General features: G+C 38.7%; 1 protein-coding gene and 2 long non-coding RNA genes across 9 annotated transcripts; 1 reads left to right on the top strand and 2 right to left on the bottom strand.

Moving 5' to 3' along the window:
- The first annotated feature begins 40,980 nt into the window (after nucleotides 1-40,980).
- LOC126589200 (ubiquitin-conjugating enzyme E2 variant 1D-like) lies at nucleotides 40,981-49,874 on the top strand. 7 transcript variants are annotated; one of them, XM_050254407.1, is made up of 5 exons: nucleotides 40,981-41,163; nucleotides 42,135-42,274; nucleotides 47,450-47,557; nucleotides 48,251-48,377; nucleotides 49,503-49,874. In XM_050254407.1, the coding sequence occupies exons 1-5, from the start codon at nucleotides 41,130-41,132 to the stop codon at nucleotides 49,553-49,555; spliced, it is 462 nt and encodes a 153-aa protein (XP_050110364.1). In that variant the 5' UTR covers nucleotides 40,981-41,129; the 3' UTR covers nucleotides 49,556-49,874. The 7 variants fall into 7 exon arrangements, with proteins under 7 accessions (XP_050110364.1, XP_050110366.1, XP_050110363.1 ...); XM_050254409.1 differs by having other exon boundaries at nucleotides 47,437-47,508; XM_050254406.1 differs by having other exon boundaries at nucleotides 40,982-41,163; nucleotides 47,437-47,562; nucleotides 49,507-49,874.
- Nucleotides 49,667-52,116, bottom strand: LOC126589203 (uncharacterized). The gene is made up of 3 exons (XR_007611765.1): nucleotides 51,933-52,116; nucleotides 49,959-50,017; nucleotides 49,667-49,764 (listed from the first exon to the last, which is right to left on the bottom strand). It is a non-coding gene; the product is annotated as an uncharacterized LOC126589203 (long non-coding RNA).
- A 9,965-nt stretch (nucleotides 52,117-62,081) lies between these two features.
- On the bottom strand, nucleotides 62,082-69,608 carry LOC126589205 (uncharacterized). Its single transcript, XR_007611766.1, has 2 exons — nucleotides 69,490-69,608; nucleotides 62,082-62,232 (listed from the first exon to the last, which is right to left on the bottom strand). It is a non-coding gene; the product is annotated as an uncharacterized LOC126589205 (long non-coding RNA).
- Nucleotides 69,609-72,089: the final 2,481 nt, after the last annotated feature.

Raw genomic sequence — 72,089 nt, 5'->3', positions numbered from 1 at the left:
GACCACCGTAGATGTCTCCAGATCGGCTACAGTGACCTACCATCCGAACAACACGTGGTTTGATTTCTTTCTCAGGATATATAGGCAGTCCATTCTGCACTCAATCACAAAGCTGTTGTCTGCGTAAAACAAGTCCATGGAGAACTCATCTTCTCATGCCCCAATATGGGCTTGTGGAGCAAAAAATAATCCAGAAAATTATGGAGGCGACATGTGTACTTATGGGTGAAAAGGATAAAATTACCTTCGAGGCACACCGGTATTCCCACGCACATGCAACGGACAATAACGGTTCAATCAAGGAAGAGTCAAAGATGATCAAAATGGTATTTATTCGAAACCCTCTCATCACTCCTTATCAAATCCTCACTCAAAGGTAACTCCCAATTTTCCTATTCAATTTGGGATTAATTGCCAAGTTAATTGCAAGATATTATTTCACATAATATCTTGCAATTACACTCACAATTTGACCATATGTGGCTAGCCCCTATTCTCCAAATAAGGCGAGTCACTCCCCTATAAATAACCATATTTTCCCACTAAAATGCTAGGTCATTCTCTCCCTAAAAATTCCTAAACACTTTCTCTCTCAAATTCTAACTTTGGCATCAGAGATTCTTTGGCCAAAGCCCCCTATTCATCGTGGCCGTGTGAGGCTTTTGGCCTTAATCTTAGGTGTTATCAATTTGTAGGTGCATTTTCGTTAAAAGAGAAGACGGCGGATATTTGCATCCACAAACTGGTGCTTTCATTGAGAATTTGATTCACACGCTCGAAGAAGACTTTTGCATTCAAAGTTTCTCATTTCTCATTCATTCGTAAATTTTTCATACTTTCTTATCCCTAAAATTTTTTAATTCTTTGAATAGAGGTAAAGGAAAAATACAACAACGGGAAATTCAAAAACCATGATGAACAAAACTTCCTACGTTCAAAGATCCGGATCAAATGATGGAGGACGAGACGTAGCTCTACCACGACGATCCACGAGGCTCAATGCGATGGCAGGATGAGCGACTTTGCCACCACGGAGCACCACCACTATGGCAGCCGCGGGGACCACTGTGGCAATGGAGAGTGGGCCAGTTCCATGGTAGCAGGACCATCAAGCCACGGCCTAAGAGACGCAAGCCTTGCAGGCAGCCCAGCTTGCTGCCACTTCAGCAGCCCAGCTTGCTGCCACTTCAGCAGCCCAAGCCCAAACGCCAGCAACATCAGCCTGGCACTTCCAAGCCTATGCCAAAAAGCAGCACCACGCCTAGGCTTACCTTATTTTGAAGCACCAAGCCCAGTCCGTACCGCATAGTAGCCAACCTAAGCACCATCGAGGAGAAATGAGGCTTAGTGCACGCGCTCTTCCTCGGCTCATCCCACGCCAGTGATCCGGCCACCTTTTGCGACTCAACTCGTTTTCACTGTCCAGCCCACTCGCATGGCTCACCAAGCAATCCGAACTGATCCAAAATCGATTTAACCGTCCCAGCTTCAGATTTCTGGACCAACGGGGGTATTTTCACCCTATTTCTTCGCAGATTTGACATATCCTAATCAAATCGCACCCAAAGTCCATTACACTTCCATTACTCAAGGAGACGTATACCATCCAAGCTCTTCCACCCCAAATGGTGAACAACACTTGTCTCGACAAGCCATAGAGTTAACAAGCACCCTCGCGTAGTAAACTAACTTTGTGAATCAGCTCTTATAGGATACCAAAATGCGATGAGCCCCAAACGAGGTGTCCCAAAGTAGGATAAGGGCAGATGACGAACCTCTCTAGTAGTGTCCCTGCAAGCAGCTACTCGACCAGTCATGAATGGAGAGTTCTAGCAGTGTACACTCCCGACTAAGCCCCTGAGAAAACTTATACTCTCTTCTTAGCAAGCGGAGGAGCATGCACTTTTGGTTAGGCCCATGGATAAGCATACATTCATGGTTGGGGCCACACTCTGATAATCCACATGAGCAACCTTCCAGGCGAAGTGCTCATTCACGGCTAAGCCCGTAAAAAGCATTCTCCACCTCAGAACTGACGGAGAAAAACGGTCACTCAATCAGGCTTAAGATCAACCGGCAGTCTGCGAGTAACTTGCTTATCTGCTAGGAATGCACCATATGCACTGAAACCACGGCATAAATGAGCTGAGCACATGGAAGAGAAACCTAGACCAATAGGTCACGACCGGGGGGCTACCGAATTCTCTGCTGGCCCATTAGAGGAAAATTCAAAAAGAAGTTAAGAGGCTTCTGAACAAATGATTGCACGGTTTCCAACGTAATGAAGCTACTGACGAGACATAGCCAACATAAGTGGGTCACATTCGTTGACAAGATTGAGCATATGGGACTATCCTACATAGATTGTCGGATACAAAGATTACTTCTATTTCAAAAAAAGCAGCAGCTTAGCCTAGTGGTGCATTGGGGGCAGACGAGTACCGAATGATACACCAGCCCAATAACTAAGAACCGAAGGCAGGTCTTGTTCTTAACACTCCAAATGATTCAATACCGAAGCAGCACATCACCAGTATCCAAGCATCACGAACCTAGTGGTATAATTCCTCCAGCTGCACATAACCTGGCCCAAGCCAGCCCCAGCTCTGTGCACACAACTGTGTCTACCTGCTCCACGGCTTCCAGCATCCCTTGATTTGCCATCATAGCTCCTAACCATATCGATCTTGCACCGCGACTCCCAGCCGTGCCGATCTTGCCAGGTGGCTCACGCTGACCAAGCCTATGGTATTCCAAATTTCAAAGCATCCAATGACGGAGCAAAAGACAAGGCTTTTGTTAACAGCCTCTACTAGCAAAAAAAAGTGCTAGGGGAAAGGGAACACATATCCTCTAGCTTTCTCTCTTTCTTGTAAGGATAAATAATTGCCCTCCGAAGTTGATTTAATCCCCTACTTAAGGTAGGCTTAAATAGGCTTTGGAGGATTTGTTTCCCTTTCCTAGAAGAATCTAATTCTAAGTCCAAGTGGGAATATGCATCAAAGTTGGAGATCTCTACACCTGCTACCCTTTCTTGCGAGCAACCCAACAAGTGTGAGGGCATTTATAGAGCCAAAACTAATCAAGAAAATTATGGAGGCGACACGTGTACAGGTTCCAGGCTAGGTAGGTTATGCTCTTGATGGTTCCTATTCCTTCTCAAAGTCCTCTCAAAGTCGTCATCAAAGTCCAATATATGCTCATGAACCGGATGAGATCTCCGAGTCATAAACTAGTACCTAAAACAAGAAAGCAAAACAAGGTCAGAAACTTAAACAAAATAAAATAAATGAAAAGAAAACAATCCAAGGGATTAGCAAAGTTGCTAATCCCCGGCAACGGCACCAAAAATTTGATGCAAAATATATAAGCACACAAATTAAACCCTCTTTTTATCAAATGTAGTAAAGTATGTAAGTAGGGATCGTTCTGGACCGGGGATTAGGAGGGATTGCTAAACACTTGAAAACTGACTTAGAAACGTAAAAACAAAGTTTAAAACACTAAACTAGACTCAAAGAATGTAAAACTAAAGTTAAAAACACTAAAACAAACCAAAAGACTCAAAACAGCAAATAAACACTCGAAACTGCCTTAAAAACACTTTCTGGGCAGTTTTGAACACAAACACAAACTTGGACGAAATTGGGTTATAACTTGAATCAAAACACTTGAAAACACAAACTAAATTGATTTCTAGCTAATCTAACACTTTAAAATAATGGGGGATTTGGTTTTGATGAATTTGAAAACAAAGAAAACAGATTGTAACTAAAACAGATTGTAGAACGAATTTGAATGAAACTTATGGATGGAAGGCTAGCTAGAAGGTTCTTCTCCACACATGTCACACTTGCATACAAAACGATTTCCAGTTGCTTTTCGATAAGCTATGAATACTCAACGCCCCAGATTAACAGTGAATTGCACTAATTAACCCTCAGTTTTTCCACAAGTTATTGAGTTGGATGATTGCATACGACAACCCAAAACATTCCCTACAAGTTCCCTACATGAATTGCATAATAGAGATACAAGCAAGAATCATTAAGTTCTATGAAAAACATAAGCATTGACGAGGCACTCGTTACTATGAATTGCATGAAACTTATGCCAAGAATTTACTTAACGCGATTGTGACTAGCAACCTTCACTACTAGTGAATAAAAGTTCATAACGATTAGGTGAAACTCCCTTATATTCTAGCGTCAAATTCATGCATGAAAATTAAGCGTGCACTCTCAACCAACATACACAAATCAGTTTTTATATGAATGGATAAGTAAATTGAATTCATAACTTATAAAACACAACTGGATGTAATCAAATCATATTGCAAGCATGAACATGGTTTCGAATCACCCCCTAACTAAGAGGGGTTTAGTTCCTCATACTCACAAAACAAAGATTATTGAATTGAAACATTGAAAACAAAAGAAAGATTACACCTAAAACATTCCAGTAATCCTCAATCGAATGACAAGCACGTCCAAGGGCTTTCTTCCTTCCTCTTTGCTGCGGCACAAGGGTTGGTGGTGAGTTTTGGGGGTTATGGATGGTGTAGAAGTATAGAATTATGTTTAGGATGGATGTATGGTGCGGCTAGAAGTGTTTGGGGTCAGAAACTATGGAGAATGGTGAAGTATGGATGTGGTAGAGAGTGGGGATGGCTTTCTGGCGTGAATGGGAGTGAATCGCTCCTTTGTGGCTGCACAAGGAAGTTTATTTAAAGGATTTCAGGAAACAAAACCCTAGGTTATTTAGGTAATCAGAAATTAAGTCAAAAGCTTCTAGAAATAGGGAAACAAATCAGAAATTTAAAGGAAATAAGCTAAAAGGTGTGGCATGGGATTAAAACACAAAAGGAATGTGTTTTAATTCATAAAATAGGAAAGAATCACTCTCCCTTGCACGGCAAGGAAGAGGAAAGGTTAGAAATCCCTCACAAGGTGCAGCATGGGTTTTAGGGAAGGTTAGATGTCCTAAAACTGAAGGGGAAGTGGATCCCTTGCACGGCAAGGAAGGTGGAATATGGGGTAAGTGCAGCAAAGGTCCCTAAGGGTTCTAGGGCCTTTGTTTTGTGTCCTCAAGTGCATATGAAGTCCTCAAAGTTGCTGGAACATAAGTATTTTTAGAATTAGGAAAGATCAAACCAAAATAGGAAACCTTGGCTTAACTTTCCTACTTTAAGTAGGAATCCTTATTGGAGTAGGAATCCTTGTTCTTCTAGGAATCCTCATGTGATTAGGAATCCTTCGTTGATTAGGAAACCTAATTTGTTCAAGTCTTCAATTCATCCATTCCTTTTGCTCCAAAAGGCTCCAAATTACATAATTTTGCACACTTTGGCCTTAGAATCTAAAAACACACAAAAGTGACTTTAAACACTAAAATAACTAAAGAAACACAACGTAAAAGCACGAGAACAAGCCAATTAAGTCGCATAAATATGCTCCTATCAGCTACCCTTTCTTGCGAGCAGCCCAACAAGTGTGAGGGCATTTATAGAGCCAAAACTAATCAAGAAAATTATGGAGGCGACACATGTACTTTTGGGTAAAAAGGATAAAAGTACCCTCGAGGCACACCGGGATTTCTAAGCGCATGCAATGGACAATAACGATTCAATCAAGGAAGAGTCAAAGGTGATCAAAATGGTATTTATTCAAAGCCCTTTCATCACTCCTCATCAAATCCTCACTCAAAAGGTAACTCCCAATTTCCTATTCAATTTGGGATTAATTGCCAAGTTAATTGCAAGATATTATTTCACATAATGTCTTGCAATTACACTCACAATTTGACCATATATGGTCTGCCCTTATTCTCCAAATAGGGCCGGTCACTCCCCTATAAATAGTCATGTTTTCCCACTAAAATGTTAGGTTATTCTCTCCCAAGAAATTGATGAACACTTTCTCTCTCAAATTCTAACTTTGGCATCGGAGATTCTTCGGCCAAAGCCCCCCCCTAAAAAATTCATCATGGGCGCATAAGGCTTTTGGCCTTAATCTTGGGTGTTATTATTTTGCTGGTGCATTTTCTTCAAAGGAGAAGCCGGCGGAAATTTGCATCCACAAGGCTTATAGCCAAAAGTGATCCCTGATGTAGTTCTTGCATTATATCATTTTTTCTTAGAATTAAACTAGTGATTTGATTCTCTTTCCCGAAGATATGTACACAATCCTTTTTGGATTCAATCACACCCCCTTACCAATCAACCATGTTTTATCCATCAGTAAAGAAGTAATGAAGTTAATCTGTTTCATTTATGTCTCTTTCTTTTCGTTTTTGGTGATGCAAGGAATACCTCACTCATTTGAACCAAGCATAAACTTTAAAAACTTTGCACGCCTATAAGTCTAAAAATTCAAAGTGACATTGTGAAAGTAGTTTCCTTTAGCCCATCCAGTACAATATGGTTAACAGCTTAAGAAACTCGAACCGTAATAAATGCGGTCATGATTGGCAGGCTACGGGCACGAGCACATGGTGCCCTGACCTCGAAGTCCAGTGCACCGTTCAGCCTTCGGAAAGTTACAACTATTAAGGTTGTGGGTTATAACATTTAAACCCTGACTCTAAGCCATTCAAGGGAATAGTCGGAAAAGGCGATCTGAAAATCTTTTGAGGACGGCTCTGAACTCCAACCCTAAGTATGACTACTTCTACCCCAGACCAACGTACTAAGTCGAGGATGTTCTGCAACATCATGTGTTAACAGGTTTGAATGGTGCATCCAGACTAGGCAATCCCAAAAGGAATTTTATTCCAATGGAGATCTGATATGCGGAAATGCTTTGACCAAGTCAATCAAGGTAGTCTGGTTGGAAACGCTTAGGTCCAACACATAGAGTCCGTCAAAAGGATTCAAAAAATGTTTTGGACCACATGTAAGCGACTAAGTCCCTAATGAACTTTCGTTTACGATTCACTAGGGAAAGGCAAGCAACACGAGCTAATTAAAACACTCATTTAACATCATGTTGCGAGATGTCAAGACCCTTAAAGCAGAGGCAAAAGAATAAACAAGACAAAGACTAGAGGCCATTCCAAACATATGAAGACACTTTCCCATTTTTAATTTAGTCAATACATCAAGAAAAATGCAAAACATAATATTCTCCATGGGTTTAATACTGTAATACCTGGTACCAAAGTTAGGTGGTATTCAAGATATCACGATGGGAATCTTTATGAACACTAAGCTTGGGAGGTGATTTTTTTCTGAATCAAAAACACCAAAGAAGCTTTTGAGCTCTGTCACAGACCCACAAGCTTACTCGTGTTCTGCCTGTCACTTATTACTCCAGAGTTTGCTTACTTCAGAAAGAGTGCTGGATTAACACATATACTACAACGTAGAAATGAATAAGGTAAAATCCTCGATGCTTTTTAGAAGGATGAGTACCAATCAAAAAGAGGTTCATTCATAAATAAGGCAAAGAAAATAAAGGAACCAAGAGCCAAAATTTCGGCATATAAATTTGGATTATAGAAAGGACATGTCCCCATCCTGGCCAGGCATTTAAAGTTAATATCCTTTTGCGACTTCTTTTCCCTTGACATATGTAGAAGAACCTGCAAACGTGTCGAGCGTTGAGTCACCACTAAAGCTGGACTCTTTTTCCTGCTCAAATGATGGTCCGAAATGGGAAAGTCAGTATTCTCGATTTCTTTTCAATTATATGGACATCCTAGCCTCCGATATGGTATCTCCGAGCATAACCTGTAAGGAACCTAAGATTATACCCTTTACTATACTAGTATACAATTGTCTTCTTGTAGGCTTCACGAAGGGCTCACAACTCAAACTTATGCACATCTGTGAGCTGTTGAAGGTCCGTTATGCAGGCGTTATCTTTTTAGTCCATCTCTAGGCAAAGCCCTTCTACCTTCGGTTGGAAGGCAACTCGTTCCACCTCCTAGGTGCCCCACTCTAAAGATAATTCTCATTCCGACTCAGTCTTCAGGTTTGCCAAGGCTTAATCTGCTTCAACTTTAGCTCGACGTTCTTGCCTCAACTATTCCCTTGCTTTCAGGAGATTTTCTTGGTAATCGTTTGCCTTTATCTTCTCAAGTACGGCAACATCGATATATTTGTGTATTTCCACCTTGTAGGGGTCTTTAAGAGCTTACTGCTTAGCTTGAATTTTTCAAAATTCCTCTGATTGAGCTAGCAGCTGTTGTTCTAGCTCTACCCTCACCTTTCGATTATTGCGAGGACACCCACTCAAGTTCGTGGATCAGCCCTGTTTGGCAGAATATTGCCATCTTGGTCCATACATTAACCTACTTAACAAAAGTAAGAAGGAATGATAGAAGCACTAAAATAAATTCACAAAAAGAGGACAAAAGGTTACCTCATAACAGCTTTCGTAACACCGCATCATGACATCCTCAAAAGACGTTCAGACTTCTTTGCAGTCCATAGAGGCAATTGTGGCATCGAGAAGAGCCCGAGCATAATCCACGTTCTGAAGATAGCTGCCATCTGCTGGAAAGGCAATATGATTCATTGAAGACCTGATCACAAGTAGAGATTGTGTCGTCCTTCTGAACCCGGTTGAAGGTATCTGTAAAGGAATGGTAGACTGGGAAAACGCCTGGAAAGGCCTAATAGACGAAAATAGATGGAGGAGATACAAGAGACAGTGGGATAAGCGTCTCAAGGTTCATAGACGTTAGATAGGCAATATGCCTTTTTCTTTTCAATGAAATTTCTTCTTCTTCTTTGAGGCCTCTAAACATTACATAAGTAATCGGTAGTCACATTTATATATGCGGAGTTGGTTGAAGTATTGAATGAAGAGACTCAAGTTTAGGCTTGATTGGTTGCTATGGCGCTGGCTCCAAAAGTGGAAGGGACGAAGTTTATGGTCCACTAGATAGAGGCAGCAGGGCAAGCGTCTCAAGGTTCATAGGCGTCGAATGGGAAGTACGCCTTTTTCTTTTCAATGAAATTTGTTCTTCTTCTTTGAGTCCTCTATACATTACATCTGTAATCATCAATCATGGTTAAGGAAGATCAACCAATCACGAGGAAGAAGAGCTACTAGATCGTTTCTACTTTTTCAGCTCCAGAGTTGGAAATACTTTGGACTTGAGGAAGTGAGTCCTTTTATGGACATTCTTAGCCTTGACCCACTTTGGCTTCGAGATAGGAAACTTAGAGCAGTGGTTAGCGGCAAATTTTTTCAATTGACCAATAAAGCGATTAGGAGAAAACAACCACTCCTAATGGCAATGATTAGCAGGAATCTACATTACCCGACTGATTAACTCTGGTCGACACAACCCCAATGTCCTAAAATTTGTTGCTGAATTTGGGATTAGGAAAAATGATAGCTTTAACTCTAACTCCATCGATGTCTCTTTTCCCAATCTCTATCAACCACCAGAATGTTCTTGAACATGTCCATGTCGTGCCAAGGAACATCTAAGATGTACAACTTCCAGATGAGGTTGAGTTTAGCCATTAAATAATAATGGTTATTGAAGCCTTTCTTGATGACATACAGCGCTCTGAATTCTTAGATACCCATCTTAGCCCTATACCACTAATTGAGCAACTCGAAACAGGTGATAAGTTTGAAGGCAACAAGAGAAAGAATGCAGATGACCATGTCATAGCACAACATAATGCTGTTTAGAAAATCAGGGAGAAGAAAGCGCAAACCTAAATTTAAGAACCAAGGATAGATCCTGGTGCATAAACATTGTGGGATAAACGATGCAGGAATCTTAGCATGGTTGTCTTGTCCTAGTTATTACCAAACCCTACATTGACTTAGAACATCTCGACGAATTTCGATAAAGGCCTGACATTCTTCCCAGTTGTATGCGCTCATTAGCAGAAGGTTGTAAGGTGAGACTTTAGCGGATTTAGAGGTCTTGCTTGAGGATGCCATTGATTGGAGACTTTTCTTCTTTGAATAATATGGTGTTTTTTTATGAGATGAAAGGGAAAAGTTCAAGATTATATACGTAGCACAGTGGAATCATCTAACCATTGAATACAAACTAACTCACTTGGGATCAATGATGGTTAAAACCAGTAAAGAACATCAAAGATAATTTCTTATTTTTCGTGCACACGTAGCAAACACAAAGTTTCATCATTACAAACTTTCTGGCATGCTATTCAAGAGCACATGTCTAGATTTGAAGCATTTCCACTTTGTCAGTAAAGGTTGAATCATAGCATGAAGATATAAGACTAAATGGTACGTATTCCAATTTACTACGAAATGCATGTTCTTTAGATAACTATCCATCCTTAAGGGAACAGGTTATCTTTTTTATGCATAGTTAAGGGTAATTATAGGACTATGATTTTCCAGGGTCGAAGTAAGGATGATTCGAATACTGTTACATCAGAAGTCCGGTCATGGGCTCCACAACTTCAAGCGGAGCTGGATCAGATGGAGCAACGATGCCACTATCACTCTATTCCAGAGTAATTGTTGAAGTTTAAGTGACTCTGCTGGATGATCATGCTTGTTCCAAAAGATACACAATATGATCTGGATATGGACTTAATTGGATCCTTATAATTCTTGGAGTTCTTACAATATATAAATAGGTGTGCACGCAAGTAATTCTTGCAGTTCCTAGCATCACCCCATCTGGTCTTAGGCTTGCTTATAGTTGTTCTATGTTTTACAAGTTGCTTGAGTTTGTGCCTTCACCATCCACTAGAGTGCTCAACTTTGGTTCTAATACCATTAAATTCAAAGCATAATAGTTATGTTCCAAGACTTAACTCAAATTTAAAGAGAAAGAGTTCATAATTTTGTATACCTTTAAAGTTCCAAGTAGAGGCTAATCAGCAGTGTAAGAACCTTCATTCCTCGCCTTGTGTTGAACTTCATGGCCTTCACCTTTATTATGTTGCTCCTATAGACTTTTGGATTTGGATGCATGAATGATTCTCCAGAAGTCTCCAAAATTGTTAACCTCTAAGTTTCCATACCAAAGATGAAGGAATGAAGAAGATGAGTGATACAAGAGGAAAAGATTACTAGCTTTATGTTGGAATCAAATTCATTCACCGTCATGGATGATGGAGGAAAAAAATCTAAATAACCTGTAAATCAGTAAACAACCATGAGCAAACCTTAAGGGGGTGCCCATCAAAGTTTCTCCAACGTCAAGTTAGTAAGCAAATACAAGATTCAGTAGTGGGCAAGAGAATTAGAGTGCAATGATTGCATTACTAGAGTGAACCCTTGATGGGTGTATTTATATCAGTCGAGAGAAACCTTTTTAGGATAAAATCCTTATGTTAAGCTGGGAGAATCCTAAAGGATATCTAGAAGTAGGTATTACATCATCTTTAAGAGTATGATTACTTGCAGCACACACCAATTCCTAAATTGTAGGAACTCCAAGACATATAGAGGATCTGAATGATTCTATGCTAGATCAGATCCTTGTGTCCTGAGGAACAACCAAGGTCATTCTCAATGAAGTTGCTCGAATTTCACCCATTGCTCCAGAATAGGATAATGGTGGCACCACTGCTCCGTTAATCCAGCTCTACTCGGAGCTATTGAGTCCATGACTGGACTAAGGTAACAGTATATGATCTTGTGTCACATGAGAACTCATAGTTGGGATAATGCAAAGTAGTCCTTTGACCTAAGACATCATACTTGTGTTATGGTTAGGTCCTTAGTCTTTAACTGTGTTAATGACATTCCACTTGAGAATGTCCATATCATAGTTGGGGTTAAGCTACTTAATGCTAGTTTAGGATTACTGTACTTTAAAAAAAAATATTGCTTCTTCTGTGCTTTAAGAATAATCAGTTGTAAAATAAAGCTGATGAGCTTTTGGTTAGCTTAATTTTAAAAGTAATGTGAGTATGAAAAGCAGCGTAAAAGCGTTTGGTAAAATGTAATGTAAAAAGTGATATAATTGTATACAACGATAAATGGACATGGTAGTATGAGTGAGGGCGACAACGACAATGGTGGTAATAGTGGTTACAGTAGAGGTGTGGTGGTGGTGCTAAAAGTGGGATATGTTGGTTGGGGTGGGGAGGTAACAATGGTGGATAGGCCGATGGTATGTTACACTCACCCCCGTTTTATAAAAAAATAAAAATAAATAAAAAATTGATTTTTGGTGTTAAATGGTGTGCCCAAAGGGCCCACCCTTGTTTTGGTTGTCCCCGGCCCCCTTTCTTAGTTTGCCACATGGCAATTCCTCCCACTATTTTCTCTCTCTCGGTTCTCTCTTCCCTCTCTCCCTGAAACTCTCTCGATCTCTATCTTTGTCTCTCCTTATCCCTCCCTACATCTCTCTGCAACTCCCTCTCTGAGACCACTAAGACTCAAGAGGCTAAGAATTCTAGACCATCACTCCTCTCGTCTCTGTCAACACTACAATTGTGCGTGCAGGGTGGAACATCGGCGATTTAACTCGGAATCCGACGAACCCGAGGTGAGTCGATGTGTTTTGAGTTGCATCCTTGTCCTAGTGAGTTATTGCGAGTTGTTTAAGTGACTTTGGAGATGAAAATCGAGGGTTTTTAACCCATTTTTTAGGCAAGTACCGCCGCTTTCGAGGCAATTTTTGGCCAAACCACGGTGAGTTGGTTGGCTTGCAAGGTATCAATCTCTTCGTCTCGCTAAGTACTACAATTTTCCTTTTTGTTTCACCCAATTTCATTAAGTATTGAAGAAGTTATACTCATTTGAATCTTACTCAGTTTCCGACGAGTTCGACTACCGAGAACTACAACTTTGGTTTTTGAATCACTCGATTTCGTTAAGTTTTGACAAAGTTATGGCCGTTTAAAGTTGGTGTAGTTTTCCAGCCTTCTCTTTCCTTTGAATCCAGCAACCCAGAAATCCCAAGGGTTGAGCCGAGCACAACCCAAAACCCATTTCAGCTTTTATTATTTATTTTATTTATTGTTTTAATGTCAAAGGCCCTTGGGCCATTTTAAATCAGGGCCTTCGGCCCGTCCTCCTTAAAACCCTTTACTTTAAGTTGTTTTTATTTTTATTTACTAAACTAAAGGCCCTTTGGGCCATTCCTTAAGTCTCAGGCCCTTGGCCTTAAGACCACTCCTTAAAACCCCAACCCATTTATTTTAAACCCTAACCCATTTTTCCTTAAACCCATTTCTTTTTAAAAACCCAAAAGGCCTTTAGGCCATTTTCCTTTAGGGCCTTAGGCATGTGCATCCTAAGCCAACCCTTTAAACCCCATTACCCTAAACCCTTAACCCTAATCTGTCCTAACCCTTTATGGGAAATATTCCATTAGGGAATATTCCATCAAGGAATATTCTAGGAATATTCTATCGACTTTTACGAAATTTAAACAAGACCCTTCTTAGGATAATTCGACGTTCTGAATCCGTTTCCAATGTCCGTTTTCCCAAATTCAATTGCTATTATATAGTTTTATTAATTGGACTCATTATTTGCTTAGGGGTAATTATAGTGACGTTTCTGTCTTTACTAGCTGCGTGACTCTTCGACGGCGAAATACTGTGAGTGTACCCCTTCTAAAATTTGTATAATTTTATAGTTTAATTTCATAAATGAAATGCATGCCTTACGAGTTTATGAACTGATTTTATGTTAAGCATGTTTATTGAAATGTTGATTATCGTCTCGTTATTTTGTAAGGAATTAATTGTTGGCCTATATTGAGCTATATTTTAATATATCGTATTTTCTATAAAAACCATGAACTGGCAGACTATCTAATGGATGACGATAGGATGCTAGAACATGTTTTCCAAACCCTTCTTTGTAGTATAGACGATGGATGGCTTTATAATATGAAGTGGTTATATTTGAAAGGCGTAACTATTTGTGCGTATCTAGTGGACACTATGCCGCCTAGGGCGAGGATCTGGTGTTGGCAGTTAGGCCGGGAGAAATAATCCTAAGTTATAGGCTGAGGGATACAGAGCAAGCATTGGGTCGGGAGTTGGTAATCTCTGGCTACGGGCGCAGAAACCACGGTACTGGCATAGGGCCGGGAGTTATATTTGTTCAATGATCTTACTAGCAGCACACCATGCTTACGAGACGATCTATCAGATGATTGATATTTTGATTTCCGTGATGTTTTTCCGCGATATGTCTTCTGAGATGTTTTTGGCATGCTAGGGTTTTCAATAAACCTATCACTTATTATGCTAGTAGTTTTCTTTATATAAACTTGGGGGTTAGTACGTTGATAACTATTTTATTATATATATATATATATATATATATAAACTTGGTCCACTCATATTTGTTTTGCGCCCCCTTCAGGACTTAGAATCGAGGCATATAATCCTGACGTCCAGGCACTTCCGCATCGGCATCTTCGAATCTTCTCGGTGTAGGACCCATTACTTTATTCATTCAATTTTTTTATTATTTCTTTTAGTGTTATAGTTAGTTGTATGCTCTAAACACGTTCCTTAAATGCATATTCTTTATTCTTTTATATTTATAAGTCTTATTTATTCCTTTATTCTCAGCATTTGCACTCAATAAATGGCTTTCGTCACCCTCGGGTGTCGGCCAGCACGTGCCTATCCTGGTATTCGAGTAATATTGGGATCGGGGCGTGTCATGGTAGCACTGGTTGTGGTGGCAGTGGCGGTAGTTACGGTTATGGTGGTGGTAGTGGAAATCGTGGTTGTGGTGGCAGTGATGGCGATTGTAGTAATGGTGGTGGTAAAGATAGCCGATGGTGGTAACAATGGTGGTAATGGTAGTGGTGGTGGTGGTGGCAATGGTGGTAGTAGCGGTAATGATGGTGGTGACAATGGTGGTAGTGGTGACAGTGGTGAAAATTGTGGTTATGGCAATGGTGGTGGCAAAAAATGGTGGTTGTAATAGCAGTGATGCTGTAAGGTTAGTATTTGTAGTGGTAAGTGGTAGCGTTTACTTTGTTCTCTAAGGGATACAATGTGTGTGGAAAGCTAAATAATATCATTTAAAAAAAGTTAATGAAGGTATTACAACAATTGAAAATATTTATCAAAGACCGAACTCTGCTTTTTATTAAAGTAGCTTTTAAAAGCAACCTACATGTTGCTTTTAAAAGCTGTTGTCTAGAGCCCATAACTTTTAAAATAAGCAGGATATTTTATTTTTACCAAATGCTTTTTCATTGCTTAACTTTAAAGTTAAGCGGTTTTTAATGAAAAAAAAGCAACACCAAACGAGGCCTTAATCATGTAGGCATATGAATGTACAATAAAGGATCTCTAACCTCCAAACTATTAAGGGAGAATACTTTATGATATGATTAAGAATCTTTGGCTAGAGTGTGAATGAGATTTAGGAAGTTGTTCCAATCACATTCAAGGTAATCATATAAACAAGATAATCACATTGGATAGTATATGTGAATGAACTATCACTCAACAATGTGATCAAGAGTACTAGATTTAGAGAAGGGTTGTGTTGCATTGTAATCCCAAACTGAATAGGTTCTCCAATCTTTTATGATTAGCTTGGGTAGCCATGACATATTGCTAGGTGTCAATCATGGCTTGTGGAAGTCTTGAAGATGATTAATCACTGAAGGGAGAATTGAAAGTAAGTTTCAATTCACAATCGATTAGTAATAGTTCTAATCTCCCACTACCTCGCAAAAAGGAAACTAATGGATCATTCACCGTGTAAGGTAATGACTGAAATAATGAAGATGAATAAGGACAATTAAATAGTTTAATATGGCAAGGATTAATTAATATGTTAATTAATAATATGAAAGATTCGTATTGGGCTTTAAGTTAGTTTCAGGTTTTGGGGCCATGGTTTTGGTCCAGAAGGCCCATTTATTTTAAGTTGTATGACAACTAATATTAAAGGAGAATTAACCCCATAATAATCTCAAACCGTCCATGCTAGAGGAGTGTGATGGTGGGGTAATTACAAGTTTGCCACTCACTTAAAAAGAGGTATAAAAATAGCTTTATAGCTTTAACCTCTTTAGGGTTTCTTTGAGGAAAGATGAGGAAACACAAGCTTTCTTTTTCTCTCTACAGAGGTTGGCCATATGGGAGAAGGAAGCTAGCATTTCCTTCCTCTCATATATCTCATCTTCTTCCTTCCATCTGATGTGAAAAATAAGTTAACACACAAAATTAAACCCTCTTTTTATCAATTGTAGTAAAGTATGTAAGTAGGGATCGTTCTAGGCCGGGGATTAGGAGGGATTGCTAAATCACTTGGAAACTGACTTGAAAACGTAAAAACAAAGTTTAAAACACTAACTAGACTCAAAGAATGCAAAACTATACTTTAAAACACTAAAACAAACCAAAAGACTCAAAACAGCCCCTAAACACTCAAAACTACCTTAAACACACAATCTGGGCAGTTTTGGGACTCTAACACAAACTTGGACGAATTTTGGTTTTCTAATGAACTAAAACACTTAAAAACATAATCTAAGACAAGTTCTAATTAATATGACTCAAAGAAATAAGATGGGGTTGATTTTGGACGAAAATAATTAAATTAAGACAAGAACAAAGTAAACAAATTCTTAGACAAATTTAAGTGAATCAAAACAGATTGTAAAATGAATTTGAATGAAACTTATGGATGGAAGGCTAGCTAGGAGGTTCTTCTCCACACATGTCACACTTGCATACAAAACGATTTCCATTTGCTTTTCGATAAACTATGAATACTCAACGCCCCAAATTAACCGTGAATTGCACTAATTAACCCTCAGTTTTTCCACAAGTTATTGGATTGGATGATTGCATACGACAACCCAAAACATTCCCTAAAAGTTCCCTACATGAATTGCATAATAGAGATACAAGCAAGAATCATTAAGTTCTATGAAAAACATAAGCATTGACGAGGCACTCGTTACTATGATTTGCATGAAACTTATGCCAAGAATTTACTTAACGTGATTGTGACTAGCAACCTTCACTACTTGTGAATATAAGTTCATAACGATTAGGTGAAACTCCCTTATATTCTAGCGTTAAATTCATGCATGAAAATTAAGCGTGCACTCTCAACCAACATACACAAATCATTTTTTATACGATCGGATAAGTAAATTGAATTCACAACTTATGAATCACAACTGGATGTAATCAAATCATATTGCAAGTATGAACATGGTTTCGAATCACCCCCTAACTAAGAGGGGTTTAGTTCCTCATACTCACAAAACAAAGATACATAAAATTAGACACTAAAATCAAAGGAAAGAAAACACCTAAAATGCTCCAACTTGGGTAGCAAGTGCATCCAAGAATTCTCCTTTGCTTGCTTGCGGCATATTGCTTTGTGGACGGATTTTTGGGTAGTTTTATGATGTAGAATGGATGGGGAATGGTATGGAAAGGTTTAGGGTAAGTGTGGAGGAGTGTTTGAGGGTTGGAGGGTGGTGGAGAGCTAGGCAAAGAGGGTGGAAGAAGGTGGAGTGGCTGTTATGTTTTCTAGGCACTAGAATGGTGTTTTTGGGGTGTTTTGCTACCTAGGGTGAGTATGGACGAATTTCTGTGATGAATGGTGAATATGAGAGTGTGAACCCTTTGCCAAGGGGTGTAAACATGTATATATAGGCCCCAAAAACCTTAGAGAATCAGGTTAGGCTAGGGAGAATGCACGGCAAAGAGTGTATGTGGTGTGCAATGGTCCAAGGGTGAAAATGAAGTGATGATGCAAAGTGTGAAGGGTAAAATGGAGTGGTCTTGTAGCTAGGGGGCATGAATGATTGTGTACATTGCATAGAGATGGAAAGGGAGGTGAAAATGTGTCAATAAATGGGTCAAAGGTGCAGCAACATGTGGTACACAAGGCATGGGATTCCAAATGTGAATGATGGAGCATCAATTGGTGCATGTTATGGTTGTGAAAGTTGTATAAAATTTTGTGGGTGAAGGGAACAAGAGGTATCAAGCAATTAAGTGTAATAATTAAATGAATTGAAGCATGAAATCAGAAATTATGTAGGGGACAAGAGTGATCAAGCATGGCATGGGAATCCAAAGGGAATTCTATGTTGTTTTGCATGGCAATGAAGGCAAGTTGGGGTGACAAATTTTTGGGCTAAGTTCTTCATCTTTTGGACCATAATTCTTCACATTCTTGGCCTCTTTAGTTCTCAAATTCGTCCATCCACTTTGGCCCAAATATGTGACATGCATTCCAAGCTCCATTTTGCTCCAAAATGCTCCAAAATGCATCTTCTTGCCTACTTTGTCCATAAAATCTGAAAACACACGAAAATGACTTTAAACATTAAAATAACTAAGGAAACACGACATAAATGCACAAGAACAAGCCAACTAAGTCGCATAAATATGCTCCTATCAAATTCCCCCACACTTAGCTTTTGCTAGTCCTCGAGCAAAACAAAGAGATAAAACGAAACAAAGTAAAAAAAAAAAAAAAACACAACCTAAACCTTCCAACATTTGCCTCAGGGATTTCCAATGCACATGACATGTTAAAAATTATTATCCCCACAGATTTGAGTCATCTTCACACTTAAGCATGTACTTAATCATAGTCACCACTTACTTGTTCACAATTAATCGATTAAAATAATGTTTTTGATGTAGTAACATGCCTTAGAGAAATCACTCAATTCCTTACAAGATATGCACTCAATTTTCACTCAGATTTTCTAACTACACACCCTATACTACTTAGATGCGAGAACCAGTGACACCATATGCTCATATCAATTTCAAACTCCACATATTGAAACGCATGACACTCAAGATGAAGTTAAGGGTTGTAACGGGGCTTGGGGTGATGGCTAACAAATGAAGGATAAGGATAACAATCGTTCTTAAAGCAATAGGAAGTAAAGTAATGAAATTGAAACTTAGAATTCACTTAGATTGCAGAAATCAGCTTTTAGACACGAAGGGAAAATTCAAGCAATATTTAGGGCCGAATTCTATGTTTTGGACCCTTTCTTCAACAAGCAGCACTTTAAAACTCTTTTTCGCATATTTTTCAACTCCTTTTTTTTTTTTTTTTTTTTTTTTTTCAACTCTTCTTTTCTTTTCAACAAGCATAATAACTCACACTTCCCCCACACTTGTTTTCTGCCATACATTAATCAAAAGAAATTCAATTTGAATCATGCTTTACTATGCTTCAAGAATAAGGGTATGGATGGTCCTAAACTAGGCTAGGTAAGGATAATGTGGTTTAACAAAGAATGTAGGCTATCAAGGCTCAATGGGGTTAACTTAAACATATAACGATATGGGATACATGGCAGTTTGGCTTTGGTGGTGGTAACTACACAACTTCATCTTGAATATGTTTTATACAAATCAATAGCATGCTTTGAATGAAATAGGCATAAGTTCTAGCATTTGGAACTAAATGATGAAACGCCTTCTAAGTAATAACCAAGCAAAGAATAATGAGATCATGCAACGACTTTAGAAAACAAGAATGCAAGATTTTAACTCTCCAAATAAACATTTAGGCTCAAGTCTCACAAGGTTGTAGCGTTAGTTTGAGTTCCTTCCTTCAAGCATGTTACAAAAACTAATTTTTTTTTTTTTATGATTACATGTGATTTCATAAGTTATAACCACAACCAAGCATAAATAAAGAGTAAATCAAACTTTCATCCATGTTTATAACTCTCTTTAACAGTCATGCAATTACAAACCGAATCCTCATCATTGTGTTGGAAGGTACCCTAAGACACAAATAAGCACACAAAAACAACTCTTTTTGGGATTTTCAAAACAATTTTTCAAATTTTTATGAATTTTCGGATTTTTATGTCAAAACACACTGAAACACTCCAAAACAGCTTAAAAAAATACTTAAAACAGCAAGGAACAACACTAGAAGTAATGGGTGATAATTTTCTACGAATTTTATGCAAAACACTAGTTACCCCCCCCACACTTAAATCAAACATTGTCCTCAATGTTTCAAGCATATACTCACACAAAAACAAGCAACGAATAACAGAACAAATATAGCAAAGTAAACAAAAAAAAAATTAGACAGAGTAGAGGTTAAGAACGCAAATCTGGTTTTTGAGATAGATGATCTTGGTGACTTTCCACAGCTTTGATCTTGAACCGGTTTGGAATTCTGAGCGGGAAATATCAGAGTGCAGTCTGCATTCTTCTCTGCTTGTTTCTTCTGCACGGTGGGCAGGCACGAGGTAAAGGTGTTGGTCTGTTTCTTTCTTCAATCTTTCCAAGTGCCCACCTCTTGCTCTCTTTCTCCTTGTCCTTAGTTGAGGATGAATCAGCACGTTGTCTCCACGTGCTTCGAGGTATCATCTTCACTTCCCTTATAAGTGAGAGACAAAGCGAAAGCATAAGATGATGAGTACTCGATAGCAAGAGCTGGCTGGAGAAAGGACAGGGAGAAAGCATGATATGAGATACTCTTGCTCTCAACCCTTATGATATGAAATACTTGTGCTCTGGATGGGTTGTTTGCAGGGGTATCCCAGGGGATGAAAAATACAGAGTGACTCGAGAGGGTTTGTTGGAAAGCCATTTCAGAGAAGATGAAGGGTTAAGTGAGGCTGAAAGTTGGGTGAGACTGCTTCACTTTGAAGTTTAGCATTTATAGAATTTTCTTAATGGTTGGGAAGGCATTGTTCCATTACTCGTGTCAGCAAGCCTGGGATAATTTAACAGTAGTTTTCACGTGCATTCCGCTTCTCCAAAAATTTTCGACAGATTGCGCGTGATTTACGCAACGCAGATGTGCAAATTGACAGATGCTGACACGTCTCGATAAAGCAGAGGCCTCTTTAATATCCGGAATTTACGCTTCGAGTTCTGAGCTTCGTTGAGGGCAGAGATTGCATGTGACAAGTGCTGACGAGGCTGAGAGAGACAGATGGTTGGAATCGGTGCTTCAACAGACTGCCCGTAATTTTCGCAAAGCTGAGTTGTGTGTGATGGGTGCTGACGAGGCTGAGACAGTTGACACTCTTCGGTATCTGGAATTGGTGGTTTGTGAGCAAGCCCAACTTTTGAGAAAGCTGGCGTCTCTTCGATCTCCGAATGGCTTCTTCGATTTCTGAGCTCACCTCTTCGATCTCTGAAATCCCATCGCGTGCTGATTTTTATAGAGGTATGCAGGACGTTCAAAGCACTCTTGAATTTCTGCCTGTAAAAACTCCCATTTTGCACTTCTACGATCTTGACTTGTCCGATCTCCTCTTTCTTTAACACCTCTGAAAAATGTCTGGCCCTTCCGACCGTCGTTTTGACTTGAACCTTGGTGAAGGAGCAGCCCCTCCTTCTCCAGACAACATATGGCGCCCGTCCCTCATATCCCCTACTGGTCCTCTTACCGTTGGGGATTCAGTGATGAAAAATGACATGACCGCTGCGGTGGTGGCCCGGAACCTTGTCACCCCCAGAGATAACAGACTGCTCTCTAAACGGTCTGATGAATTGGCGGTTAAGGAGTCTCTGGCTCTTAGCGTGCAGTGTGCGGGTTCTGTGTCTAACATGGCCCAACGCCTATTTGCTCGAACCCGTCACGTTGAATCGTTGGTGGCTGAAATACAGAGTCTCAAAGAGGAGATTAGAGGACTCAAGCATGAAAATAAACAATTGCACAAGCTTGCACACAATTATGCCACAAACATGAAGAGGAAAATTGACCAGCTGCAGGAAACTGATGGTCAGATTTTACTTGATCACCGGAGGTTTATGGGTTTGTTCCAACAGCATCTGCCTTCGTCTTCTGGGGCGGCACCGCGTAGTGAAGCTCCAACTGATCAACCTCCGATACCTCCTCCTTCCGTGGCCCTACCGACTGCTGAGACTCCGCCGACTACTGCGACCTCTGCCAAGCAGCCTTTGTGAAGGCTCCATCTTGTATTATGCTATGTTTCTTTATTTCCCAGTTTGCTGTTCATTTCCACGAAGTTTAATGTTAAAATCCTTTGCATATTTGTTAATGTTTCAAAATAGAAAGTCACAACCAAAAATAATTAAACAAGTAATAAAATTAACAATCAAGCAGAATAAATGGGTTGCCTCCCTTAAAGCGCTTGCTTTAACGTCTTCCAGCCGGACGATGAACACCTTGATCAACCTTCATGGGAACCCACGGCATAGTGGGTTGTCTCCTCCACATCTTGTTCTACAAAGCTCTCGTACATTGCATCCTTGAACGGAAATGGATAGTGATGTTTGTTGATGGGTGTGTTGTGTTGCTTAAGGTTCACGTTCTTGTGCCCACCGTCGGGGATCTGCTTGGGTATCTGCACCAAAGAAGGGAACCACCTATCAACTTTAATGGGAATTGGATTTGGATTAGGTGGCTTACCTATGTGATGTGATGAAGTGGTAGCAATGTGAACATTCTTCCCCATGGTGCTTTCGGCCAATTTGAGCACTGTGAGGGCAGTGGCCGTATGGTCCTTGTACTCCACTCCAATTCCCTCGTCTTGCATGGTTGTTGATGCATCCTTTATGCTTGGTGCTGAACGGTCCAGTCCTATCTTTTCAATTTTATCAATGGCACAACAAGAATGAACAACATTAGGAGTCTCAATGGATTCAGAAATTTTAAAACTAATCATGTCACCACCAAATGCCATAGTGACTAATCCTTTGGCCACATCAATCTTCGTTTGAGCCGTTTTCATGAATGGCCTTCCAAGGAGGATGGGCAATGAAGGGGCATGGTCCGATTCATCCATTTCGAGGACATAGAAATCCGCCGGGAAGATTAAATGATCAACCTGCACTAAAACGTCTTCCAAAACTCCCTTTGGATAAGCATTAGATCTATCGGCCAATTGTATGATTACACCATCATTTTTCAATGCTCCTAAGTTCATAGATGCATAAATGGAATATGGCATAACATTTATAGAAGCACCTAAATCAAGCATGGCAGATTTGAAACGGGTATTACCAATGACACACGGAATTGTAAAACTCCCCGGATCTTTGCATTTGGGGGGTAGTTTATGTTGCAAGATGGCGGAGACATTCTCACTTACATGTACCACCTCTTTCTCCCGGACACGTTTCTTTATTGTACAAAGCTTCTTTAAACACTTGCCATACTTCGGGATTTGCTTTATGGCATCAAGGAGGGGAATGTTGACATGCACCTTTCTAAATGTCTCTAGAACATCTTTTTCCTCCTCTTCGTTCTTTGATTGCAAAAATCTGCTAGGAAAGGGGACATTCAAAGGAAAAACATTATTCGGAATTGAATTTAACACATTCTTACCCTTATTGGATGAATTGGACAGATTTGGAGCCATGGGGGTTTGCGGCATAGGTGTGTCCACCTTTGCCGTGGGTGGGCATGCTTCCTCCTCCTCAAATTGAAGTTTTTCATCCTCTTTGTGACCTGTTTTTGAAGAAGAACCTACCCTAATCTCTTTTCCACTTCTCAAGAGTATGGCCTTTGCACTTTCAAAGCCTCCCTTCGGGTTTGGAATGGTAGAACTAGAAAGCCTTCCTTGGTCTCTAATCTGCCCAACAACGTCGGCAATCTGGCCCATTTGTTTCTCTAGTTGGTCCACTCTTTTGTTTTGATTTTCCTGCCCATTAGTCAAAGTGGTTAGTAACTTAACAAGTGTATCATTATCCAAAGCATTACCTGAATTATTTGGGGCAGATTGTGGTTGGACTTGAGGGGGTGCGTATGGTTTATTGTAGAAGCCTGGGGGTTGTTGCCTAAAGCCTCCTTGTGGTTGGGCTTGTTGTGGCTCTCTCCATTTGAAGTTTGGATGGTCTCTCCACCCCGGATTATACCTGTTGGAATATGGATCATGTCTTGGCTGATTTTGGCTTTGAAACCCAATGGCATTAGCGCTCTCCCATCCACCATTCTCAATGAGTTGAGGACACTTTTCGGATGCATGTCCTTGGATAGAACATACGCCACACACCATGGGTCCTTGAATCTTCATCTCTCGGCCATCTGTGAAACAAAAGAAGTAAGATTAGCTAACTGAGATTGAATATTGGAAGTGGAACTTACCTCATGCACTTGTTGCCGTGGGGGTCCTCTTTGGCCTACACCCTCGTATTGTTGAGCGTTCAATGCTCGATTAGCAATCAAGATTTTTGCAGCCATGGGCGTTTTGTCTACCAATGCTCCACCCGCCGAGGCATCGAGCATTTGACGTTCTAGTGGTAGGAGCCCTTCGTAGAAGTATTGCAAAAGCAATTCCTCCTTCATCTGATGCTGTGGACAAGAAGCAACAAGTGATTTAAATCGTTCATAATATGTAGGAAAAGACTCACCTTCATCTTGTTGAATTCCACTTATTTTTTTACGAAGAAGAATGATGCGAGAAGTTGGGAAAAACTTCTCCAGAAACGCCCTCTTCATACTCTCCCAAGATGTAACTGTACCGGGAGCCAACTCGTATAACCAATCCTTGGCTTTGTCCATTAAAGAGAATGGAAAAGCCTTCATCTTTAAAATACTTCCGTCAACGGTAACCGGAGTCATACTTGAGCACACCACTTCAAATTCTTTCAAATGTTTGTTCAGATCCTCCATGGACAGCCCATGGAACTTTGGAATGTGGTGGAGCAAACTTGACTTTAACTCAAACTCTTCGGTTTTACCTTGAGCAGCCATGGGATATTGGATACACAATGGTGCGGCATTATCCAAACCCGAGGCGGCAAGCTCCTTGAGCGTACGGTTGTCCATGGCTATACCTTGCTCTTCTCCACCCACTTGTGCCGTGGCCTTCTCTTCAACCTCAACTTCTTGCTCTTCTAATTCAGGCTCAGGACTAGGAGGATTAGACTCTTGCAATTTCTTTTTCCTTCTCAAAGTCCTCTCAAAATCACCGTCAAAGTCGGAGATATGCTCACGAACAGGTTGTGAGCTATGAGTCATAAACTAGTACCTAAATGTTGGAAATATGCCCTGAAAGTCAATCTTTGGAAGAAATCTTTCAGGACAAATGAATCGATGTATGGATGATTCTTATACATCAAATGGCAAAGATACTAATTAGGACTATCTCAATAAACGATATATGTCCTGAATAGTGAATCCATGGACAATGGATCGATTGAAGAAGTAATCTCATGATGTTAGACTACAGAGACCTTCTTCACATAACCATTATGTCCAAAAGGTTCCTGGTCACATTGGATTGTCGGAGGGATACTGACAATGCTTAGACCAGTACATGCTGTGTCCGCTTTAATTGGAAGGATGGAAAGTCTCAACCCATTCGTGTTGTGACACTAAGACAAGTATGTAGGTGCTCATTAAGGGAATGAGTTCACTGAATACAATCGAATCAGAGTACTTGCATGGAGGTCTACTCACATGTCAAGCAAGTAACTCAAATGGTTGGAATAATGTAAGTAATTCTTTGACCTGAGGCATCGTCGTTGTCTTGTGGTTAAGTACTTAATCTTTGATTATGTCAAAGTCACTCTATCAGAATGTCAACGGCATAGTTGGGGTTAAGCCACTTAGTCATGAAGGCAAGTGTATGCGCAACAAGGAATCTCTAATCCTCGATAAGAGAGGAAGAATACTCTAAGATATGATTCGGGAATCTTCGGCCGAAGTATCGAGCGTAATAAAGGAAAGCGTTCCTATACGACTCAATTGGATCATATAAGAAGGAATAATCACATTAGGGGTTTGACATGATATATCCATACCCTAATGATGTGATTGAGAGTATTGTATTAGAGAAGGATTGAATTACATTGTAATTCCAACTGACTAGGTTCTCCGAATAAACTTCTACATTAGCTTGGGTAGCTATGACATATGGTTAGATGTCACTCATAGCTTGTAAGTTCTTCTAGATGATTAAATGTAGTCGTCAAAGAAGAAAGGTGAATTAAAATGAAGTTTTAATTCACTAAGTGATTGAATTAAATATGAGCAATTGGATTGATGCCAATCACCTCACTGCCTTGCTAATTAGAACCTAAAATGTTGTTCACCAATACACTATTGTAGTGAGTAACTAATGGATGATGGAAACAATTAATTGGATTAATTATGTGTTGTGATTAATTTAGAAAAGTCTAAAGAAATCATAAAAGCGATAAAGATCGTTTTGGGCTTAAAGAAACGTTCGGGTTTAATTAGGCCCATTGGGCCTAAACCCATTGGGCTTTTATTCAAGCATTGGATGACTTGAAATAATAAAAGCCCAAAGCCCAAAAACAACACAAAGGGGCCGCCACTTTAGGTGAGGAAAGGTGAGATATTTAGTCAAGTTGTTGACTAGGTTTCTTTTGTCTATATAAAGAACATTATAGAGATAAAGTTCATTAGGGTTTTTGTGAGTTTTGAACAACAAAAGAGGCAAAAGAAAATAGCTCTCTTGAACCACAAAGGCCGGCCACCATAAGGGGGTTTTTACTAACATCTCTTACACCCCTTTTGGTTATTCCTTCATCCTTCTCACTACACTAGTGGGTGAGGATCTTTAGAGGTTTCCTACTTTGGGAACTTGAAGAGAACCTAGGAGCACTCATTGTAACAAAGTGGAGGAGGCAAGGAGGGAAGCTAGGCTCAAGGATTTCAAGGAGCAAAGGGCTTGGAGGTGGTCCATCCTTGGTCTCAAGTCTAGATCAAGAGGTATAAGACTAACCTTCACTTTGTTCTTGATTCTAAAAATTGTTTTGATGCATTATATATAAACCTATGAACCTTGAAGGGGATTTGCATGACTATAGGTTTGATAATATGTTATAAATGCTTCCGCTGCTTTCGTATATTAAATTTGATTTGTATATGCATGATAGTCATTATGAAATCCCATTCTAGAATCTCATAATTTTCCCTTCAAGTGGTATCAGAGCCAATGGTTTATGTATAATGTGTCCTTTTGGATTTTATGCATATGGGTATTAATGTTATGTATGACATATTATTGTTTCATTCAAAGTATGTTTATCTTTTGTTTTTCAATAGTTGAAAAATGTTAGTCAAAAGTTGAGAAAGATATGTATGCAAAAGATGTTTTGTACGCATGAATGAAAAATGAGTTTAAAACTAGTTTGACAAATTATTTCTTCATTTAAAAGTATGTTTGTCTTTTATTTTTCAATGGTTGAAAAATATAAATCAAGAGTTGAAAAAGATATGCATGTAAAAGTTGTTTTGTATGCATGAATGAAGAATAAGTCATGAACAAAATTTGGGGTTTTGTTGCTAAGGGTAGGCACGGTTTTGGGGGTGGTTTTGGGTTGTGTTTGTGTTTTATTGTAAACCACTCACACATCCTTTTAAAGCTAGAAAAAAGAGTTCTTGTCACTTTTGTTTTTGGGTTTGAAAAATCACCAAGAATGTACAAATCTTGAAATTGTGTTCATGGTTTTGTTCTTGGTGTTCATAGTTTGGTTTTGGGTGAAAATGTTTTTAGTTGGTTTTCATGCATGGTTTCATGGTTTTAGGTGATGTTCTTACCATCCATAACCATATTATAACTTTTTAAAACCCTAGACTTGACTAGGAGGATTTCCATCACCCATCTCACCTAAGTTTTAATGGCAAAACCAATTGACAAGCAAAATTTAATTTTTCTTACATAATGTGGCTTTTAATGCATGTTGTGTAAGATTGTGTAAGAGACCTCCCATCCCCTTAATGTGGCCGGCCTCCCTAGTGGATTTATCCACTTGTGGGGCTATTTTGTAATCTTTGAAAAGTTGATATTTACTTTGAAATATTTACGGTTTTACCCCTAACTTTTCATATTTACATTTAGGCCCCTACTAACTAGAAAGTTAAAATATTTGATTTTAATTTTGTTAGTTGTTTAAACTCATAATTATATTATGCCCATATGCACTAAATCTAAATGTTTATGTTGCATTCCATTATGATTATTTAAATGTGTTTAAGTAGTTATAAAATGGGTGACTATGGACTTATGTCTTAAACGATAATTGAGCTATGAGATAAGGCGCTAAAATCAAATTGTTTGAACCTTGGGAATGTGTTTTAATTACTGTTTAATTGGACCTTGTCACGTTTGACGTTAATCTTTCTCTCCCCTTTTAGTATATGTAATTTATAGGAATTTGTACAAATCGGTTTGTAATTCTTATTACTTCTTAATCTCTATTTGTTAGTGGATTCCCTCTAGTGCTAGACTAGAGTTTCTTTAACTATTGGTAAAGGAGACATAACTAAAAGAGGGTTTTTGACATGAGATTAAAGATTAAAAGGGTCCAATGCCCAAATTAGCAATGAATGATTGTCTTTCATTTCTAATGGCTCAATGAAAATGGTTTTAATTGGATTGATAAGCACGTAATTAAATTGACACAACCTCCCCGAGTTTATATTCAACAATGATGGCTCGTTGTTGCAATAATCTAATAAGTCCATGGTCATCCAAGAGCCTAAGATAACTATAAAATCCAAATTCAAAGGAATGCAAAAACCTTAGTAGTAGTAGTTACTTCCAATATTTGAAAAATTCGTTTTTGATATTGATTTGTTTTTCTCAAAACAAATAGTGGGAGTATCATACGCTACTAAACTATAATGAATACAATTAGTAGTTATATATATCTCCAATATTTTGAAAAATGTTTTTATATTGATTTGTTTTATGAAAACGAATAGTGGGGATATTATATGCTACTAATTTCATTAACTTTGGACTAATAGTTATAATAGGACAATTTATTTGAATATGATTAAATAAATAAAATTGATGAGACCTTAAAATCCCTCAACCAAACAATATTAAGTTGTAAGCGTAAGAGTGCTTAGAACACTTTTTCGTGGCCTTCCACCGTGGTAGGCTCCAAGCGTTTATGACTTGTACACCGCCTTCACCCTATCATGGGGAAGTGACAAAGTGCATTCTTATATTCAGGAGGAGTTTATTTAAAACATTTGATGAGGTTAAGGTAGGCAACGAGTGTGGCCGACATCGTATCATCGTGAGGTCATGCTTGAACCCCTTCCTAAACCGGCATGGTGGGACAAAACTTAACTAAGAGAAAAGGTGCCAACATCGTATCATCGTGAGGTATTTTTCTCTAGAGGCCAAAAAGATGGGTAATCACAAGAGGTTGTTGTGAATGGGTACTTGTACCCTCTCATTATTATTGTTGCTAGCCGACATCGTATCATCGTGAGGTGGGCTTGGTAATAGTGAGCCTCCCGTAACCCACTAGGAGTTTTCTTTGAAATCTCCCGGATTCCATCTTGAGGGATATGGAATTTGCCAAAAATGGTGGGTGGTGTCATTCGGTTTAAAGACCCAAATCGTTTGACTTAATCAGCAATCAATCTAATTATTTTATTTGTTTATGTATATAGATATGGTTGGAAGCACACTCGCGAAAATACTCGACAAACATTGCCTAGAAGGGCACAATTTCCCATCATGGTATCGTAATGTCAAGATTCTCCTAACCTTGGAAAAGATTGTTTACGTACTAGACAAGGCTCCACCTCACATACCTCTTGGCCCTGACGCCACTGAGGATGAACGTGCTAAGTATGACAAGCACGTTGAGGATGATACACAAGCCAAGTGCTATCTGTTGGCTTCCATGAATGAGGAGCTACAGAGACAGCACGAGGGCATGGACAGTGCATCTTCCATAATACTCCATCTTACGGAGTTATATGGTGAAGGGACGCGCAACCGTCGCTTTAGCACTGTCTGTGAACTTGTGAAGACCAAGATGGTCAAGGGGGCTCCAGTGCATCAACATGTACTGAAGATGATAGGATTCATTGAACAATTGGAGAACCTTGGTACTCCACTTGACGGGGAATTGGCCCAGGACTTCATATTGGCTTCTCTTTCTGATTCATTCTCGCAGTTCGTAATGAACTACAACATGAATAAGATGGATAGTACTCTCTCCGAGTTACTAAACATGTTAGTAACTGCCGAGAAGACTATGAAGAAAGAGAACGTTGTAGGGACTGCTGCAGTAGCCTACAATAAGCCATCATCTTCCAAGGCCAAGCCGCAAGGCAAAGGCAAAGGGAAGGAGAAGAAGTCCCCCACTCCTAAGCCGAAAGGAGGAATGAGGAAAAAGAAGGCAAAGGAGCCCAAAGGAACTTGCCACCACTGTGGAAATGAGGGGCATTGGAAGAGGAATTGCAGGTTATACCTTGCAACTCTTAAAGACAAGCCACAAGGTATGGTTTATGTTCTTATCTTCAATTCTAAATGTTAGATCTTCTAAATATTTATATTTGATATAAAGTGCTAATCACTTGTATAATTGTATATAGGTGGAGAAGCCAAGTAGAAGAAGAACAAGCAAGAAAATGTGGTGAAGGGTTCGGCCACTATGATTTTTGCTTACTACTTAGGAAGTTTTGTTAGGCATTTAAAGATTGTCTTTAAACTTTCTTATTTTGTTAAGAACTAATTATATGGCTTCATTTGATGGAAGGCCACTATTAGTGCCTAAATGTATAAAGGCATTTATGTTAGTCTCTAAATGTATAGAGCTAATACCTTTTGTATTAAACATTATGAATGTTTGAACTATCATATTAATGTAATGTGAAGTATGCCTTTTTAATATACTATTTCCTTAAAGTAGTGTTATGAATTGAAAATTGTCTTGTTGTATCCTAGATGAGATACAAAAGTTATATCACTTAATTGTAATATGATAAACCAAACTTTAGATTTATCAATTATGGATAGATCTCACATGTAGGACATAAAAGGATACAATGAATCTTTAGATTTGGTTCCATTTGTCTACTTATGAGTTCTATATGAATTGACAAAAGTCTAGAGATTCCTTTCTTGAAGAAAAGGAAGATCACATTATAATGATATAAGTAATAAGAAAATTGTTTCTTATATAGTTATCACTTGAAACACAATGATCAAGATCACTCTTGATTCAATTAGTAGTTTTTGAACAATTAATTGGGCATTCTTAAAATTGTTTTAAAATGTCAATTGTGTTAGTGACTAAACCAAGAAAGAAGTGTCTAAATCTATAAAAGGTTTAAAGACTTTAGTCACTTAAATAACAAGACATTAAACTTAGTGAAGATTGAAACAAATAAGCTTGAAATGTTTCAAAGCTACTACACAATGTCTTCTACCAATATAATCCACTTTTATACATTTTGAATGTATGAAATAATTTCTCATTAAAGTCATGAGAAATAGTGGGAGGTATGAAAATGGATATAAACTTGAATGTGATTGGTTTATAGTTGTCTAAAGAATAATAGTACTTGACTATTATTAAGAGTTTGTAATTTTAAATGTTAAAAGGACTCAAGCTCTTCAAAACGTTAAAATTCTATGTTGTGTAACATTTAAAGAATAGTCTTTGAATGTTGGTTTCGTCAACCTAGCATAAAATGGTTATATGTTGGGAGTTGTCCATCATTCTCTTTTATGAGAACATGCTAATAACAAAGCATATGGACAAGTTGATGAAACAAAAGGGAATAAGTTTCAAAATGAGTCACAACATATGGTTTAACAACAAGACAATCCAAATTCAACATCTCATGTAACGATATTGCTCTATGTAGTTTTGATAGAGAATTATATCAACCACCTAGAAGGAATGGTTGAGAATCTATATCCTTAGTAGGAGCCATGCTTCCACTAAAGACTTAGATAATTCTTATATGACTACATTAAAGGTCTTAGTATGACTAAAACTTGTAGTATGGTGTATGACATCGTATAATTAAATGAATAGACTTGATAAAACAAGTCACATATTCAAAAGGAATTACTTTAGAAGGAATTCTTTTGTATGTGATTCGTTTAAATAACTTGTGTTAGCTAGGGTTGTTGATGGTCTCAAAATTGTTGAGACATCATCAATAAGCTAATGGATCTCAATGATTCTCAATGGATCCAAGACAAGTTAGTGGGAGCAATATGCATTCAAATCAAGAAAATATAATTGTTAATTTTGAATGAATGCTAAGTTACAACAAGGCCAATGGGAGTGATGTCATAATTTGAGCAACAAGATGTGAATAAAGTCTATTTGATAGACTTGATGAAACATAGATGTTACTCGAAAAATGACAAAACATGACACGGTCAATTTTGAAGTATAGACTTGAAATTGGACTTACTGATATAGCAAGGCTATCTCAATAATGTTATATGGGAATTAAATCTCAAATGTTGAAGATTTAAGAAAGCATTTTCCTATGTGATAGGAAATCACTTTCATAACCCTTATAATGAATGTGTCATAAAATCGCAAAAGGGACACATGTGTTGACTTGTGAAGTAGATATCCAAAGGTGAAGAAACCACTGAGTTTATCACTTTAAGATATTACTATATCCCAGGATCAGAACCAAAGCAACCGATAGAGTATTATTGCCTTTAAGAAAGAAACATCAGAGTGGGACTCTGGAAGCGTGCATTCACTTAGGTTGTTAACCAAAGTGAAAATAAACCATTTTAACAAATGGAACTTCATGATGGATGAAGTACTAATCATATGAATGAATTGTTAGTATTGTACTACAATGGTCTCAAGCTTGAAGCAAAGTTTGTATAAAGTATACAAACGGAATATATGTAGATATATAAGTTTTAGAAACTGCTTCAAAAGGTGTTTTGAATGAAAGGGGTTCTTTTAGAACCCATGATTGAATCCAAACCATAAGGTCGTTAGTAGAGTACTACGACGTAATGGGGCGATAGCTCAAGCCATGGAATCAAGGTCTCATCAAAGTATTCGAACACATTAAGGAGACATCATCAAATGTCTTGGAAACATTTGATAAGTAAATCCCTTTTAATAAAAGAGATTAATACATAACCAAGTTAACCTACGAGCATAAACTCTCTCGCCAAGATGTATAAGATACACTAGTGATTGACTTTAGTGCAAGTGGGAGATTGTTGGAAATATGCCCTGAAAGTCAATCTTTGGAAGAAATCTTTCAGGACAAATGAATCGATGTATGGATGATTCTTATACATCAAATGGCAAAGATACTAATTAGGACTATCTCAATAAACGATATATGTCCTGAATAGTGAATCCATGGACAATGGATCGATTAAAGAAGTAATCTAATGATGTTAGACTACAGAGACCTTCTTCACATAACCATTATGTCTAAAAGGTTCCTGGTCATTAGATTGTCGGAGGGATACTGACAATGCTTAGACCAGTACATGCTGTGTCCGCTTCAATTGGAAGGATGGAAAGTCTCAACCCATTCGTGTTGTGACACTAAGACAAGTATGTAGGTGCTCATTAAGGGAATGAGTTCACTGAATACAATCGAATCAGAGTACTTGCATGAAGGTCTACTCACATGTCAAGCAAGTAACTCAAATGGTTGGAATAATGTAAGTAATCCTTTGACCTGAGGCATCGTCGTTGTCTTGTGGTTAAGTACTTAATCTTTGATTATGTCAAAGTCACTCTATCAGAATGTCAACGGCATAGTTGGGGTTAAGCCACTTAGTCATGAAGACAAGTGTATGCGCAACAAGGAATCTCTAATCCTCGATAAGAGAGGAAGAATACTCTAAGATATGATTCGGGAATCTTCGGCCGAAGTATCGAGCGTAATAAAGAAAAGCGTTCCTATACGACTCAATTGGATCATATAAGAAGGAATAATCACATTAGGGGTTTGACATGATATATCCATACCCTAATGATGTGATTGAGAGTATTGTATTAGAGAAGGATTGAATTACATTGTAATTCCAACTGACTAGGTTCTCCGAATAAACTTCTACATTAGCTTGGGTAGCTATGACATATGGTTAGATGTCACTCATAGCTTGTGAGTTCTTCTAGATGATTAAATGTAGTCGTCAAAGAAGAAAGGTGAACTAAAATGAAGTTTTAATTCACTAAGTGATTGAATTAAATATGAGCAATTGGATTGATGCCAATCACCTCACTGCCTTGCTAATTAGAACCTAAAAGGTTGTTCACCAATACACTATTGTATTGAGTAACTAATGGATGATGGAAACAATTAATTGGATTAATTATGTGTTGTGATTAATTTAGAAAAGTCTAAAGAAATCATAAAAGCGATAAAGATCGTTTTGGGCTTAAAGAAACATTCGGGTTTAATTAGGCCCATTGGGCCTAAACCCATTGGGCTTTTATTCAAGCATTGGATGACTTGAAATAATAAAAGCCCAAAGCCCAAAAACAACACAAAGGGGCCGGCCACTTTAGGTGAGGAAAGGTGAGATATTTAGTCAAGTTGTTGACTAGGTTTCTTTTGTCTATATAAAGAACATTATAGAGATAAAGTTCATTAGGGTTTTTGTGAGTTTTGAACAACAAAAGAGGCAAAAGAAAATAGCTCTCTTGAACCACAAAGGCCGGCCACCATAAGGGGGTTTTTACTAACATCTCTTTCACCCCTTTTGGTTATTCCTTCATCCTTCTCACTACACTAGTGGGTGAGGATCTTTAGAGGTTTCCTACTTTGGGAACTTGAAGAGAACCTAGGAGCACTCATTGTAACAAAGTGGAGGAGGTAAGGAGGGAAGCTAGGCTCAAGGATTTCAAGGAGCAAAGGGCTTGGAGGTGGTCCATCCTTGGTCTCAAGTCTAGATCAAGAGGTATAAGACTAACCTTCACTTTGTTCTTGATTCTAAAAATTGTTTTGATGCATTATATATAAACCTATGAACCTTGAAGGGGATTTGCATGACTATAGCTTTGATAATATGTTATCAATGCTTCCGCTGCTTTCGTATATTAAATTTGATTTGTATATGCATGATAGTCATTATGAAATCCCATTCTAGAATCTCATAATTTTCCCTTCACTAAAAACAAAGAAAACAAAACAAATCAGCAACTTAAACAGAAACTTAAACAAAATACAATAATTCGAAAGAAAACAATCCAAGAGATTAGCAAAGTTGCTAATCCCCGGCAACGGCGCCAAAATTTGATGTGAAAAATAAGTTAACACACAAAATTAAACCTTCTTTTTATCAATTGTAGTAAAGTATGTAAGTAGGGATCGTTCTAGGCCGGGGATTATGAGGGATTGCTAAATCACTTGGAAACTGACTTGAAAACATAAAAACAAAGTTTAAAACACTAACTAGACTCAAAGAATGCAAAACTATACTTTAAAACACTAAAACAAACCAAAAGACTCAAAACAGCCCCTAAACACTCAAAACTACCTTAAACACACAATCTGGGCAATTTTGGGACTCTAACACAAACTTGGACGAATTTTGGTTTTCTAATGAACTAAAACACTTAAAAACATAATCTAAGACAAGTTCTAATTAATATGACTCAAAGAAATAAGATGGGGTTGATTTTGGACGAAAATAATTAAATTAAGACAAGAACAAAGTAAACAAATTCTTAGACAAATTTAAGTGAATCAAAACAGATTGTAAAATGAATTTGAATGAAACTTATGGATGGAAGGCTAGCTAGGAGGTTCTTCTCCACACATGTCACACTTGCATACAAAACGATTTCCAGTTGCTTTTCGATAAACTATGAATACTCAATGCCCCAAATTAACCGTGAATTGCACTAATTAACCCTCAGTTTTTCCACAAGTTATTGGATTGGATGATTGCATACGACAACCCAAAACATTCCCTACAAGTTCCCTACATGAATTGCATAATAGAGATACAAGCAAGAATCATTAAGTTCTATGAAAAACATAAGCATTGACGAGGCACTCGTTACTATGATTTGCATGAAACTTATGCCAAGAATTTACTTAACGTGATTGTGACTAGCAACCTTCACTACTTGTGAATATAAGTTCATAACGATTAGGTGAAACTCCCTTATATTCTAGCGTTAAATTCATGCATGAAAATTAAGCGTGCACTCTCAACCAACATACACAAATCATTTTTTATACGATCGGATAAGTAAATTGAATTCACAACTTATGAATCACAACTGGATGTAATCAAATCATATTGCAAGTATGAACATGGTTTCGAATCACCCCCTAACTAAGAGGGGTTTAGTTCCTCATACTCACAAAACAAAGATACATAAAATTAGACACTAAAATCAAAGGAAAGAAAACACCTAAAATGCTCCAACTTGGGTAGCAAGTGCATCCAAGAATTCTCCTTTGCTTGCTTGCGGCAGATTGCTTTGTGGACGGATTTTTGGGTAGTTTTATGATGTAGAGTGGATGGGGAATGGTATGGAAAGGTTTAGGGTAAGTGTGGAGGAGTGTTTGAGGGTTGGAGGGTGGTGGAGAGCTAGGCAAAGAGGGTGGAAGAAGGTGGAGTGGCTGTTATGTTTTCTAGGCACTAGAATGGTGTTTTTGGGGTGTTTTGCTACCTAGGGTGAGTATGGACGAATTTCTGTGATGAATGGTGAATATGAGAGTGTGAACCCTTTGCCAAGGGGTGTAAACATGTATATATAGGCCCCAAAAACCTTAGAGAATCAGGTTAGGCTAGGGAGAATGCACGGCAAAGAGTGTATGTGGTGTGCAATGGTCCAAGGGTGAAAATGAAGTGATGATGCAAAGTGTGAAGGGTAAAATGGAGTGGTCTTGTAGCTAGGGGGCATGAATGATTGTGTACATTGCATAGAGATGGAAAGGGAGGTGAAAATGTGTCAATAAATGGGTCAAAGGTGCAGCAACATGTGGTACACAAGGCATGGGATTCCAAATGTGAATGATGGAGCATCAATTGGTGCATGTTATGGTTGTGAAAGTTGTATAAAATTTTGTGGGTGAAGGGAACAAGAGGTATCAAGCAATTAAGTGTAATAATTAAATGAATTGAAGCATGAAATCAGAAATTATGTAGGGGACAAGAGTGATCAAGCATGGCATGGGAATCCAAAGGGAATTCTATGTTGTTTTGCATGGCAATGAAGGCAAGTTGGGGTGACAAATTTTTGGGCTAAGTTCTTCATCTTTTGGACCATAATTCTTCACATTCTTGGCCTCTTTAGTTCTCAAATTCGTCCATCCACTTTGGCCCAAATATGTGACATGCATTCCAAGCTCCATTTTGCTCCAAAATGCTCCAAAATGCATCTTCTTGCCTACTTTGTCCATAAAATCTGAAAACACACGAAAATGACTTTAAACATTAAAATAACTAAGGAAACACGACATAAATGCACAAGAACAAGCCAACTAAGTCGCATAAATATGCTCCTATCACCATCATCCTTGGTGTCGAAACTTGGAGGCCTCCAACTTTGGTGGTTTTTGAAGACTCTATTCTTCCATCCAAATCCAAGAAGACAAGGAGCCGAGAAGCAAAGTTGTTTCATCCATATCCATGGAGCCAAGGACCAAGGATGCAAAGGATTGAAGGCCCTCTCATGGGTGATTAACCTTATTTGTGTTTCGCTTTGTTACTCATTTTCTCTACAAGTTCGTTTACTTTGGAAATATTTATCGGATTAAATTTTATTTCTTGAATAAAGGAAGTAAGGGATAGGAAAAAGAAAAAGATTCATGCAAACACATGTTTATTATCAAAGTCCCATGAAAGGGGCATGAAAAAGGTACAACTGCTTAGGGGAGACAAACATTACCCCTAGCATGCAAATTCTCCTAAGAAGACCATGAAGTAGACTTGGCTAAGATCATCAACTATGATGAGGATCAATCGTCATTGGCGTCTACTTCTAAATGAGGCAAAGAGAGCGCCAATGAAGAACCCTCTGAAAAATCTCAATACTTTGTTAAGATTAAACTTGTCCACAATAATGGCGAGAAGGATGTCGCATAGGATCAATGTTATGGAACAAGCTGCAAGAAGCATGAGAGACTATTATGAGATTGTAGCTTAATTTTGGCTTACTTAACCTTGCTTGGCAATGATTAATAGGTGAAAGTAAGTCCCTGGGTTAAGGATTTTAGACATCGAAGGTTCAAAAAGAGGACTAGTTTGAAAAGAGGATCATGAAGCAAACGACAAGGCTCCATGATACAAACTGAATGGAAGAAATAAGGAAAATATGAAGAGTCCCAACCATGAATGGGCTATTTAAAGACAAGGTAGCAAGCAATCTTACAGTTGAATACAAGTTGGCTTTGCCTCGAGATTAGAAGATATAGAGATCAAAGCTAGTCGGAGAAATGAATGACCGTTTCTTTCAAAATGTGCCATGCAATACTCATAATCATTATGATCTTTGTAGCACGATGTTCGAGGCCACATGTCTAAATTCGTTGTATCTCCACTACTCCACAAAGAACCAAATCACCATGTGAAGACAAAGGCCAAACGGTATGTATTCCAGCTTTCTCCAAAAGGCATGGTCTTTGGATAACTGTCCATCCTCAAGGGAACAAGTTTCTTTCAGATATATAGTTAGGGACAATGTGGGACCATGATTTTCTTGGGCCGAAGTAAGGTTGATCCGAATATCGCTACCTCAGAAGTCCGATCATGGACTCAACAACTTCGAGCAGTGCTGGATCAAATGGAGCAATATTGCCAGCATCACGTTGTCCTTGGGCAATAGACAAAGTCCAAGCGACTTCGCTGGAATGACCATGCTTGTTCTGCATGACACGAGACCTGATCTAGTATAGAATCAACCAGATCTCAATAACTATTGGAGTTCCTACAAGCGCAAGAAATCATAACTCATTAGAGGGTCCAATATCTACTTCTAGATATCCTCTAGGATTTTCTAGGATTAGAACAAGGATTTTATCCTAACAAATGTCTTTCTTCTAGTTGGTATAAATGCACCTATCTAAGGTTTGTCTCTGGTAACGTAATCTATGCACTATGATTCTCTTATCCACTGTTTTAGTCATATACTTGCATACTAACTTGACTGTCGGAAAGCCTTTGACCGGCACACCCCTCGGTCTAAGGCTTGCTCATGGTTGTTTTCTCTTTTACAAGTTGCTTGGATTGTGCATCTTCAGCACTCACGACGATACGCGAATTTGGTTCCAACACTTGCTAATTCTTCCCAGTTCGGATGGAACCAGGCTCGAGGGTAATACCAATCATAGGCACGGTCAATTAGACTTTTTGAGAACTCCTTGAGAAGAAGGTTATAGTTGTCGACATGAGGACCCAAAGTGTCAATGAAATGACTTATATGTTCCTTAGGGCTACTCTTCATTCCATCAAAGAGGATAAAGTTAGGAGTTTCATAGTTTTTGGGATATGGCATATGGAAAAGGCTGACTGGGTATGGTGACTTAAGAACATACTTCTAGTCTTCCGAGCTCTTGTGCAACTCCTTCTTTATTATGGCTATAACGTCTTCCTGAATGATAAAAGATGGTCATTTCTTATAATGTTTGCCAGTAGCAGCAGTTGACTCATCTTGAGAAGTCTTTTCCATGTGTGTGCAATTCTTGTTACTTGCCATCTTGCTCAGTTTTGGTATCGAGTTTTTCAACTCCTTCACAACCACGATTTCTTTTTTGCTTCACCTAAAGCATGAATGGCTGTTAGGACATGTGACATGGCGTACTCTCCCAAATATTCTTGGCTCTCATGGTGCTGTTCTTCGCGTTGAGATTCATCCAATCGGGAAGCGTCTTCGCTTGCCTCTGAGTCATTACCACTCCTGGTAGTGTTTCTTCTAGATCTTAGAGCCATTGATTAAGATTGTGACTTGGTCACTAATAGAGTCGCCAATTGGACATAGGCTTTGAGAGCACCCTTTTGCTTCCCTTGTTCCCTTTCATACTAAGTCCTAGAATATCTCGAAAGACTTAGTACATCTTAGGAAATATCCCAGTTTGATCAATGACTCAAAGATAGCATGGTTAAGCAAATAATGGCTTGCTTAAGTGAGACGCAGTGTGGAAGCTAGAAGTTTACCTGTTTAAATTGAGAGAGAACTTTGTATGGTTGCATGATGTTTTTGAGTTGGGTGATCTGGGCTTCCTAGGGTTCTAAGAAGGCTCCTATTGATTGAAAGAATTGAAGGAAGTTTAAAGAAACCACTAAGGTTGCAGGAAGGTGACCTTCTCAAAGATTCAAGATTGTTTGCACTTAAAAAGTGATTTCCATTGCTTGGTGCAGTACAACCTTCAAAAACTTTCTCCTTCACGTTCTGTCTTGTTCTCTTTGTATTGGGTTGAACCTCTTCTATTCAAGACTTCTGACCTCTCTTTTGTAAGTGAATGATTTTCCTTTCAGGCCTTATAAGGAATCTCTAATTATAACTAAGTCTTCTTTCCCCTTTCTCCTAGCACAACTATGACCTTCCTTTTTGATGTAGGACAGATAAACGCCATTACCCTATTGAAGACTGCATCAGGCACCCTTCCAAGAGCCTTCATTCCCCATGTTAGCTTCCATAGACGTTAATTCCAATAACGCGTCTCCTGGCCTTCTTTCATCGTTTTTCTATGTGAGTTAGGAATGAAAAGCATGCCTTTCGCTTCATTAAATGCAGGCTTTTTTGGGCTTTTACGTGAACTTGAAACCTTGAGTCTTGTTCCTTTCTAACTGGCTAAGTTGGCTTACTAGGAAAAAAGGGAAAACTGAGTTTGTGCTCTCTTAAACTTACTTGTGTGGACTTTAAAAATTGTGGACTTGGATCTTTGGGTTCTTAAGTAGTCCAAAGTCTTCCATAATCTTGACTCTGCCTAGGCCAAATAAACTTTCATAACCATCAACACCACGATTCACTTGCCAAGCCCTGGTACGTGGCTTGGACTTATTTTAGCATGAATAGTAGTTAGTGTGATAGAGCTTGGCGTGATGAATATGTATGGGCATGGTGTGATTATGGAAACATCTAATCTGTTTATCATTATTTTAATGGCGAGGTATGATCGTGACTGTTTTCCTTTCTCGATTTCGCACCTTCGCATGTGCTTAAGCTCAACTTGGGGCTTTTATGATAATCAGGCTTTAAGACTTGATTAGGCTTGTATGTGACATTTTTGAGCCTCAACATGTGTTTTTAAAAAATACATTATTTCTTAAATTATTTTTAATTTCAGTTTTTCAAAATAATCTTACCAAACAAGTTTCAAATACCTGACTTGAAAAATGTTTTTGAGATTAAAAATTGAATTAAACTATGACTAGGAAAATAAGTAGGGCTTTAAGTTTAACTACACTTTTGCTGACAGTCCCGAGTCGTTAGTCGTCGTCGCCCTTTACACCCGCGTTCTCGTCCATCATTCTCTCTGCTTTTTCTCAACAAATATTCCCTACCCTCCCAAAACCCCTACCCATCTCTCAATTCCTTCTCCTCTTCCATGACGATTGGTTCTGCCGGATCCAGCATCGTTGGTATATCAATGGTCCCTCTCTTTAATTTGTTGTGTTCGTCTTTAAATTTTGCTTTCGTCTTTAAATTTTGCTTTTCCTTTAAATTTTATTGAAATTTGTTGTGAATTGCTTTTTATTGCAATTGAATTTGTTATTTGCAATTTGATCACTCAGATTGGTTTGCTTGTTTGGTTAATCTGTTCTGAATTAGATGTTTGATGTAAATGGGTTTTTCATAAAGGGATTAATAGATTTATTTCTGTTGACTTGTTGGGTTGTAAGGATCTATGGTAAGTAGTTGACATAAGTAGATAGAACAGATAGTTGCTCTTCGATTGCTGAATTGAAGATTGAAGATTGAAACACTCCGGCATCAAATGTTATCTAAATGATGAAGATTAGTTATTATGCTTATGTGGTCTGTAATGACTTCCTTAAAAATGGAAATTCTTTCGTAACGGTGTAAATCTGATATGAAAGGCTAAGATGCATAATGGGTAAGATGGGTTTCAATCCATTTGGTCGATCTAATAGTTAAAGACAAGTCTCATCAATAACCTCATTTGAATACTTTAGTTGAGAATATTTTTTTTTGTGTATTTATAGAATTACGTGTGTACATTGTAAGGGCTAAATAAAAAGGCAACTTAAGGAGGTACCATTTTCGGATATATCTTTACACGGTATGAAAGTGTTCTATTCCTTGTCCTTAATAGAATGATCCAAGATTACATCCTTAAGTTGGTTTCTTATTCTAGCTTTTTATTAGAGTCAAACAAGATATATGTGTTTGGTACAATTCATTTGATGTATAACACCAGAACGCTAATTTCCGTTAGACTGCTGTTGACATTTGGACACCCATACAAGTAGTAAAGCCTACTAAATCTGAAATCTGTCAATGCCTCCTTAAATTGACTTTATTTGATCCAATGTGTTGTTTGTATATTGCAAGGTTGGGATGCTTAATCATATCTTTTGATGTTGTGTAGTGCCGCGAAATTTTAGGTTGCTGGAAGAGCTCGAGCGTGGAGAGAAGGGTATAGGAGATGGAACTGTAAGCTATGGAATGGATGATGGAGATGACATTTACATGTGCTCTTGGACGGGTACCATAATTGGTCCACTCAATGTAAGCAAGTGCCTCAATAATCCCCCTGCCTCCCTGTTTCTTCTCCTCTGAATCGTTCTTACGTAAACTGTTTGATTTAATGGTATAATATTCGTGAATTTGATGTGTTACATCATATGTGTATTAGGATGAATTTTTTATATGCTATTTCTAAATCATCTCATATCCATAATTTCACATTCACTTGGTTTGTAATTGAATGAGTGCAACATAAGAAAGGCAAATCCGACATTGTATACAAAATTTGTTTACAATCTAGATCTATGCACTCTAGAGGTTATTTTAGAAGTTGAGTCTCCCGCATGAAATTTGCAAATGGGCCTTCTCAAGCAGTTCTTTAACGGTTGTTCATGAAGAGGCATTTATGAACCTACCATTCTTGAGTCACATTTAGAAAACATGTAAGATGATTAAGACAAGTTTATTCTGTTGACATAAAAATATGTTATTGCTTTTGCTTTTTTACTTTGCGGATGTATTAGATATGTTGCGTTATTTACGATCTAGATCTACGCACTTGAAAGGTTGTTCAAGTAGATGAGTCTTGCGTATGAAAATAATAAATGAGCCTTCTCAAGTGATTAATTCATGAAGAGACATCTAATTAAGCTACGATTATTTAGTCACCACCTTTAGAAAATATGTGCGATAATTAATTAAAGTTTATTCTATTGACAAAAACATTTCGTATTGTTTTTCCTTTTTTTTTACTTGGCGAGTGCATTTTAGATATGTTGGATTATTACAGTCTAGATCTACGCACTTTGTAGGTTGTTTAGCAGATGAGTCTACTGGATGAAAATGGCACATGGGCCTTCTCAAGCAATTCTTTAACATTTGCATATTCATGAAGGGACATCTAAGTAATCTACTATTATTGAGTAATATTTAGAAATATATATACGATATGATGCTTACACAAGCTTATTAGTTGACAAAACATTTCTTATTGTTTTTTTCTTTTTTACTTTGTGAGTGCAATTAGATATATTGGATTATGAGGACATTATGATCTATTCATTTTCAGTGTAAGAACAATTGGAGGTGAAAATAAGTGGAGTGGAGATGGGACTACTCTCCTTAGATGAGTGGAGATATCTAGTTCGTTATCTCCAGTTATTAGTTCGACTCCTCTCCTTAGATATCTCCACTCATCAATGGTATAGGTCTGTTATGCACTGTTCTAAAATCCCTCATCTAGCACCGCCTAGGCCTTGCCTAGATTTATCCCTAGGTGTTTGAAAATTAAGAAAGGGTGCCTAGACCTGCTTAGACACCTGCCCAGGCTCGCCTAGTCACTTGCCCAGGCTTGCCTAGTCACCTGCCTAGCCCCGCCTAGTAACCTGCCTAGGTTGCAATTCACAATAGAACATAGATAACTTTCATTTTGCATGTTATTTTTTTCAATAAATTGTAAGAGACTTGTTCAATACTTAGAGGAACATACATTATATGCTTGTTCCCTATGCTTTCATTATGTTTCAATACTTTATAATGTATGTCATTCTATATTGTAGTTTATGATGAAATTATATATATTTTTAAGTATAAGCAAACACTTATTTATATGATATTGTTGACACTAAAAACTACCAAGCCTACATGGCTCGTAGGACGAGTAACTAATGAGCTAACTACGTCCTTCGGTTGTATGCGGGTCTGCCAACTCGTCGGCCGAGCTCGACCGAGGAGTAAATTATGTTGATGTTGTGTTGGGTGCGCTGCTGACTTCTTGATCCTGCGATTGCGGCCAAGGAAGGAACAGATCTCGGCCTTTGGGTTTTAGAGCCTGAAGATAAGGCTGCTAGTTCTACGAAGTTCAATATCAAATTCGCCTTTCAATGTGCCGAATGTAGTAACCTGTAACACCTCACTTTGCCGAGAAGGCTAATGAGATGACCTCTGCCAATAAGGATTCGAAAATCCTTCTTGACCGAGATTTGGATAGATAACCAATCGGCCTCAACGTAGTGCTGTTTATCCAAACTGAAGATGCTTCGCGGTCGGCTGATTCTACGGCAACAATGCTGTTTATCCAAACCGAAGATGTCATTGGTTGCCTTCATAGTGCTATTTATCCAAACTGAAGATGTGTTGGCGGAAAAAGAAAATAAAATTCTCAAGATTGTTGAGAGGTTTTGCGTAGAGCGAGGGTTTGCGCATGGCAGTTTTTGTGTGTTGAATTGGAGGGGCCTGAATGATGCACAATGCCTCTATATTTATAATGTTGCTTTGGTTGATGGCCAAGCCGTAAATCTCTGAGTCTCAAGATGTGTTACGGCTACTTGAAAATAATCTCTTAGTCTTCTGATGTATCATGACTACCAAACTGAAGCAATCTTTGAGTCTCCTTATGCCACAAATCTTTAATATTTAAATACACCACATTTGACCAAACAATGATGGATTTATCCCATCATCACATGATCAATGGTCAAGAAATTACCATGTCACTATCTTCTGATGATTAGCTTTTCCATCATGTCCATAGGCTGAGGCCTACTCCTTTTTTATCTAGATATAACCATCCTAATTATATCACATCACCATCTCACAATTTCACCTTTATCCCATGCATGCATCCTGATCAACTGAATTTCAAATTCATTTTTAGCTTCCAAGTGCCGTCAGATATCCCAAATCAATTTGAACTGTACTGCTTGCTTGGGATATAATTCGCATCCTATTTATCTGGTTTAAGAAGATGCAGATAATTCATATTAAAAGATAATTATTATGATAAAAACCATAATATTATCCTTTAACAATAACAAAAATATCTTCAATTTTTCATTCAACGGTTAGTTATGCTCACTTAACAGCCTTGATTGCACGGACTGATGGTGTAAATTTAGTTCAAACAGATGTATAATAAATTTACTTAACCTGCCTAGCCGCTTAGGGGCTAGGCCTTAGCCCACCGCTCAATTAGCGCCTAGCGTCTTTTAAAACCTTGCTATTATGTAGTGTCATTCATTTATGCTAGCATCATATCTTTGGCAACTTCAGTCTTGAAATGGTGGCCTTTTTCTTTCTTAGGTAATTTCACTTATCAATGTAGCCCTCTTCTCAGGTAGTGCCACTCATCAACAGTAACCGTCCCTTTAGGTAGCTACACTAATCAATAGGAGCCCCTTCTTAAGTAGCTCCACAGTTGAAAATCTTTTGGAAAGAATTCGGGCATGCTATTGTTAAAAGGATGCTCTTGGAAAGTTAGTTATTGCTTTACCAGATTTCTCCTATCCTTCAATGGTGGATTGACACTTTTAGTGATGCTATAGGTGCAGTGCTTTGAGAAGGGGGGCCTTCCAGTTGGCTTTCTATTTTCTTGTTTGGCTAACCGTCCAGTAGTGTTTGTGGTGCAAACAATGGAGTCCTCTTCTGTACCAACCCATTGATATTCTGGCAAACCACGAAATTATTCATTTCTTGGACCAGCGCATTTTAACTTCTGATGGGCATAAATTGTTGTTCAAACTTTTTGGATATATGCACATTGTTGAACAGAGTAGATTACAGAAAAAGTGCCCAATGCTTTGTTCCACCAGCATGTACTTTTGACGATAATGGGTTTGTCTAGTCCCATGCTTAAAGCTTTGACCAACATTGAAGCAGCTTATAAGACCAATCCCGAGCTAAAATCCTTACTAAAATGTTTACAAGATGGTTCAATGTCCCAAAGATGGGTGTCTTCCGACAAAAATGGAGTTTTTGCCTTTTTAGTTTTCTGGTGTCATGCCCTTTAACCAAGTGAGGTGCACAGGGTTATAATGAGAAAAATCATGGATTTTAAACTCGCACTTGAGTTCCTCTTGGACAAATATTTCATCAATTTATGGTTGAATATTAGTTATTTCATCTTCTCAGCCACAAGTGGTAAGTTGCTTTGCGGTAAGGTAGTTGCTTTGTTCAACCCAATTAATTTAGTAGTGGAGTTTGTCACTGCTTGTTAGAAGTGAGCAGTTTTTACTTTAGACTGTTGATTTTTCTTGCTGACGTTAATGTTTACTTAATTTTAATTCTGTATTGTCATGAGAAGTTGATATTTGTAATCATGTTTTGTATTTTACTGGTTCATATGCTAAAGTTCAACAACAACAACAACAACAAAGCCTTTTCCCACTAAGTGGGGTCGGCTATATGAATCCTAGAACGCCATTGCGCTCGGTTTTGTGTCATGTCCTCCGTTAGATCCAAGTACTCTAAGTCTTTTCTTAGAGTCTCTTCCAAAGTTTTCCTAGGTCTTCCTCTACCCCTTCGGCCCTGAACCTCTGTCCCGTAGTCACATCTTCGAACCGGAGCGTCAGTCGGCCTTCTTTGCACATGTCCAAATCACCAGAGCCGATTTTCTCTCATCTTTCCTACAATTTCGGCTACTCCTACTGTACCTCGGATATCCTCATTCCCAATCTTATCCTTTCTCGTGTGCCCACACATCCCACGAAGCATCCTCATCTCCGCTACACCCATTTTGTGTACGTGTTTATGCTTCACCACCCAACATTCTCTGCCATACAACATCGCTGGCCTTATTGCCGTCCTATAAAATTTTCCCTTGAGCTTCAGTGGCCTACGACGGTCACACAACACGCCGGATGCACTCTTTCCATCCAGCTCGTATTCTATGGTTGAGATCTCCATCTAATTCTCCGTTCTCTTGCAAGATAGATCATAGGTAACGAAAACGGTCGCTTTTTGTGATCTTCGCTAGATTGCTCCGGTCATTAGTGTGGATAAGTATATAAATGGATAGAGATAGGAAAGCAAACACAAGATGTACGTGGTTCACCCAGATTGGCTACGTCCACGGAATAGAAGAGTTCTCATTAATTGTGAAGGGTTTACACAAGTACATAGGTTCAAGCTCTCCTTTAGTGAGTACGAGTGAATGATTTAGTACAAATGACATTAGGAAATATTGTGGGAGAATGATCTCGTAATCACGAAACTTCTAAGTATCGGAGTGTGGTGTCGTCTTGACTTGCCTTATCTGTCTCATAGGTAGATGTGGCATCTTCTCTGGAAGTACTCTTCCTCCATCCAGGGGTGGTATCTTTAACTGGTGGAGATGCACAAGGTAATGTATCAATTTCACTTGAAGCTTACTTGTAGTTTCAGGCTTGTTCAAACAAAAAATTATTTCTGATCATTTTTTACCTCAGACTGTTCATGAAGGACGCATATACCAACTTAAGCTTTTCTGCGACAAAGATTATCCTGAGAAGCCACCAATTGTACGATTTCATACACGAATCAAAATGGCTTGTGTCAACCATGAAACTGGTGTGGTAATGTTGTAATTTTTTCGGTTAGAATGCTCCAAATTGTCCAATAAATCTGTTGATTTTGTAAAGTAATTTAACTTTTGTATTGTGTCTTATCTGGGCTTTGCTTTGCTCCCATTATTATGTCGGGCTTACCATCTACTCCTGGTTAAAGAATGATCAGAATAAAGGCATTTGTGGAATCCTTGTAATGTTATTAGTACTCTTTTTATAGCATAAAACCTTGTTTGGGCTTCTGTTATTAGGTTGGACAAGTTTATTTTCCCTGTATTTAACATTTGATGATTGAAAATAAAAAAGGTGTGGTCGATATGAGGATAAACAAAAGATTAGTATAAATTATTGCTCCAAAATATACACAATGAAACAAGGTGAGGAAATTCGTATATCTTTAATCTCCTTCAAAAGACTAAACATGACTTTTACGTTTATATGGTTGTACGTCATAAGAATTTGGAAGGCAGTTCGTCAGGAAAGCCCTCTTGAATTACTACTTTCAGGTTCATGCTCATTACTAAAATGTAAATTATTATTTGCACTTAGTTTCCTTGAATCTCTGTCAGACATTCCATCTTGTTGCAGTGATTGACCGAACTTCTCTCAGAAATTTCTCGTTCTGATTTCCTAATTTACTGTTCAGGAGTTGTGTGTTTGACTCCCGTTGCTTAATGAGTTGAGTGATTGGTAACAGGTTGAAGCAAAGAAGTTTGGAATTCTGGCAAATTGGCAGCGGGAGTTCACCATGGAAAACATACTGATGCAGCTGAAGAAGGAAATGGCAGCCTCATACAACCGGAAGCTTGCCCAACCACCAGAAGGTACATACTACTAATTGGATGCAACTTTGATGGTTTGTCGCATTTGTTGAACAAATGAATTGGCATAAGCTGAATCGCTTGTATACCTGTACAATATTTCCATTAATGGTAGGTTTAACAAAAAGAAGTGGTGCTTAAGGAGTTTTAGTATCACTCTCCCCCCTACCTAGTGTTTCTCTTTTGGGTATTTCTTTTGTAAACTTTTCGAATGAGATTTTTCTCCATGTCTTGATTGAAATGCACTTAAATCATTTGTGAGCGAGTAAGCTTTTCAGATTGATTGCAGATTTTGCTTGTTCCATTTCCTAATTCCTTTTAGGAGGGTAATTTGGATGTTGATTAGTCATACGATGTTTGGGATATTGATTTGTATTTGAATTAGAAGGTAATCCATGTGGATTAAAGCATCTTAAACAACCGCGAAAATTATATCTTGTGGTGGAATTCAGGTAATTGTTTACAAATTACTACCAAAACCAAAACCAAAACCTCTAGAGATTAAGATATACTTTTGTTGCTTTTGGCGTCCAATTTAGGTAGTATGTGATACTATAATGTGTCCGGTTGAATAAATATTTATGTGTCGAAGCAAGAAAAGAATGTTGCTCTTAAAGCTTTGTAGCTAAAGTGTTAAAAAGCGTATAGCTTGTACCCAAGGTTATGTGTTCAACATTCTTTTGTACATGTCTTTTGTAAGCTGTTGCGTTATTCATAATGTGGTCATTTGTTGCATTGCCTTGTTATTTAATATCGTTTACAATTAAATTGGATACTTATGTAGAATAGCATCGTATGATAGGCCTATGTAGATGCATGAGTTTATCCTTAACACGGATTGTCACAATTAAATTGACGAATAGTCAAAATCTTGGGGTGTGGCTGCAATACTCCGTTCCTTTAAGTGCAACGTGGGTATTAAGTGGATAGATGAAGGTATAATATATGTTTCTTTAAATCTCAATCCATTCATTTCACGCTGGATTGAATGCAATGCAACATGGTATTGTAGATTTGTACAAATATTGTGTCCTAAGTAGTAGTGAAGATGTAGCTTTTTGCTTAGGTTAGGTTAGGTGTCGATTATGGAATGCCTTCTCATAGCTCTAAAATGCTGTGAATTTGGAGGAAGAGGGCAATCCAGATGTAACGCCACTCCCAAGGTCAGATGGATAAGATAATCAGAAAAGGTAGCAAAGTAAAAGAAAAATCCGAACTCACCGCATCATTAGCGTGAAGACTGGCCCGGTGCAGGAGATGAACGATCATGTGAAGACTGGTCCTGGCCTGGGGCGAGAGCACTAACACCGGGGTACATAAATGATGAGCACTACATGAATAAATGCATGCCATAATGATTCAATAATTGCAATTGGCATAATAAACATACCTGCGCATCTCGTAGGATTATTTTGGCATCTCACAACAGTGCAACATTTCTTATAACATTATTTAATCATGACATGATATGCATAAATCAATTCAAAAGAACTTGTGGAAGCTATAAAGTTATATATATATATATATATATATATAGACACACACACACACACACATACTATAAAAAGGAAAAGATCTACTCACTTGGAGTCCACGCTATAACTCCCTAGCATGAATATCGAGGCATCTTGAACGATCGGCACCTAGAACAATTATCAAATCACGTCTCAGAATTATTATTGATAGAACACGTAACTTATATAAAACACATTCCCAAGGACGTTCTAAAATGAATTGAAACCCATTGACCAAAAATCAACCATCGGTCAAAGGTAGATGGTAGGGTTCACAATCCTACGTAACTCAATCTAGAAGATCAATTCCTTGGATTTCTAATCTGTAACTTCCAAAGATCCACATTATTCTTCTAGAACATCATACTAAAGTTTCATTATGATCCAACGGTTGGATCTTTGCCAATTGTAAATTCAAGTGGCGGTCAACATTTTATTTTACAAACTTAAAAATCCAATTTGGGAAGATCCGTACATCGGATTCCCAATCCTTCAGTTCCTATGGTCCTCAAATATTATGTATTATACCGTATTAAGGTTTGGTGACGATCCAAAGGTCGGATCGTCGATTCATATAAGGATCAAGTGGCGGTCTTTATCAAAGCTATGTTCAAACGATGAGATTTCATCAATCGGACTTCACATAGGGAATTGGGGTATCAAATTTAGCCTAGGAAGGTTAGGGGGTACCTCGGCCCACGCATCGCCGGACGTGGCGGTCGGCCGCCCCAACGCACTGAAAAATTCCACTATTTCTAAAAATCACCAAATTTCACAAAAATGTAGATCTCGATTAGTGGAGCAAGTTTCATATTTGTGGCCAAGTTCAATTTCGCCGGAAAAGGCTTCAAATCGCCATGAACCCCCCGGAATCCTATAATTTGGGTGTTCTTGATTCGTCCTCAAATCAACTCCAACACTCTAACCACTGATTGGGCTTTGTTCTTGACCTCTTGAGGAGTGTTTTGGTGGTGATAATTAAAGAGAAACGCTTCAGAAATGGTGGATCGCCATCAAAGTTCCCTTGCACCCATCAGTGCAGTTCTCACGAAATCGGGACTAATGTCTTCAATTTTTGGGTGAATATGGAGGAGAGATTAATGCTAAGTTGTTTCCAAGTGGTCCCATGTCGTGAATCGTCGGAGAAACGCTAGAAATGGCGTCGGAAAAAAGCTCTGGGAGGTTCAGGTCGAAGGCTAGGTCATGGATTGCAGGGGTCCAGGTTGGGTGCTCTATATCTCTCCCTTTCTCTCTTTTCTTTTCCTTCTTATTGGCCTTCCCCTTTTCTCTCCTTCCTGATTCATTCCTCACCTCCCTCTCTCCTTCTCCAATTAGGCAGCTTTGCCTAATCCCTTCTCCTCTGTGTCTTTGTGTTCGCACCGTTGAGTATTTCAAGAATACGCTAAAAGAATATTTTGTACGTCTCACTATACATTTGGTCAACGAAAGTCAATAATCTTGTCTCTAGGGCATTTTCGTCAATCCACATTTTTTAAATTTTTAAAAATCGTAGAACTAGGGACGAGTTGTTACATGTAATAACGTCATTAACTTTTTGAAAACGACATCAATATCCATCTCTAATGCCCCTTATTAGAAGAAACTTAACACCTTCAAACCAGCTGCACCACTTTCACCTCCACCCTCCATCTTTCATCACCTGTAATTTCACCTTCACCACCATCACCACCACAACCCCCATCGCCCTACAACCTCATCATCACCACTACCACTTCCAACACACCCAAATTCTTTATTGTATTTCCCCTTTGATTCTACCGCAAAAATGAAAAACAAAAAACAAAATGGACATCAAACAAGTCCTACATTTTCAATTCATACATTTTTCTTCATTTCTCCCACATTAAGCAAAAATATAAACCCGTTCAACAGAAAAAATAAAATTGTTGAAAGCAATTGTAGAAAACAAAGTAAATATCACTACAATGCACACTATTAAAATTCTAATCCATAAATTAAAAAAAAAACAAAAAAACAAGTAACAGTGATAGTAATATTTTTATTATTAAAAATGTACATGAACCTCTGGTAAGTCATCGATGCGATTTCGAAATTTATATGCCCAAAAAATTGATAACCAGAAGCATCTACGGTTTCATCTTGCCCTTCATTGACCTTTAAAATCAGCATTTTTTTTAGTGAAATTGTGCTCTAACAAACTCCATCTTCGGGTCCTTTTATACATGCAATGGAATTCTCTAGAACTGGTTCTGAAAATAAACAGTGGGTTTAAATCTGTGAGCAGGATTAAGTTTTGAAAAATGATTTTGCACTCCTATTTTTGGCTTATCCACTCATCCCTTTGCTTTCATGTCTTAATTATTCCCTTATTGAATTGAAAGGCTAAATAAATAAAATAAATTAAAAAAAGTAATACAACAACAACAACAACAACAACAAAGCCTTTTCCCACTAAGTGGGGTCGGCTATATGAATCCTAGAACGCCATTGCGCTCATTTGTGTCATGTCCTCCGTTAGATCCAAGTACTCAAGTCTTTTCTTAGAGTCTCTTCCAAAGTTTTCCTAGGTCTTCCTCTACTCCTTCGGCCCCGAACCTCTGTCCCGTAGTCACATTTTCGAACCGGAGCGTCAGTAGACCTTCTTTGCACATGTCCAAACCACCGGAACCGATTTTCTCTCATATTTCCTTCAATTTTGTCTACTCCTACTTTACCTCGGATATCCTAATTCCCAATCTTATCCTTTCTCGTGTGCCCATACATCCCACGAAGCATCCTCATCTCCGCTACACCCATTTTGTGTACGTTGATGCTTCACCGCCCAACATTCTGTGCCATACAACATCGCTGGCCTTATTGCCGTCCTATAAAATTTTCCTTGAGCTTCAGTGGCCTACGACGGTCACACAACACGCCGGATGCACTCTTACACTTCATCCATCCAGCTTGTATTCTATGGTTGAGATCTCCATCTAATTCTCCGTTCTCTTGCAAGATAGATCCTAGGTAGCGAAAACGGTCACTTTTTGTGATATTCGCTAGATTGCTCCGGTCATTAGTGTGGATAAGTATATAAATGGATAGAGATAGGAAAGCAAACACAAGATGTACGTGGTTCACCCAGATTGGCTACGTCCACGGAATAGAGGAGTTCTCATTAATTGTGAAGGGTTTACACAAGTACATAGGTTCAAGCTCTCCTTGAGTGAGTACAAGTGAATGATTTAGTACAAATGACATTAGGAAATATTGTGGGAGAATGATCTCGTAGCCACGAAACTTCTAAGTACCGGAGTGTGGTATCGTCTTGACTCGCCTTATCTGTCTCATAGGTAGATGTGGCATCTTCTCTGTAAGTACTCTTCCTCCATCCAGGGGTGGTATCTGTAACTGGTGGAGATGCACAAGGTAATGTATCAATTTCACTTGAAGCTTACTTGTAGTTTCATGCTTGGTCAAGCGAGATACAAACCATGTAGTAGGAGTCCCCCAAGTCGCCGAGCTGGGGGATCTGCTGAAAGAGGTGACAGACAAGGTAAGCAATCAGAGCTCCGGCTGATTGTTCACATTCTCCCTATCCTGCAGGCAGCATGAAGGATAAAGAGAAGAAAAATGAGGAGAGATGATATGGGATACTTTTTCTTTTGAAGAAGTAACTTTCCACAGGCTTATTCTTGAACTGGGCTGGAGGGTTTTCTGGTTTCCTCCAGAGTATAAGGCCGACTGAAGAATTTGAGGGTCAAAACAAGTCCATCAAATCTAGAGTACGTTCGACCCTGCTGATATGGGATACTTTTGCTTTTGATAGAGTAGTGGATGTATCGGCACGTGTGCTGTTACGCTTGTCTCCACATGCTTCCTTGTATCCTTCTCACTTGCCCTATCTGTTCCTCAGGCAGATGCGGTATCTTCCCTGGAAGCATAAGATGTTGAAGATGAGTACTCGAGAGCAATGCCAGGTAAGTAATCAGGTAAGGGGTTCCAGGCAGTCAGTTCCTGGCTGGAAGCTTGATTCCAAGTGCTGACTGATTGCTCTCTTTCTCCTTGTCTTGCAGGTAAGAACAAGGCCAAAGGAAAAGACAGGGAAAAAGCATGATATGGGATACTCTTGCTTTTAACCCTGATGATATGAGATATTCTTGCTCTACTATAGCTTGTTTACAGAGGTATTATCGGGGGGAAAGAAAGCTGAATATTTCGAAAGGCTTTGTTGGGAGTGCCCTCTCAGATAAGAGAAAGGGTTGAGCATTTTTGCAGGTCTGCCTGTCCGTTAGGGATGGAAGTCGACATATATAGGAGTCTCCCTAACATCAAGTAATAATGCTATTCCTTTACCCTGCTTGGTTATAGCACGGTAGTGGGAGCTGCCAGCTTCACATGTTTTAACTCTGTCAGAGCACTTTGAAAAAGTGGTTTGTGGTATCTGGAAAGCTGATGTTGCGTGTGAAGATTACAGACCTGTCGGGGGTCTGGCTCTCGAGATTCGGAGAACGATGCCTCTTTGATTTTTGAGAAAGCAATCCTGCTGGGGGTCTGGCTCTCGGGATTCGGAGAGTGGTGTCTCTTCAATTTTTTAGAAAGTAATCATGTTGGGAGTCTGGCTCTCGAGATTCGGAGGGCCGTGCCTCTTCGATTTTGGAGCAAGCAATCTTGTTGGGAGTGTTTTCTCGAATGTGAGTAAAGGTTGGGCATGTTTGCTAGTCTACCTTGCCACGAAGCACAGAGGTTGACACACAGGGACTTTCCAATTATCCAGCAGTGGTACTGTTCCTTTACCCTCTCTTCGATTTTGAAAAAGTAATCATGTTGGGAGTCTGGCTCTCGAGATTCAGAGGGCGGTGCCTCTTCGATTTTGGAGCAAGCAATCTTGTTGGGAGTGTTTTCTCGAATGTGAGTAAAGGTTGGGCATGTTTGCTAGTCTACCTTGCCACGAAGCACAAAGGTTGACACACAGGGACTTTCCAATTATCCAGCAGTGGTACTGTTCCTTTACCCTCTCTTCGATTTTTGAGAAAGTAATCATATTGGGAGTCTGGCTCTCGAGATTCGGAGGGCGGTGCCTCTTCGATTTTGGAGCAAGCAATCTTGTTATGAGTGTTTTCTCGAATGTGAGTAAAGGTTGGGCATGTTTGCTAGTCTACCTTGCCACGAAGCACAGAGGTTGACACACCGGGACTTTCCAATTATCCAGCAGTGGTACTGTTCCTTTACCCTTGTGGGTAATAATATGGTAGCTAGACCTTCAAAATTTATGTGTCTAAACTTTGTTAGTGTTGTTTCTTTGCAATTCTTTTACCCTTCTTGGTCAGAGCGATGTAGTGGGAGCTGCAAGCTTCACGTGTCTCAACTTTGTCAGAGAACTTTGGCAAAGTTATCTGTGGTAGCCATGAGCTACTGTTGCGTGTGGGAAGTGGGTGATTGAACAGTATGATTCATGTGCTTTCTACTTCGCCAGAAATCTTCAACAGAATGCCCATAATTTCCGCAAAGCTGAGTGTGCGTGTGACAGGTGCTGACAAGGCTGGAAAAGTAGGTGCCTCTTCGATTTCTGAAATCGGCCCTCGTGGTCTCTGAGCAGCCCAGCTTTTGAGAAAGCAAGCCTCTTCGATTTCTGAGATCGGCCTTTGTGGTCTTTGAGCAGCCCAGCTTTTGAGAAAGCAAACACCTCTTCGATTTCTGAGATCGACCCTCGTGGTCTCTGAGCAGCCCAGCTTTTGAGAAAGCAAACGCCTCTTCGATTTCTGAGCAGGCGCCTCTTCGATTTCTGAAGCTTCGTCGAGTGCAGATTTTTATAGGGGCTGACATTAAGTTCCAAAGCACACTTGAATATCCACCAGTAGAAGTTCCATTCTTGCACTTCTAAGATCTTGATTTGTCCGACCTCTTCTCTCTTCAACACCTTTGAAAATGTCTGGCCCCTCCGACCGTCGTTTTGACTTGAACCTTGTTGAAGAGGCAGCCCCGCCTTCTCCAGACAACATATGGCGCCCATCCTTCGTCTCCCCTACTGGTCCTCTTACCGTTGGGGATTCCGTGATGAAGAATGATATGACCGCTGCGGTAGTGGCCAGGAACCTTCTCACTCCCAAAGATAACAGACTACTTTCCAAACGGTCTGATGAGTTGTCTGTTAAGGATTCTCTGGCTCTCAGTGTTCAGTGTGCAGGTTCTGTGTCTAATATGGCCCAACGCCTATTTGCTCGAACCCGCCAAGTTGAATCATTGGCGGCTGAAGTGATGAGTCTCAAACAGGAGATTAGAGGGCTCAAGCATGAGAATAAACAATTGCACCGGCTCGCGCATGACTATGCTACAAACATGAAGAGGAAGCTTGACCAGATGAAGGAATCTGATGGTCAGGTTTTACTTGATCATCAGAGATTTGTGGGTTTGTTCCAAAGGCATTTATTGCCTTCGTCTTCTGGGGCTGTACCGCGTAATGAGGCTCCAAATGATCAATATCTGATGCCTCCTCCTTCTAGGGTTTTGTCCAGTACTGAGGCTCCGAATGATCCCCCTCCGGTGCCTTCTTTTTCTGGGGCTCTACCGACTGCTGAGACTTCTCCTAAGCAACCTTTGTGAAGGCTCCCTCTTGTTTGTTTATTTTGACTCAAGTATATGTACATATTTGTAACTTATCGGGAATATCAATAAATAAGCTTTCCTTCATTTCAACGTATTGTGTTAAATACACCAAAGCCTTCTTCGCTAAGTTCTTTGAATTTTCTTTTGTTGAAGCTTGTATGTTGAAGCTTTGTGAGTGGAGCATATAGGTTGAGGTAGTGTTCCCTTAATTTCCCGAGTGAGGAAAACTTCTCGGTTGGAGACTTGGAAAATCCAAGTCACTGAGTGGGATCGGCTATATGAATCTTAGAACGCCATTGTGTTCTGTCCTGTGTCATGTCCTCCGTTAGATCCAAGTACTCTAAGTCTTTTCTTAGGGTCTCTTCCAAAGTTTTCCTAGGTCTTCCTCTGCCCCTTCGGCCCTGAACCTCTGTCCCATAGTCGCATCTTCTAATCGGAGCGTCAGTAGGCCTTCTTTGCACATGTCCAAACCACCGTAACCGATTTTCTCTCATCTTTCCTTCAATTTCGGCTACTCCTACTTTACCCCGGATATCCTCATTCCTAATCTTATCCTTTCTCGTGTGCCCACACATCCAACGAAGCATCCTCATCTCCGCTACACCCATTTTGTGTACGTGTTGATGCTTCACCGCCCAACATTCTGTGCCATACAGCATCGCCGGCCTTATTGCCGTCCTATAAAATTTTCCCTTGAGCTTCAGTGGCATACGGCGGTCACACAACACGCCGGATGCACTCTTCCACTTCATCCATCCAGCTTGTATTCTATGGTTGAGATCTCCATCTAATTCTCCGTTCTTTTGCAAGATAGATCCTAGGTAACGAAAACGGTCGCTCTTTGGTATTTCTTGATCTCCGATCCTCACCCCTAACTCGTTTTGGCCTCCATTTGCACTGAACTTGCACTCCATATATTCTGTCTTTGATCGGCTTAGGCGAAGACCTTTAGATTCCAACACTTCAAACCTTTATTTTATTCTCCTTTTCCTCCTAATGTTTTTGGAAAGTATATCTTGGTCATTAATGGGATGAGGGACAATGATTTTGAGGATCAGAGTAAGACACATCGAATTATGCGTACTTTAGAAGTCCATTCATGGACTCAACAACTTCGATTGAATTGCACTCATAAGAGAAAATAATATCTAATCCTAGATATCCTCTTGGATTCTTCCAGTTCAATATAGATTCAATATCCTAAAAAGTCTCTTACCTGATCTTTATAAATACCTTCATCTAGGGCATAACTTTGGTCATGCAATTCACTTTTGCACACTCTTTGCTTATTGTATGCCCACTACTTGAGACTTAATATTGCTTACTACCTTAACCGTTGAAGAGCCTTTGGCTGGTACCACATTGTACCTTAGGACAATTCACGGTTGTTTTCTTATAGCTAGCTTGACTTGTGTAGCTCTTCCATTTGTGGTGGTGTGCGAATTTGATTCCAACAATTAGTACTTTCATTGAGAGCTGAACTCATATTTTCCTGACCAATTCACTCTACTAAATCAGCATTTCTACTAAAGACAGTTCTAAGAGTGTTGATGCCAACACGAATGGTGGAAACAACCAACCCTCTGACACATCTGGGCTCCGATAAGCAACAACGTCCTGAAGGCAGAGTTCCCCCGACAATTGACCAAATATGGGAGACTCTGATATCAGTGATCTTTAGAAGACTTCGAAGGTTTCTTACACTAAGAACCATTCAAACTTTGTTAACTAAGCAAGGCATATGAAAACCCTAGTTAGTACTCGCATAGTCACTTCGCAAACCCAAGTCCATGTCTTCGAACTTTGTAACCTGAGTACCATAACCCTAGATAGACAGCCTATTATGATGATGCATGTTTCGACCCCAACAGAAACTGGTGATCTAAACTTGCACGCGGAACAACACGATGTTAGACTGCAAGTCATACCTCTGCAACGGGATTTAGGTTCAATGCAATCTTAATCCCTTGGATGCTACAACAGCCTTCCTTGTGGAAATTAAGAATCTCGATCCAGAGTCATTTGAAGACCAAGAGCGGTGTAGACCATTGAACCGTAATAACCTTAAGGATGCATCGAGTGACGCTTGAAATCAACTCCCTAATAGAATTGTCCCTAAAATCAGCAAGGTTTTCGCCATTCACCTCTATCCCATAAGTAAAGCAAGAAGAAATATAATTATTCCTCTTTGGCAAAAAGTCGATGACATTTTCGGCTAAGATGACAGAGCACAGAAGAAGAATTCCGGCTAAAATTAAGATAGGAGGTCCAAGTGAAAGATGAAGCAAGGACAAGTCAACTTCATCTCAGCCATAGAAATACATCGCTTTGAATACCACAGTTAACAACATCCTTTATAGCATCAAGGACAAGCCTTTTCTTAAGATGCCCAAACCTCTTAGTAATCATTTGGTCATTTAAAGCCCAATGAATATTGGTCTTTCCACCAATTCATTGAGCACACTACCCAGAATTCCTAAATGCTCCGCGATCACATCAAGGAGATGCTTGATTAGGGATATTACTGGGAGTTCGTGAAACAAAAGGCCTAAAAGAAGGATCCTACTGAAAGGAATGACAGGGGTAATGTGGATAACTATAAATTCACTAACGAGGAAGATCAGCAACGAGCTAAGAAGCCAACCCTTAATATCAACTGCATTTATGGGTAGCTGAAGCATCTAGGCAACACCAGAAAAGAAAGGAATGTAGCATGCAAAATGGCACAACAAACCACCCTTGATTTATTCCAATATCTTTGATGTTCTCCAATCATGAACTATCATGATGACACTCTAGTGATAAAGATTTAGATCTCAAATGTGATGGTTAACTAAATGTTGATATATAATGGATAAGGAGTTAACATTATCTTTGAAAAAGAAGCGAAGAGGATGACAATTCTAGATTGTATCAATTAGAGTAAGAGTACTCTACATACGTTCGAGGGTACTTAAGTCCGATCAGTCGGGACAGGTAAGCTGGCTGTTGAGGCGAAACCCTATAACATTCTAGTATACTTCTATGCCATGAACTATCTGACTCTGTATAAGGCCATCTTGGGCCAAAATTGGCTTACAAGACAAGTGAAATTCCATCATCATACCATTAGCTACTTTAATATCCTGCATGTAACAGAGTAAAGCAGATTAAAGGTGATCAGGCAGTAGCCCGCTACTATGCTGTGAAAAACATGAATATAGTCTGAAAGTGAGAGCCGAGCCCTGCAACTTTAAGGAGACAATCTCATAAGGAACTCCGACCACTAAATTATGGAATGTCGCCATAATATCTTTATTGATGAAGGAAAAAGGATATATTGACAAGGGTTGCTATTGAATCTGGGAAGGATTGACTACATATCTCTGTGAAGGAGAATCAAATCATCGACGTTGTTTTAAGAAAAATAATGATATAATGAAGGAATTATATCAGGGATCACGTTTAACGATAAGTCTATGGTGAGGCATTGGGAGATGAGTTGTCCATGGACTTGTCTTCGCGCAGATGGCAGTGTTGTGGTTGAGTCTGGAATGGACAGCCTACATATCCGGGGAAGGGAATCAAATCACGTGTAATTCAGAGTGTACCCTTCTTTATTTGATCTGAAGGTGTCAACAAGAGGGGTTGATCTCATAGTGATGGGTATTGGATTTCTCGTGGTCTGTTCTTTCATCTTTTCACCTTTCAGGGTTCCATGTCCTTTGTAGATGCAGTTTATGTTAAGAGTGGGCTTTTTTGTCGGGCATTGATTTTCATCGTTGGTATGCTTGTCTGACTTATCCCTATCTTTAGGTTTGACCGTGCCTTTTTTCCTTGCTTTGTCCCTTACGAACTCCTAGGAATGTCCTTGATCTAGAAGTTCTTCAATATGATCCTTCAACATGTGGTAGTTCCTAGTAGCGTGGCCGATGTTTTTGTGGAATGAGCAATAGTCATTCGGTTCTTCTTCGCCAGATGCTCCGGGAATGCCTTTAGGCGCTCGAGGCATGGTTTGTCTTTTATGTTATGGAGGATGTTGTTGATGGTGGTGTTCAGAGTAGTGTACTGGTTTGGCTTGGGCGGGGCTTATTTGTCTCAACGACCTTCATTGCCAGTTTGATTTGGGGAAAGGGGAAGAATGTCCTTGTTGTTCATTCTTCTATCAATCTTCTTAGCATAGTTTGGTTTAGCAGTTATCCTAATAATTTTGTCGTCCCAATTCATGAGATCATCTACGATATTGAAACACTCAGCCAAAGTGGCGTAGTCATACTTCATTTTGTTCAGCTTCTAGAGAAGGGCAAATGGACGTCAATGACTTGCTTGAACGCCATTGTGGGCAATTTATCATCTAGCTCCTCTACTTTTACTAGCTCCACATGGAAGTGCTTCAGATAGGTTATGAGGCTTTCATCTTTGGATTGAGGAGCCATTCTACATATGTGCTCATGGCGTTTGATGTGAGAATTACTTGACACACAAATTAAACCCTCTTTTTGACAATTGTAGTATAGATGTAAGTAGGGTATCGTTCTAGGCCGGGGATTAGGAGGGATTGCTAATCTATTCTAAATTAATTTAAAAATATTAAATAAGACTCAAGGACACAAAACTAGGCTAAATACTCTAATAACTCGAAACACACTTAGAATGACTCAAATGGTAATGGAAACAATCAATTTAGACAGTAGGAACTGAAATGGACGGAAATTGAATTAAAAGACTAACAACAATGAACACTAACTAAATAATATAATTTAATAATGGGGGGGGTTTGGTTTTGACGAGAAGTAAATTAAACTTAAATAAATTACAGAATTGACAAAAGCATGAATTAAGGTGAAAGGATAGGTGACGGACTAGCTAGAGGGTTCTTCTCCACACATGACACATATGCAACCTAAATTGATTTTCAGTTGTTCTTTCAATAAATTGTGAATGACAATGTTCCAAGTTAATTAGGTCCGCTTAAATTAACTCTTAGATTTCCCTAGATTCATTGGATTGAATGGAATACGCATTACAACCAAATTATTCCTCATCAAAGTCCCTAACTATGGAATACGCATGATAGAGACATTCAACAAAGATCATTAAGTTCAACGGAAATCATAAACATTGACTAGGCATTCATAACTATGGAATACGCATGTTAATCCAGCCTAGAATTCACTTAACACGATTGTGGATAACAACCTTCACTACTTGTGAATATAAGTTCATAACGATTAGGTGAAATTCACTTATATTCTAGCATCAAATTCATGCATGTAAATTAAGTATGCATTCTTAATCGACATACAAAAATAAGTTATCAATCAAGCAGTTAAGCAAATTAAATCACAACTCAGAAATCACAACTGAAGGTAATCAATTCATATTACAAATATATTCATGGCTTTGAATTAACCTCTAGCCAAAATAAATTTAGTTACACATTATTTTCAAATTAAACCAAAAATTAAACATGAGTTTGAGAAGATAACACCAATAAGAATGGAGTGAAGCCTCTGCCTCTGTGCTCCTCTTCTTCCCGTGCTTCTCCTGCCATCTCTCACGCTGCCAAAGGCAGCCTTTATTCTTTCCGCGCCCAACAGTCTCTGCGCCTCACTTCCCTTCTCTGTTCCGTGTGTTTTTTCCTCCCGTCAGTCAGTCCATGCTGCTCCTTTATATCGTGTCCATGCACTGCCCTCTCTTCTTCTTTTCTTTCTGTTCGCACTCAGTCCCGCACTACCTCTTTCATTTTATATTTTTCTTTCTTTCCCAGCTGCTGTCCACTTCCTCTAACAGATCCCCTTTTTTATTTCTTTATTTTACTTTTCTTCTATTGCCAATGCTTTGCTGTATTTGTTGCCTTTCAGACAAAACCAAAGGGCAGCCTTAATCATTCATCATGATTATTCATCATGATTTTATGCTTTATGCTCTTCTTTGTCATCTTTGTCTGCTTTCAATTCCAATCTGCAAGTTGTCGTCAGCTAGACCTTCCCTTACTCAAATGCCCATAACTTCTTCTAGAAAAATGATATTAACAATCCGCGAAATGTTCTAGAAAATAGACATCTGTAGCTTTCCAAGAATATAAGGCTCATTCTCTAATTCATTCTGAGCTGTTCGCAATTTGCTCCCAAAGTCAGCTGATCTACACATGCAGTTTTGACGAATTTATTACTTAAAATTTCACTTGTTCTATTTTTATTTTCTTTGCTAGACAAATCCTATAATACGCAAAAACAAAGTAAATAGCTCAATAATATAAGGAACTAACTAAGAAAAGACGAGTGAATTCGAAGTAAAAATATATATAAATATGATCCGATCAAATACCCCCACACTTAACTTTTGCTAGTCCTCGAGCAAAACAAAGAAAACAAGAACAAGAAGTAACAAGAAAAACATTAGCTTCCCCCTATGTGACCCTCATAGAATTTCATTCAAGAAAACAAATCATCAAGAACCATAGCTAGCATCAAGGAACTAATCCAAGTTCATCTTCCTTATTCAAATATTAGCAGTAATCTTTGAATCATCCTTGAAGTGTAGTGTGTGAGATAGCCATGCTAATGCAATTTCAAAATTTTTATATTTTTAAAATCATCATATGCAAACTAGCAACCTTCTCACGGGATATACACTCAATCACACATGTGTTTAGTTTAAATGGGTTTCGCTCAAAGAATCAAATGTGAAATTTCTACCATAAGCTTGCATAAAGATCTCATCTCCACAATCATAATTGCAAAACTTAAATCAAGAGGACTTTTATTGGATGTAATGAGGTTTAGGGAGAGGGTTATTGAAATGAAAGAATAGGTAAACACAAGTTCCAAGCTACATTGCAAGCAATTCTTTTCTTTAGATTTATAAGAACTCAACCTTTCCAACGATTCTTTTAGCACCTCCAACCACACCCTTAAACTGAAACTTGAACAACTTTTTATTTTCTTTGTGTACAATCTTTCTTTTTCTTTTTCTTTTCTTCTCTTTTTTTTTTTTTTTTTTTTTTTTTTTTAAATACAAACATGAAATACCCCCACACTTATTCTTTTGCCAAACACCTTCAAAGTACTTCATAAACGTTTCTCATAAGACAATCTCACATTGCTCACTAGCTTGCTTGGAAAGGGTAAGGAAAAATGTTTCAGGTATAAGGGTAGACATATCTGGTGATAAGAAATAAAAGGCTCAACATACACGGCTCAAATTGGCAATCTAATGATATCATTTTTATTTGGGAAACATGGTTATTTGGGCCATAGTGGTAAACCTAATGCCTCTATCATTTCCAAGTTCATGCAATCAATGACAAACATTTCGAAAGATCGTTACGCAAGTTCTAGAGATGTATCTCACATAAGTTCATCACACATGAAAGAATAGGAGTGTATGAAAAATGCACACACTTTCAATCGGCTCAAAAACTCACATAGGATGTATATGGTCACTAAATTCACATATGAAGCTTTAAGTCATACTTTAGTTTCACATTAACAAGGCTATGTGCATTTGGTTTTTCAAAGATGGTCAAACATGTACAAAACTAACAAGAGAATTAGGAATTTCACAAAACACATGTTAACTAAGTTCTTGATGATCATGGTTCAAATTTGATCCAATTATATCATTGGGTCGGGAAACTAACAAAAATCTAATTCATAACAATAAGGGAAACAAGACAATATTTTTGGATTTTTAAATTTTCCGATTTTTTTAAAATTTTTATTTATTTATTTATTTTTTTAAAAGAAAACAAAACTAATTAAGAAAACAAAAAGCAACAACATGGAAACAAATGAAACTCGTTCGTAGTTGAAGGTACAAAAAAAAATTTCAATTTGGTCATTTTTATACTCTTTACCCCCAAACTTAAACTGGACATTGTCCCCAATGTCAGAAAACACTATAATGCAAATAAAAATAAAATAAATAAATAATAAGAAACAAAATAAAGCAATTGGACTGAAAACTTCCCTAGTTTGCAGTAAAACCAAGCGATGACCCCCCCAAGCTAAAATTCTGCAATCAACTTCAAGGGTGGAAATAACCAAAAGTTCCTGCAAAGAAAAGAAATAATTCAGTTAAGTAACGCAAGAAAATGTAAAAAAAAAAAAAAAAAAAAAAAAAAAAAAAAAAATTGAAAATCACGATAAAAGACAATGAATAGAACTAATAAGTGATCATTGGTCGTGCTTGTTGACTTTCCACAGCTTCCCTCTTGAATGGGGTGACACTTAGCTTTTTACTTGCAAGTGATGATTTGATGATATTGTACGGCGAGGCTTTGCTCTTTGGGAATGTTGCAGTTCCTTATTTGTTCTCCAAGCAGATGTGGCAGCTTCTCTAGTTCTTCATCTCAGACTCCTTCTGCTGGGATGATTGTGCAAGCTGCATTCTTCTCTGCTTGTTTCTTCTGCACATTGTCTCCACATGCTGCTGGTATCATTTTCGCTTGCCTTATCTGTTCTTCAGGTAGATGTGGCAGCTTCTTTGGAAGTACATCAGCAGTGGAAGACGAGTACTCAAGAGCAATTTCTCCATGTCCTGCAGGTTAGAACAAAGACAAGGAAAAGGACATGGAGAATGCATGATATGAGATACTCTTGCTTTCAACCTTCATGATATGAAATACTTTTGCTTTGGATAGGTTGTTTGCAGAGGTACCCCAAGGAATAAGGAACACTGAGTGACTCGAGAGGGTGTGTTGGAAATACATTCTCGGAGATGAAGAAGTGCTGAGAGGGTGTGCCTTTGCTGTGGAAGGCGAAGGTAGATACTTATAAGACTTTTCTTCACAACCGGAACTATTCCCTCACTCATTGTCGGCAGCCGGTGGATGGATGAATAGTACAAATTACGCGCTTTCTGACAAAGCTGCCCGTAATTTCCGCAAAGCTGCAAGTTGCATGTGACGAGTGACGACACGTCTGGACAAATTGATCTTTTGAAATCCGAGGTTCGGCTCGTGGTTTTTGAGCAAGCCCAGCTTTTGAGAAATGCAACGCCTCTTTTGAGAAAAGAATCCGACTTTTGAGAAAGGAGCCCCGACTCTTCGATTTGCGAGAGGACGCTTCTCTGAGGAGCGCCTCTTTGATTTCTTCATTTTATAGAGGCGTTAATTTTGTTCCACAACACACTTGAGCTCCCTCCTGTAAACACTCCCTTCTTGCACTTCCAAAATCTTAATCAGTCCGACTCTCTTCTTTCTTCACCACCTCTGAAAAATGTCTGGCCCTTCCGATCGTCGTTTTGACTTGAACATTGGTGAAGAGGCAGCTCCGCCTTCACCAGACAACATATGGCGCCCATCCTTTATATCCTCTACCGGTCCCCTTACCGTGGGGGATTCGGTGATGAAAAATGACATGACCGCTGCGGTGGTGGCCTGGAACCTTGTCACCCCTAGAGATAACAGACTGCTCGCTAGACGGTCTGATGAATTGGCGGTTAAGGAGTCTCTGGCTCTTAGCGTGCAGTGTGCGGGTTCTGTGTCCAACATGGCCCAACGCCTATTTGCTCGAACCCGTCACGTTGAATCGTTGGTGGCTGAAATACAGAGTCTCAAAGAGGAGATTAGAGGACTCAACCATGAAAATAAACAATTGCACAAGCTTGCACACAATTATGCCACAAACATGAAGAGGAAAATTGACCAGCTGCAGGAAAATGATGGTCAGATTTTACTTGATCACCGGAGGTTTGTGGGTTTGTTCCAACCGCATCTGCCTTCGTCTTCTGGGGCGGCACCGCGTAGTGAAGCTCCAACTGATCAACCTCTGATACCTCCTCCTTCCGTGGCCCCGCCGACTGCTGAACCTCCGCCGACTACTGAAGCACCACCTGACCAATGAATGCTATTAGTTTACACATCATTGTAAAATATTTTTACTTTTATGTTTTTTTTTTTTTTTTTTTTTTTTAAATATGTAAATTAATGTAAAAAGACTTTGTTTAACCTTCCCCCACACTTAAACTAAATAACACAAACTCACAGAAATCAACCAAATAACACAACTAACTAAACAAAACAAAATGAAAGCAGTAAAGATAAGGGTGTAAGTTGAATGCTTGGGTTGCCTCCCAAGAAGCGCTTGCTTTAACGTCCGCAGTCGGACGAATCTTTCCTTTAAACTCCCCTCGGCTCCAAAGCATGGAATTGATCTTTTAATGGGAGGTGATACTTGAAATGATTCGGCAATGGTTTAAATTCAAGAGTGGGTGCCTGAATCATCAAAATCAGAAACATGTTAGTATAAATTAAAATTAAAATTGGAGAAGATGGCTTACTTTCTTTTTCCGACACAAACTCAATGACAAACACCACATCTTTGAACATTTCCGGGACTTTGAACTGGGCCAGGTTTACTATGATGGTTGTGGCTTGTCCCGTGTCATCAAACTCAACTGCTTTGGGTTTGATTGTCTCATGCACAACCTCTTGGATGTATTCTTGATATGCTTCAACCACTTCATTCTCTTGAATCCCTTTTCTTGGTGTGCAAGGTTCTTTGAACGTTTCAATACCATCGGGAACTTGTTTTGGTGCACCAAGAATTGGGATATCACTTTGCACCTTTGGAAGAGCTTCCACAATGTCTTTTTCACTCTCTTTGATATTTGGAATCAAAAACCTACAAGGACAAAGGACATTCGGTGGAATATTGTTAGAATGAAGTGAATTTAGAACTTCCTCACCTGAGTTGGATGACATAGGGATTTGAGGAGCTTGCAGCAAGAATTCTTCTAAACTGCCCAGGTCGTCCTCCTCCTCTTCTGCTTGCAGCATCAATTCATCCATGTTCGGGCTGTGTTTGGATGGTTCTGGGACAGCTTCATCCTTCATGTCACCTTCCAAAGTGATGGCTTCATCGATTTCACTTTCTGCCTTTGAATTTGCAATGTTTGAGTTGGAAAGTTCACTTTGATCTCGAATCTGTGCCATGAATTCCACAATCTGCCCAACTTGCATATCCAATTCGTCCACTCTTTTGACTCGGTCTTGCATCTCCTGGTTTTGATTTTCTACTCCCTGATTCAAAGAGGTGAGTAACTTATTAAGTGTATCATTATTCAAGGACGTACCTGAATTGAATTGGGCTAATTGTTGTGGTGGCTGTGACGGTTCATATGGCCACTGATAGAACTCTTCCGATGGCGGCAATTGTTCTTCTTTTTGTGAACCCTGCATCAAAGAAATTAGTCCTTCAAGAATTTCATTATAATTCACGGGCATACTTTGATTTGATTGGAATTGTTGTAGGGGATGTTGTGGTGGCTGCATAGGTCTTGAATAGAACTCGTCTTGCTGCCAATATCCACCTTGTTGAAATTGTTGAGGTTCATCCCACATATAATCTGAATTACCTCTCCAATCTGAATTGCAAGCGTTGGAAAACATGTTGCCCCTTGATTGGTTATGGCCTTGATATCCCCAAACATCTTCATTTGCAGAAAATTGAGGACTTTGATATCCTTGCCCATAGGGCACATCAAGTGTAGGGACACTTGGCATTGTGGTCCGTTCGGCATTATGAGTCAATTGAGCAGTGAGCTGTGCCAATTGAGCTTGAATGGTTGCAAGTGCCATGTCTTGCTCCATTTGTACCTAAAATCAAAGAAAGAAAAATAAATCAAATATCAAAAGTAAAATACACAAACACCAATATAAACATAAACAAAAACAAAAATAAAGGGATTAGCAAAGTTGCTAATCCCCGGCAACGGCGCCAAAATTTGATGTGAGAATTACTTGACACACAAATTAAACCCTCTTTTTGACAATTGTAGTATAGATGTAAGTAGGGTATCGTTCTAGGCCGGGGATTAGGAGGGATTGCTAATCTATTCTAAATTAATTTAAAAATATTAAATAAGACTCAAGGACACAAAACTAGGCTAAATACTCTAATAACTCGAAACACACGTAGAATGACTCAAATGGTAATGGAAACAATCAATTTAGACACTAGGAACTGAAATGGACGGAAATTGAATTAAAAGACTAACAACAATGAACACTAACTAAATAATATAATTTAATAATGGGGGGGTTTGGTTTTGACGAGAAGTAAATTAAACTTAAATAAATTACAGAATTGACAAAAGCATGAATTAAGGTGAAAGGATAGGTGACGGACTAGTTAGAGGGTTCTTCTCCACACATGACACATATGCAACCTAAATTGATTTTCAGTTGTTCTTTCAATAAATTGTGAATGACAATGTTCCAAGTTAATTAGGTCCGCTTAAATTAACTCTTAGATTTCCCTAGATTCATTGGATTGAATGGAATACGCATTACAACCAAATTATTCCTCATCAAAGTCCCTAACTATGGAATACGCATGATAGAGACATTCAACAAAGATCATTAAGTTCAACGGAAATCATAAACATTGACTAGGCATTCATAACTATGGAATACGCATGTTAATCCAGCCTAGAATTCACTTAACACGATTGTGGATAACAACCTTCACTACTTGTGAATATAAGTTCATAACGATTAGGTGAAATTCACTTATATTCTAGCATCAAATTCATGCATGTAAATTAAGTATGCATTCTTAATCGACATACAAAAATAAGTTATCAATCAAGCAGTTAAGCAAATTAAATCACAACTCAGAAATCACAACTGAAGGTAATCAATTCATATTACAAATATATTCATGGCTTTGAATTAACCTCTAGCCAAAATAAATTTAGTTACACATTATTTTCAAATTAAACCAAAAATTAAACATGAGTTTGAGAAGATAACACCAATAAGAATGGAGTGAAGCCTCTGCCTCTGTGCTCCTCTTCTTCCCGTGCTTCTCCTGCCATCTCTCACGCTGCCAAAGGCAGCCTTTATTCTTTCCGCGCCCAACAGTCTCTGCGCCTCACTTCCCTTCTCTGTTCCGTGTGTTTTTTCCTCCCGTCAGTCAGTCCATGCTGCTCCTTTATATCGTGTCCATGCACTGCCCTCTCTTCTTCTTTTCTTTCTGTTCGCACTCAGTCCCGCACTACCTCTTTCATTTTATATTTTTCTTTCTTTCCCAGCTGTTGTCCACTTCCTCTAACAGATCCCCTTTTTTATTTCTTTATTTTACTTTTCTTCTATTGCCAATGCTTTGCTGTATTTGTTGCCTTTCAGACAAAACCAAAGGGCAGCCTTAATCATTCATCATGATTATTCATCATGATTTTATGCCTTATACTCTTCTTTGTCATCTTTGTCTGCTTTCAATTCCAATCTGCAAGTTGTCGTCAGCTAGACCTTCCCTTACTCAAATGCCCATAACTTCTTCTAGAAAAATGATATTAACAATCCGCGACATGTTCTAGAAAATAGACATCTGTAGCTTTCCAAGAATATAAGGCTCATGCTCTAATTCATTCTGAGCTGTTCGTAATTTGCTCCCAAAGTCAGCTGATCTACACATGCAGTTTTGACGAATTTATTACTTAAAATTTCACTTGTTCTATTTTTATTTTCTTTGCTAGACAAATCCTATAATACACAAAAACAAAGTAAATAGCTCAATAATATAAGGAACTAACTAAGAAAAGACGAGTGAATTCGAAGTAAAAATATATATAAATATGATCCGATCAGCGTTTGCGCACATTGCTGTACACTAGATAAGTGTTGGTGAAGATGTTAGCCAGACATTCAAAGAAATCAACAGACCTAGCTGACAACTCTGAGTACCACCTCATTAATGGTCCCTCGAAGGTTCAAGCATTGTTATTGTTGTTGTACAAAGCCATAGGCATTTCGATAGTGTATAACTTGGTAGTTTGGGTTAAAATCACCACAAAATGACTTGAATTGTGGCTAGAAGAACTTTTTGGGTGGGGGCATGGTTTTGATCACCATTAAAAGTGGGCTTTTGATCCAGACTACTAGCCTACTAGGGATGCAAGGGTGGTCGTCTCTTAATAAGCCCTTGGGGGTTTTCCTGTCCAGGGCACATCGTCGCTCATGGTTTTCAGAGGATACAGGCTAGTCGACCCTCAAGCTACGGGGCGTGGCTCAAAGCTTGCTTGCAGAAGCCATATTAGCGACCTGTTCGTCATGCAAGGGACCCCTACTTGGACTAGTGATGTTTTCTAAAGTTGGAACAATGGGTGACACTATAGGTTCTCGTTCAAGGGTTATGATAATTATGTTCCTGTACCTGAAAATAGGAATATAAGCTTGGGGGGTAGTCCCGCTCAAATTCTCTAGGTTTTTCATGCGTTATTTGATATCCACGAAATTTACGTAGCTTTCAGCTTGAGGCCACTTGGTTCTGCAACTTGTTGACAAAGGTGTTGATCTTCATCAAGGTCTTCCAAATCTGGTCCATAGAAGGTGGGCATGTGTTGATCTGATCCTTGTTGTTTCCAGGTGTAGCTGCGACTCTATGTGGGTCATTACTTGCTCTGGGAGGAGGGGATGTTAGGCAGCATGTTATCCATTCTTAGAACAACGGATACATCAGATAGTGGGTTGTCCCGACTGACGGTATTAATCGAGCGCTCTTCGGCAGACATGTTAGTGGTAGAGTGATTTGGTCGAGAGGAATATGAGTTCCCATAAATTATGAAAGTTAAACAAGTTTAAATAATATTTAACAATATAACTATGGGGGCGCATCCGTCGCACCAAATTTTTAACACAACATTTATCACAAACCTTAGACCATTAGATTAACTCACTTTTAATAGTTGAGATGTAATATGTCATGTCAATTAATTTGATTATTAATTTTATCAAACAAATACACATTGGAATTTTTTTTTTTTTTGGAATAAGCAATATTATCTACACTAGGCGGTAGGGAGTGAGTTTAGCCTTACAATGGGCTAGCAATAATGTGATTCAAATTTGCTTCCAATAATAATTTCTCCATGTACTATATCATTAATTATTTATACTAATTATGTTTTATTCTTTTTTTCCCTTTAATATGACCTACTTGATCTCTTTCTTTTTTGTTTGCAATTTTCTCTTTGTTTTTTGTCTCTTCGTCATCTCCGAGTCTCTTGCAGTCTCATGACTTTTGTTGAAATTCTTCAAGAACTCGTTGCTCTAAAGCTTGATAGCCTATGATGGGGAATTCCTGCCTCCTTGGAATACTGCTGCATTTCTATTTTTCCATACCTCCAACAATAAAAAACAAAAGAACTGCAACAATTCATTTTTATTATCTCTACCGCACAATTTTTGTGTGATTTTTCCCAGGAAGTCCTCCCCCCTAACCGTGCTACAGTCCAATTGCAGCAAGCTTCCAAACCAGAATGCCTGTGCAAATGGACAGTAGCAGAAAAGATGATTTTGAAACCATCAAGGGTTGTGAAACTTGAAAAACAACTAGAACACCATATAGTATCTAAGCTACGTATTTTTCCTAATTATTTGATTGCTGCAATTCAATGGAATATATGAACATCAATCTGGAGAGAATTTTCTGAATAAAAGAGCATATGAGGATTGACATAGAAGAGGAAAAAAAAGGAAGGTAACGCGAGTCAAAATACAATTAAGTATTGAAGAGAGGATTAAGTAATTAAAAAATTTCATATTTTAATTTCTAATGTATATTTGTTTAAATACTTAAACAAAAGTAATTGCCATGATGTCTCAACCATTAAAAGTGGGCTAATCTAATGGTCTAAAACTTGT

This window comes from Malus sylvestris, chromosome 11 (genome assembly GCF_916048215.2).
Source record: "Malus sylvestris chromosome 11, drMalSylv7.2, whole genome shotgun sequence".
Lineage (NCBI taxonomy): Eukaryota > Viridiplantae > Streptophyta > Magnoliopsida > Rosales > Rosaceae > Malus > Malus sylvestris.
Note: the sequence above shows the minus strand (reverse complement) of the source record. Positions and strands in the feature narration are given on the sequence as shown.

Bases quoted from the DNA above. Each gene is read 5' to 3' on its own strand.
- LOC126589200 (XM_050254405.1), top strand. From the start codon at position 41,130: ATGACGATTGGTTCTGCCGGATCCAGCATCGTTG. The intron at 42,275-47,436 runs GTAAGCAAGTGC...TTTTTACCTCAG, and splicing joins CCATAATTGGTCCACTCAAT to ACTGTTCATGAAGGACGCAT. The intron at 47,563-48,250 runs GTAATGTTGTAA...GATTGGTAACAG, and splicing joins TCAACCATGAAACTGGTGTG to GTTGAAGCAAAGAAGTTTGG.